This window comes from Microtus oregoni, unplaced genomic scaffold, assembly GCF_018167655.1.
Source record: "Microtus oregoni isolate MIOR12 unplaced genomic scaffold, Mior012 000115F_ref0000277, whole genome shotgun sequence".
NCBI lineage: Eukaryota > Metazoa > Chordata > Mammalia > Rodentia > Cricetidae > Microtus > Microtus oregoni.
Window position 1 is genome coordinate 1 of NW_024544744.1, and position 51,748 is coordinate 51,748.

Genomic DNA, 51,748 nt, shown 5'->3' on the forward strand with positions numbered 1-51,748 from the left:
TTTGCGTGTCGGCGCTGGGGTGGCTGTTGAAGAGAGATTGAGGCAAAGAGATAAGCTAGACTCTCACAAAGCCTCAGTGTAGAGCACCGAATGGTATACCATAGGCAATCCAAGAAGGAAGGCCTGTTGCACCCCTTCCTCAGCACCATAAACCCTAGATTTCCCTTGCTCGTCTTTGTCAAAGTCTGACAAAAGGACCCATGATGGCCTGGACATCAGGACCACATAGACTTGGCCCAGATGAAGTCATGATTGTGACATTCTAAGTTAGAGCACTCATTGTTTTCTATCAGAAGCATTTTCCTAGATTTCCCTGGAATTTGTAGCACTGCTTCTAGTGAACAGCAGGATGCTTTCTGTCCAACTGGCTTCCCTAAGCTGGATGAAAGACGTAGTGTGAAACATTGTTTCAATGGAAAGATGAGTCTCAGCTCCATACAACCCCCTGCAGATGAGCTGGAATATATCTTATTTGTCGGCTGAACACGGTTTATAAGAATTCAGACTGATTTTTCTTCTACTTAAGAAGAATATCTCCTTCATTCTGGACCATAAGTTCACTGTTTGGAATATAGATTTCTAGAAAACCTTTAAGGCCGAGCTTAGAAGAGGGGGCATTTATTACTTGGGTATTTTTGCAGATTTGATGAGAGAAAAGGCAAGGTTCTGAGAAAGAGTACATAGGAGCCAGGTGTTTTTAAATCTTAGCCAATACTTCCGATAGTAAAGTTAAATCTTTTCTTTGAACAACCATTTCAGTCATTAATATTATGAAACATAATCTCTGCATTTTAATTATAACTGTTAATGAATATTATTTTTTTATTGCCAGGTACACCTATGACAAAAATTATGGAAATGCTCTGGAAATATACTTAACGTTAAGACATAAAGATGTTTTCCAGCTGATACACAAGCATAATCTTTTCAGCTCCATCAAAGATAAAATAGTTTTGTTAATGGATTTTGATTCAGAGGTAATGTGTTTCTTATTTCTGCATATTAACTACTAACTATTCAAAGGTTTCATCAGTGGCTACTTGTCCAAATGAATCATATTCTTGACCATATACTGGTCATGCTAAGAACCCTCTGACTCATAATGCATGTTATTTTAGTAGTTGCCTTTCTGAAAGCGACTTCCCACCAAACCTGGCAAACCAACTCTGAGCTCTGGGGACCACATGGTAGAAGGAGAGGATCAAGTCCTGAAAGTTATCCTCTGACCTAGACACATCTGCATGCCTGACCACATACCCTTGGAAACAAAACTAAGTAATAAAAATTTTTTTGAAGAGAAAAGCTAGAATGTCGGATTAAAACAGTACCTATCTATTTCTTGTCTATAAAAAAGTATACCTTAGGTGCAAAGACAAATCAAGCCTTAGGGTGAAAGGATAGAAAAAGGTATTCCCAGCAAATGGAATGTAGAAAACAGGTAGGTGGCGCTATTCTAATGTCTAACAAAGTGAACTTCAAACAAAAATTTAGAAGAAATAAAACTGCTTCATATTCAGGAAAGTCCATCAGGAGGATCTAACAGTTTTGACCATTTGTGTACTGAGCATTGCTTTATGAAACAGTAGAACACAGAGGTACAGTTTGACAGGCACGATAGCAGTGGGTGACTTCCGTGTATCACATTTGTGAATAAACAGTTCATCTTGACAAAATATTTGAAACTGAGGCAAGGGATAAGTGACATAGAGAAAGGGACTTCCCAGAAATCTATAGAATTTCCACTCCTGTTCTATGGAATAACATTCTCAGCACTTGTGGAACTTTCTAGATCAACCACATTTTATTGCATAAGCAAGTCTTAACAGATTCAAGGAAATCAAAACAACTTATTCTGTCTGATCATAGTGGAATAAAACTAGATATCAATAAAAATTACAGAAACTATGCAACCTTGTGAATATTAAAGAACACATTATTGAGTAATGTGTAGAGTACCACAGAGATCAGGAGCGAAAATGAATGCCCTAGAATCAAATGAAAATGAAAACACAGATATCAGTTCAAGGGAAATACAATGAAAATAGTTCTAAGAGGGAAATGTGTATGAATAGGAACTTATATTAAAGACACCAGAGATCTCAAGTAAATAACTTAATGATTCATTCCAGGGTCCTAGAAAAATAAGTACAAGCCAAACTCCAAATTAGTAGATGGAAAAAATAGTAAAGACTACAGGAGAATGCCACTGGAGACGGGTTAGTGGTTAGGAATATTCACTGCCCTTGAGAGGGTCCATGTTTATTTTCCCAAACCCACATGGAAGTTCACAACTATCTCTAACTCCACTTCAGGGGATCAGTGCCCTCTTCTTAACTCCATGGGTACCATGCACATAAGTGATGTAATACATTGATGCAGGCAAAACATTCATATGCACAAAATTTTAAAATACTTTAAAATCATGGAAAAATATATAAAATTGAAATGAAAAAAATCAGAAAAAATAATTATGAAACAAGACTTTAGTTCTCTAAAAAGATAAACATTGGCAAACGATAGCCAAACTAACAAAAAATAATTTCTAGACACGTACCTACCAAAGTTAAACCATAAGGATGTGAACAGATTAAACAGAGACGTACCAAAGAACATGGAATGGTTGAAGAAATAAAACATCTCCCAGCTATAAAAGACTAGGCTGAGATGAATTCATTGTTGAATTCATCAGGGGCTCCTCAGACTGTTCTATAAAGCAGAAAGTGAAGGAACTCTGCTCACCTCTTTCTATGAAGCCCCCATTTCCCTGATACAATAACAAGGTAAAGATACACTTAGACACAAAAGACAGTGCAGGTTAGTCTCTCTTTGATGTATGTAAATACCAAAGATCTCAGGATAATACTTTCCAATTGAATTCAGCACAAGAGAAAAATCTTTCACCAGAACCAGGTTAACTTCTTTCCTGGAATACAAGAATGGTTCAATAAATGTAACACATTATATGTCAACAGACCCTAAGACAGAAAGCACAGCCTTACCAGAGTAGGTGGAGAAAATTACCCCAGAAAGGCATCTGAAAAAGCTCAGCATTCACTCATAATCAAACAAAAATAGAAGTAAAAGAAATATACCTTACCACAATAAAGACTAGATACAACAGACGTATAACAAACATATTTGCAGGGAAATACATGGAACTAGAGATCGTGTTAAGCAAAATAAGACCCAGAAAGGTGAATCATGTTTTCTTTTGTGTGAATCTTAGATTTTATACAGATATATGGTCATGAAAGTAGAAATAAAACTGAGAGCATCTAGCGTAGAGGCACACACTTAAAGTGTACACCTTTAATCCCAGCACTGGAAGGCAGAGGCTGGAGGGATGTCTGAGTTGGAGGCCAGCCTGGTCTACGTATCAAATTCAAGGCCTGCTAGGGCTATATAATGAGACTCTGTCTCCAAAACCTAGGAGAAAGGAAGGGAGAGAAGGAAGGAGGAAGCAAGGAAAACTGAGGGAACTGAGAGACTAAGAACAGAAGAAGCTGAAAGAGAGTATGGGGAGGCGGATGCGATCCAAGTTTGTGGAATACTTGTCTGGACATCTTCATGAAACCCAATTACTCTGCACAGTGGATGTGCACTAATCAAAAAGATGAGATGCTTATATAAAAACTAATAACAGAGTGAGTACTCAGCCAGTAAAGGCACCTGTCACCAAGCCTGAAGACCGAGTTTAATCCCTAGGAGGGAACCTACTCCCCCAAGTTGTCCTCTGGCCACACGTGCTCTGAGGCATGAATGCATGTACATGCACACACACGTGTAATTTAGAAGACTTAATTACATTCCCTTTCCATTTTCTTCTGTGTTTCAAAGCTTAATTAGCATATGCACCAGTGGGAAAGAAATAGCTGAAACTGTTGCTATTGAAGGAATTTGAGCTAAGGTTAGGGTATCATAGTTTTCTAGTTAGAAAAGATCTTTGTAATAATTGAACACCCTTATGTTTATATAACAAAAATAACATTTGGAACAGACATCAGGGTGGTAGCAAAGTCAGCCAGACAGTTATTCTATTTGGTTGGCTGTCAGCCTTCTACCTCTTGTCATGAACTAATTAGTGTTTTATGACTGCTATAGATGGTATAGAAAACTGGAGTCCACGAGTTTTGTATATTTGGAGATTTCAGGTGTTTCCTTTGTTTCCCTTTGGTTAACCTGTTCTCGGAAGGCCAGCTCTTACTCACTTCTGTGACTGTGGTAATGTGATATTCTCCAGAGCTACTCAGGATGACATGACAATTTGTAAACAGCTCAGATGAGACATCAAGGGGCTAGAACATGTTGCCTATTTTGAATATAGTAGGAACTTTTGCATTTGGTAAAAATAGAGCAGTGCAGCGGTTTAACAGTATACAAAACACACAGACTTCAGGTTGACACACGTTTGAAGTTGTATTCCTCAGCAAATGGCATTTTGAATAAGGATTATTTATGAAGCTGTAGCTAATCTTTCTCTGTCCCACCAGCCAGCTCCCAAATAACCACACAGAGACTTGTTATTAGTTATGAAAGCTTGGTCAGTACCTTAGGTTCATCCCACTAATTCTTATTTCTATCTTAAATTAACCCATTTCTATTTATCTATGTGTTTCCACATTTCCCTGTCCTCCTGGATGTCTTGCTCCCTCTGCATCTGGCTCGTGACTCCTTTCTTCTTCCCAGCATTCTCTCTGCCCCGAAAAATCCTGCCTAGCTATTGACTGTTCAGCTTATATTAAACCCATAAGAGTGACACATATTCACAGTTTAACAAACGACTTTTCTACAACATGAAGCTCAGTGCTTCTAAGTGTAAGAAATAAACACTTGGCCTGTAACCATGGTACTGCATTTTGTTTCGTGTTCGTGTGTGGCAGACAAGTGACTATGGCTGTGTTTGTATTTCAGAAAGCTGTTGACATGCTTTTGGACAATGAAGATAAAATTTCAGTGAGTCTTTTTATATGTAATAGACCAATTTTCTGTTGCTAATAACGCACCACAGACTAAGCATGCTTTAGAGGAAAGAGGTTGCTTTGTCTTATGGTCTGGTCCAAGATCAAGAAGCTGCATTTGGTGATGGCCTTTTTGCTGGCAGAGTGGCAAGTCAGTGTGGGGTGTTGCACAGCAGAAGACAGGATGAGCCATGTGGGAGGTCAGGGGTGCACCCTGGAAGAAAGAAGGCGGCTGTAAGGTGTCTGGAAGTGGCCAGTCTCCTTGCTCTTTTATAACTATCTTATCTCATACAACCTGACCCTCTCATAGCCCAGCTTAATCCCTTTATATGGTAATCAGCCACCTCCCACTAAATCCTTCTGTTTAAAGAGTTTTACCACCTATTTTGTGATAGGATCACCTTAGACATCAAGCATCGACTCAGGTTTTGGTGGGTCAAACCATAGCACGTGGTACTAGACGAGGGTCTGCAATACTGTGCCTACAATACAGTGTATCAGGTAATTTGTCAATGTGTTGTCTCCTCATAACTGCATTATATTTCATATTTTTCCTCAGATTAAAAAAGTAGTAGAAGAATTAGAAGACAGACCAGAATTGCAGCATGTGGTGAGCATTAGTCTTCTTTGCCCTTTTAATTCAGCAGCAGACAGAGCGCCTGTGCATTGTGTGGGAGTGCCCATGCAGAGAACTTTTCTTAGTGAACACTGCTCTCATTGGAGCTTTGACCACAGACAGTGTGCAGGAATTACTAGAATGTAACACTTGCTGTGACTTTGTGGCTAGGAATTAACCATAGGACAGACAGGTGGTTGAAGTTTGATTTACAACTACTGAATTGGGACTTTTAGAAAAATATATTGTTTTTCTATTCTCTACCATCCTATGCCTGGGGTAAATGCTTTCCTCTATAGCTGCTATTACATATAACCAAGTCATAAGTCATAGCACAAACCAGTAGTACACTATAGATACCAAGTCCTGTTATTCTGTGTTCAAGACCATAGAGTGACCAAAGAACAGATTTATCATTTTCCCCATACCTACACTGTAGCTAAATCTGCCTATTCTGTATAGGTTTGGGGGGTGTATTATGAAGGGTGTTGTCTAGATTTCCTTAGAGGCTCCTTTGTTTCCATGTATCATGTCATCCAGGGAGTAAAGCAGGAGTAGTGTCTTAACTTGCTTTCTATTGCTGTGACCAAGCGCCGTGACCGAAACCAACTTGGTGAGGAAATGGTTGATTTCATCTTACAACGTTCAAGTCACATTGTATCACTGAAGGAGGTCAAGGCAGGAATGCGGGCAGGAGCTTCAGAACAGGGATAGGAGCAGAAACCATGAAGGAGCTCTGTTTACAGCTTGCCCCTCATAATTTGCTCAGTCTGCTTTCTTAGACACTCCAAGACTACCCCGGGGGTGGCACAGTGGGTGGGGCCCTTTAACATCAATCATTAATCAAGAATGCCCTACAGACCTGCCCATAGGCTAATCTTATGGTGACATTTTTGTTTTTCAATTATTAAAGTTCCTTACTCCCACATATGTCTAGGTTGTTTCAGGTTGACAAACAAACAAACAAACAAACAAAAAAAACAGCACAAGGCGGTATTTTCTATATGCTTTAAAAATGTAGAAAAGAAAAGGCTTGAGGGGCCAAGGGGATCATCCCAGTAGGGATGGTCTTTTCTCTAGAAGTGTAGTATTCTATCCCACAGCCAGCTTCTATGCTGAAGTTGGTAAGGATTCATGGATGGAAATAAAATCTGGATATATTTGGTTTCGTTTATTGCTCAGCATTTAATGCAGATACTGTTACCATAGTTTTCATGACCACAAAATCTTAAGATTATCTGCTTACCCAAGCAAGGCTCCATTCTGCTAGCCATCTTAAAATTTTGTTTATAGAGCAACAATTTATGATGTGCTAAGCTATAATAAAACAGAGGACAGTGTTGCTCTGTGACAGTGAACCACTGAAGAGTGTCCGGTACCCCACTAAAACAGTCATCCCTACCACCCGGCAATGTAGTGCCTGCATCCTGTGTGGCATGAAAACACCTATTCAGGCAAAGTACCATATCCTGGCCATGTCCAGACCCCACTGCAGGCTGCCTGTCAGCACTCCCATCAGATTTAGTGCAGCAGATGAGCTCAGGTTTGTTGTTCCATGTCCCCTTCTTGCCGCAAAGAACTGTGGACAGCCCGAGGGATGCCTCTTGAAGTCCATGTGTTGGTCTTGGTTTGATATGCAGCAGCAGTTACCTCACAGCTCCAGGAAAACTGAGCTTCTTTATCTATTATGAACCTATTCACCAGGTTACAAACATTCATGGTATGAAATACTTTCTGTGCTTAGTGTAATTGTGGCTTCCTCCCTCTCGGGGGTTATAGGTTTGTGTTTGTATTTAACATTAGCACTGACTATCCGTTTTGGGGTGTTACATAATAAACTCAGTCTTTTCAGTAAGTAGAAAGTGGAAACCATTATTTTTAGAGTCCAGCTGCATGAAACAACTGTTATCTTTTTATTATTTTTGTTTTTTGATGCCATCAATACAGGTACTACTTAATTCCAAAAGGATTACCTTAGTTCTCTAAAAATTGATATATGGAGTGTGTAAGTATTTAGTTCCGGCTACAGGGTGTTTTTTAGAAAGTCATGTTGTAGCCCTGTGCCTTTTTATGTAAGAGAAGACAATATTTTAAAAGACTTATTTTAATTTTATGTGTAAGAGTGTTGTTGGGCTTGCACGTATGTAAGTGCACTGCAGGCTTGTTGGTGTGCATGGAGACCTGAGGAGGGTGGCACATCCCTGTAACTGGAGTTGTGGACAGGTGTAAGCTGCCATGTGGGTGTTAGGAATCCAACCTGGGTCTTCTACAAGAGTGGCAATGCTCTTAAGCGCTGAACCATCTGCCCAACCCCAAGAATAGAATTGTTATCATCTTAGACTGCTACCTGGGCATGTGATTTCTGCAGCAAGGAGATGATGACTTTAAGATTTACCATCACTAATGCTTGTGCTTAGCATACACCGGGCCTGGTTCTGCATGATACACAAATGGTAATTACTTTGAACCAGTGAAGACCCCAAGTCACAGAGTGAGGAGGAACTTGTCTCAGTTCACATAGCTGTCAGTGGCAGCCAGTCCAACCATGAACCTTCTAGGAGGGTTTCAGAATCTACTCCCGAAATGGCATTCTCCTCCCCATTCCTCAAGTTATTCTTGCTGTGTCTCCTAACCTCCATGGAAGGTGTTAACAACTGAAAGTAGTAAAGTTAACCAGCTATTTTATTCTTATTCTGATATCATGACTTATCTTGTTCCTTTTAGTATTTGCATAAGCTCTTCAAGAGAGACCATCATAAGGGACAACGCTACCATGAAAAACAGATCAGTCTGTATGCCGAGTATGATCGGCCAAACCTCCTTCCCTTTCTCCGAGACAGTACCCATTGTCCACTTGAAAAGGTAAGTCACTGTCTCACTGGGCACATCAGAAGTAGTTGTCATTTTTGTAAGACTTTTGTTGGTCTTCTCTCCCTGACTGTGTTCATCCCTGTTCAAGAGAAGGCTGCTGTTGAACCAGTGGGTTCTGCCAGCCCATTGTGGTGAACCATGGTCCTTTGGGTTAGACTTTTGGGCAGAACAGACCTTCTGTAACAGGCTTAATTTGAATAAATATTTAATCCATTGCAACAAATACCAAGATGAAGTGATATCAAGAGTCTGCATCTCTTTCTCAGAATTAGGGTCACTGGGGTAAGAGCCCGAGAGTGGGCACTGCCCGAAACCGGTGTAGCTGCTACAGTCAGGAACCCAGACTGATAAACAGAGGGATCGCGCCCATCTCTTCTCAGCATTTGCTGCTGAGCTTCTGTGTTTCTCCAACTCACTGTGTCACACTGTAACTGCCTCAGCTGTCTGACTTCCTAGTCACCTGAAAGTCTTTGGAGGACTTTGTCAAAGGAACTTTGGACTTCCTTTGTCCAAAGTCAAAGGAAGGACGTTGTCTACTCATTTGGGTAAAGGAATCAATGCACTGGTTGACATTTTTTTAACACTTTAAATGGCCTTTTCATTGTGGGTCACTGAAACTTCTAAATCAGATGTGATTTCTTTGTCAAGATCCACAGTAGGAAGTCTATTTACATAAAAGTGTTACCCAGCCTTATTTTGAAACAAAGCTAACTTTGACACATACTCATGACTTATGGATTCATGAATGATCTCATTCTTTTTTCTTTAGAAATAAGAATTCTGTACACACTGAATTACCTCTAAAACTATCATTTATGTTTACCATAAATAGAGAAAGCTACCATGAATGACAGGGTAGATTCCCTACTATGCAGACATCTCAGGCTCTGACGGGGTGTGTGTGACATCTGTGACACCCAGGAGATGACAGGGGGCGAATGGTGGAATACATCCTCACTGTTTCAGCTCAAAGACACACAGGACATGGGGCCTCTTTACCCAGATATAAATTACAATCTTTAATATCTGAATGCTCCCTCCCCAGAAACCTTTTAACATCAGAGGACTAATTCTGCCACTTCAGGTTATTTGCCTTTTCAGGGCTTGGGTAATTGCTGAAATGAATAATAGTTGCAAATGGGCAACTAGAAATTTTGAAGTCTTCAGGTCTACCTTATTTTGTGGGATTTGAAATTCATGCTTTGCAGCAACTCTGACAGTAGTACATCAGCAGCCCGGTAAGGGTGTCAGCTATTCAGTCCTAGATTTCAGGACTTAAATCAGCACAGTTCATCAACTCAAAACTCAGTGCTAAGTTTTTTATGGAATTGTTGATTGCAAGGGAGCTCCAGACTTTGTAAGAATTTCTAGCCACTACTGCTCTTTGAAGAACAGCGCGTTCCTTCAGTCTGTCATGCCTTCAGCCATGCTGTGCTCTCACTGTCTTGATACTGCTTCATCTCCACAAAAGTGCCTTAGGTGGGTAGAGGCATCTGGTACCTGGCCAGCTGAGACTTGGGGTGTGAACCGAGTGGTTAGGAGCTGAGGGCAGACATGGAGGCTAGGCCTCTGACCCTCAGGTCCCATGTTCTTCACCGTGCTGAAGGATTGTATTTTCAGGTTTAAAATGCTCACTAAAATAGCAGCAGAGGTATTCTTCAGCATTGTAAACATCAAGAAAAATACAGCTGCAGATCTGTCTTTGGACTATAATTTACACATGTGATCTTATGATTTGATCATGCCTTAGAGATGTTGCAATCATTATAATCTTGGCAGGTTTATAACTGAATTGTGATCTCATATTAAACAACATTCACAAGGTGGCAGTGTGTGTCCTTTGGGTGAACACATCAGTGAAACAAAGTGAATAAAATTTACACTAAAGGACTTAAAGCAAGGTTAACTAGGAGACATCAGAGTCAAGGCTCTGTAGAAGTCCTTGTTAAGTTGCAGCTGACAATGTTCCTCTTGCTACCCTGCAATTCCCCTATCACCTTGCTTCTATGCTGAAGCAAGAAAAAGATGTTAGAATACTACATTTGCATCTTCTTTTTTAATCAATTTCTGTCAGTTATCTTACTTTTCACCTTTGTTTGCCCTAAAATTCCCCCTCCGTGTGTGTGTGGTGTGTGTCTGTCTGTCCGTCTCTCCCTCTCTGTCCATCTAAAGGCTTTCTTCTGGAAGGATCATAGTGTCCAACATTTGAGAATCTAAACGAAGGATGCCACCACATTTGTATTAGTGTCAGTAATAGAAGAATTCTGTGTCCTGTGAATACTTCACTTTTATATTTCACTCAAAAACTCCTACATATTTCTAGAGTTTCATTATTTTTAAGGAGAATAATCTCAAGTGCAGTTAGACTCCATTTATAAATATTTTAATAACCTAGGAAACTCAAATTTCAAAGGCTTGCTGTTGTAGAAAGCTGTCCTCCAGTACAGCATGACCTGTTGAACCCTAGGCAGTTGTGATTCCTGGCAGGAGACCTGCATGAGGATGGGGAGATGTAACCAGTAACAGTGTCCAGGTAGTGTGCTCTGTAGGCCTAGACCATCCTTGTGGGTGTATAATCAGTTAAGGTACTGACCGTTGAATATCTGAAACATGGCAAATCAGTGTAAATTAACTAGCCACATAGAGTAAGTGGTTTCCGTAATGTACCATTCCAGTGACGCTCATTTCTGCCGTTAATGGTGTGTGTGACCTGAAACACTGTCCTGGCCTCATCCCTATTCTATACTGAGATGATGCTCTTTCCCCTATCTATATCTTTTGTGGATACATTGATCTTTGTGATCAGACGCCACCCCCATTCCTTACTGTTTAAATATGTAGTCTGCAGGAAAATTTAAATCAAAAATCAAAATATCAAGATTAGCTCCTGCTGTTGTTTCTTAAGATAGATCACAGAATAGAAAGAAATGATTAACTCAAGCTGTTCTTTCTATGGCTTTGATTCTTATTTTCAAAACTGCCTGCCTGGCTGGTAGTTTCTAAATAACTACTTTAAATATGCAACCCAGTTAACTTGTTTTGAAATTGTTATTGTCTCCTCATTTGAAAAAAATACTCATTACAGACCTACTGTGAACCCAGAACCGTGCTAAGCATAGGGCTTAACAAGCACGTGGTCCCTGCAGAGTGAAATTGAATGGCAAAAATAGTGAGTAGTTAGTTATCCTAGTGATAAAGAATTATGAAGCCACATGCAGGATGAAAATGGAGGAATAATTAGTATCTGGTCCAGTGTGAAATTGTGACAATATTTGTCTCCAGTCCTTCATAGAATAGGGAGTTAGGAGTGAGGAGAAAGTTTCAGAGAGGGGACATTGCAGAGGTGGTCAGGGAGGATAACGCCATACTAGGATGGCTGGAGAGGCTTCAGGTCACCATGTAGCTACGGCAGGAGGATGGTCTGTGAGATGTGGTTCCCTAGTGAATAGTACCTGATTCAGGTGCTATCTCTCTGTGGAGCTTGTCACAGGAGTATGGCATGAATTAGTGTCGTTACTCCATACACATAGTCCTCCCTCTGCACTGTGCCAGTCGTGGGAAGACATGGTCATTTCTTGTCATTCTTTTTGTGCCCAAGAGTCTGAGGTAGACTTGATGTCTCTTTTCTGCTTCATGTTTCATGGCACCTTTGTCTCCTTAAGTGTTGTCCTTTCATGTTATTATTATCCTCACCTTTGCTTCCTTGGTTCAACCTGATCCTTCAGCATCTAGCAAAGAGAACAAAGTAAATATATGCTATTTGTTTTAGAGTGACTGTGATTTATCAGTACACAGTGCATCTTTTTTTTTTTTTGAAATGCAAAAGCAAGGTTTATTGGGTGCACGTTATAAGCTGGTAGGGATCTTGCCAGTGTAGCAGGGAGAGGAGGTACCCTACCTTTCTGGAGAGCATTATTTAAAGGTAAAACCAGAAAAGTTATTTTAGCAGGGTGTGTGCTGGCAGGCGAGCCTATCTACAATGGTTGGAACATTAATGATGGTCTGTTTTTGGGTGGTGCCTGAGTGGTATCAGTTTGTGGTCTTTCTTGCAACCAGGTATTGCCATTTAAAACTACTGAGACTCAGGCTTCTATTGAGCTTTTCATGGCTGGGTTCTACATTTCCTACTTCACAAGTAACAATGATAGGATTCAGTCATGGGTTTTACTTGCCCATGGGTTTAAGGAGATAGAATTGGGACCTAAGAATTTAGTTAAAAGATTTTTCTCGGGCAGTGGCCAGCCTACTAGGCCCTGTAGCTCTGATCTTTTGAGTACAACCAAGTTGTAATTATAATTCTGAATGTGCTCTTTTGTTACGTGGTTCTGCATAAAGAACCAAAGTGTTTTTTTAATTGTAGGACCATTTTAGTTAGTAAATCCATTAATTAACAACTGTCGGCCTATTTTTTTCTAGTATATCAATAGGCACTATAGGTAGCCATTTTGTCTCCCATGCCAGAGAGTTTCCCGTTGTCTCAGCATTTCTACCTATTCTGGGAAGGGAGGGTGGGACGATGTGAGCCTTTCTGAAACTACTTCAAGCTGACATTGGGGCATTGTTATCAGGGCCCAAGTAGGCTGCAAGGCTAGCCAAAGGTAAGGAAGGAATTCAGGCAATGGGGTACTCAAAAGATGCATCTGGTTTACAGACTCTGTTGAAGAGACAGGGAGCATTCACATCAGTTGGACTGGTCCACATCAGCTTTCAGGAAGTCCAGGCCTCAGTCATTCAGAGCAGGTTGTAGTCATCAATTGCTGATTAGATGTATCTGCCAGCCAAGTGAAAGACTATTGAGATAAGTTAAAACCAAGAACAGAAGTTAAAATTTATGTACTTAAAGAAAATTAATAATTTTAGGCCCATATTGAAAACGATATTGTAGAAGAAAAACAGATAACGGATATTTATTTTTTTTTTAGCTTTGCAAAATCTATTTTTTTATTTAATCTACAACTTTAAACATTTTTTTTATTTTTTTACATCCTTTCTCTCATCCCAGTTTCTCCCCCCACCTTCCTTCCACCCATTCACTTCTCCTCCATTTCTTTTTTTTTATTTTAATTTTTTTTATTGAGAAAAGGAGAAAAAAAAACTAGTTTCCACCTCCTCCCAGCCTCCCATTTCCCTCCCCCTCCTCCCACCCTTCTCCCCCTCCTCACATCCTTCTCCCCCTCCTCCCACTCCTCTCCCCCTCCCTCTCCAGCCCAAAGAGCAGTCAGGGTTCCCTGCCCTGTGGTAAGTCCTAGGTCCTCCCCCCTCTGTCCATATCTAGGAAGGTGAACATCCAAACTGGCTAGGCTCCCACAAAGCCAGCACATTGCGTAGGATCAAAATCCCGTGCCATTGTCCTTGGCTTCTCATCAGCCCTCATTGTTCGCCATGTTCAGAGAGTCCAGTTTTATCCCATGCTTTTTCAGTCACAGTCCAGCTGGCCTTGGTGAGCTCCCAGTAGATCAGCTCCACTGTCTCAATGGGTGGGTGCACCCCTCATGGTCCCGACTTCTTTGCTCATGTTCTCCCTCCTTCAGCTCCTCATTGGGACCTTGGGAGCACAGTCCAGTGCTCCAGTGTGGGTCTCTGCCTCTATCTCCATCCATCACCAGATGAAGGTTCTATGATGATATGCAAGATACTCGTCAGTATTGCTATAGGCTAGGGTCATTTCCGGTTCCCTATCCTCAGCTGCCCAGGGAACTAACTGGGGACCTCAGCTTGGGTTCCTGGGAGCCACTCTAGGTTCAAGTCTCTTGCCAACCCTAAGGTGGCTCCCTTAACTAAGAATTGTGCTTCCGTGCTCCCCTATCCTACCTTCCTTTATCCCAATCTTCCTTTTTCCCCAAGTTCCCCCCATCCTCCCCTTCTCCCTTTTCTCTCCCCATCTCCCCTTACCCCCATCCAACCCCACCCCCAAGATCCCAATTTTCTCCCCGGCAATTTTGTCTACTTCCCATAGCCAAGAGGATAACTATATGTTTTTCCTTTGGTTCAACTTCTTACTTAGCTTCTTTGGGATCACCAATTGTAGACTCCGTGACCCTTATTTATGGCTAGAAACCAATTATGAGTGAGTACATCCCATATTCATCTTTTTGGGTCTGGATTACCTCACTCAGAATAGTGTTTTGTATTTCCATCCATTTGCATGCAAAATTCGAGAGGTCATTGTTTTTTACCACAGCGTAGTACTCTAATGTGTATATATTCCATACTTTCTTCATCCATTCTTCCATTGAGGGGCATCTAGGTTGTTTCCAGGTTCTGGCTATTACAAATAATACTGCTATGAACATGGTTGAACAAATGCTCTTGTCATATGATAGGGCATCTCTTGGGTATATTCCCAGGAGAGGTATTGCTGGGTCCAGGGGTAAGTTGATCCCGAATTTCCTGAGAAACCGAAACACTGATTTCCAAAGTGGTCGCACAAGATTGCATTCCCACCAGCAATGGATGAGGGTACCCGTTCCTCCACAGCCTCTCCAGCAAAGGCTATCATTGGAGTTTTTGATTTTAGCCATTCTGACAGGTGTAAGATGATATCTCAAAGTTGTTTTGATTTGCATTTCCCTGATCGCTAAGGAGGTTGAGCATGACCTTAAGTGTCTTTTGGCCATTTGAACTTCCTCTGCTGAGAATTCTCTGTTCAGTTCAGTGCCCCATTTTTTAATTGGGTTAATTAGCATTTTAAAGTCTAGTTTCCTGAGTTCTCTATATATTTTGGAGATCAGACCTTTGTCTGTTGCGGGGTTGGTGAAGATCTTCTCCCAGTCAGTAGGTTGCCTTTTTGTCCTTTGCTATACAGAAGCTTCTCAGTTTCACTAGGTCCCATTTATTCAATGTTGCCCTTAATGTCTGTGCTGTTGGGGTTACACATAGGAAGCGATCTCCTGTGCCCATCTGTTGTAGGGTACTTCTCACTTTCTATTCTATTAGGTTCAATGTGTTCTGACTGATAGTGAGGTCTTTAATCCATTTGGACTTGAGTTTTGTGCATGGTGATAGATATGGGTCTATTTTCATTCTCCTACAGGTTGACATCCAGTTGTTCCAGCACCATTTGTTGAAGATGCTTTCTTTCTTCCATTGTATACTTTTGGCTCCTTTATCAAAAATGAGGTGTTCATAGGTTTGTGGGTTAAAATCCGGGTCTTCTATACGATTCCATTGGTCGACTTCTCTGTTTTTATGCCAGTACCACACTGTTTTCATCACTGTAGCTCTGTAATAGAGTTTGAAGTCAGGGATGGTAATGCCTCCAGACAATCCTTTATTGTATAGGATTGTTTTGGCTATCCTGGGTTTTTTGTTTTTCCATATAAAGTTGATTATTGTCCTCTCAAGATCTGTGAAGAATTTTGATGGGACCTTGATGGGGATTGCACTGAATCTATAAATTGCCTTTGGTAGAATTGCCATTTTTACTATGTTGATCTTCCCAATCCAAGAGCAAGGGAGGTCCTTCCATTTTCTGGTATACTCCTCAATTTCTTTCTTCAATGCCTTAAAGTTCTTGTCAAATAGATCTTTCACTTCCTTGGTTAGAGTTACCCCAAGATATTTTATGCTGTTTGTGGCTATCGTGAAAGGTGAAGCTTCTCTGATTTCCCTCTCTGCTTCCATATCCTTTATGTATAAGAGGGCGACTGATTTTTTGGAGTTGATCTTGTATCCCGCCACATTACTAAAGGTGTTTATCAGCTGTAAAAGTTCTTTGGTGGAGTTTTGGGAGTCGCTTATGTACACTATCATATCATCTGCAAATAACGAAAGTTTCACTTCTTCCTTTCCAATTCGAATCCCCTTGATCCCCTTATGTTGTCTTATTGCTATTGCTAGAACTTCAAGCACTATATTGAAGAGGTATGGCGAGAGTGGACAGCCTTGTCGTGTTCCTGAGTTTAGTGGGATGGCTTTGAGTTTCTCTCCATTTAATTTGATGTTAGCTGTTGGCTTGCTGTATATAGCTTTTATTATATTTAGGTATGACCCTTGTATCCCTAATCTCTCCAATACTTTTATCATAAATGGATGTTGAATTTTGTCAAATGCTTTTTCAGCATCTAATGAAATGATCATATGATTTTTTTCTTTCAGTTTATTAATATGATGGATTACATTGATAGATTTTCATATGTTGAACCAGCACTGCATCTCAGGAATAAAGCCTACTTGATCATAATGGATAATTTTTCTAATGTGTTCTTGGATTCGGTTTGCCAGTATTTTGTTGAGGATTTTTGCATCCATGTTCATGAGTGAGATTGGTCTATAATTTTCTTTCTTGGTTGAGTCTTTGTGCGGTTTTGGTATCAGAGTAACTGTAGCTTCATAAAAGGAATTTGGCAATGCCTCTTCTGTTTCTATATTGTGAAATACATTAAGGAGTATAGGTATTAGGTCTTCTTGGAAGTTCTGGTAGAATTCCGCATTGAAACCATCTGGTCCTGGGCTTTTTTTGGTAGGGAGGTTTTTGATAACCTCTTCTAATTCTTCGCGACTAACAGGTCTATTTAGATTGTTCACCTGGTCCTGGTTTAACTTTGGTATATGGTATTTATCTAAAAAAGTGTCCATTTCCTTTACATTTTCCAGTTTTGTGGCATATAGGCTTTTGTAGTAAGATCTAATGAGTCTCTGAATTTCCTCTGTGTCTGTGGTTATGTCCCCCTTTTCATTTCTGATCTTATCAATTTGCAAATTCTCTCTCTGCCGTTTGATTAGTTTGGATAGGGGTTTGTGAATCTTGTTGATTTTCTCCAGGAACCAGCTTTTTGTTTCATTGATCCTTTGTATTGTTTTCTGTGTTTCTATTTTGTTGATTTCAGCCCTCAGTTTGATTATTTCCAGTCTTCTACTCCTCCTAGGTGAGTCTGCTTCTTTTTTTTCTAGAGCTTTCAGGTGGGCTGTTAATTCTCCAATGTGAGCTTTCTCTGTTTTCTTTAAGTGGGCACTTAGTGCTATGAACTTTCCTCTTAGGACTGCTTTCATAGTGTCCCATAAGTTTAAGTATGTTGTTTCTTTATTTTCATTGAATTCCAGGAAGACCTTAATTTCTTTCTTAATTTCTTCCTTAATCCAGGTATGGTTCAGTAGTTGACTGTTCAGTTTCCATGAATTTGTAGGCTTTCTGGGGGTAGCATTGTTGTTGAATTCTAACTTTAATCCATGGTGATCTGATAAGACACAGGTGGTTACTAATATTTTTTTGTAACTGTGGATGTTTGCTTTGTTACCGACTATATGGTCGATTTTTGAGAAGGTTCCATGAGCTGCAGAGAAGAAGGTATATTCTTTCCTATTTGGGTGGAAAGTTCTATAGATGTCTGTTAAGTCCATTTGATTCATTACCTCCATTAATTCTCTTATTTCTCTGTTAGGTTTCTGTCTGATTGACCTGTCCATTGGTGAGAGAGGAGTGTTAAAGTCTCCTACTATTAGTGTGTGCGGTTTGATGGCTGCCTTGAGTTTTAGCAATGTTTCTTTTATGTACGTGGGTGCTTTTATATTAGGGGCATAGATATTCAGGATTGAGACTTCATCCTGATGAACTGTTCCTGTTATGAGTATGAAATGCCCCTCTCCATCTCTTCTGATTGATTTAAGTTTGAAGTCAACTTTGTTTTTTTTTCCTCCCCATGTATATTTTATGTTTTTTTTATTAATTTATTTATTTATTAAATATTTCTTTCTCTTCCCCACCACCGCCTCCCATTTCACTCCCCCTCCCCCAATTAAGCCCCCCCCCTCAGCCCGAAAAGCAATCAGGGTTCCCTGTCCTGTGGGAAGTCCAAGGAACCCCCACCTCCATCCAGGTCTAGTAAGTTGAGCATCCAAACTGCCTAGGCTCCCACAAAGCCAGTGCGTGCAGTAGGATCAGAAACCCATTGCCATTGTTCTTGAGTTCTCAGTAGTCCTCATTGTCCGCTATGTTCAGAGAGTCCGGTTTTATCCCAGGCCCAGGCCAGCTGGTCTTGATGAGTTCCCAGTAGAACATCCCCATTGTCTCAGTGTGTGGGTGTACCCCTCGCGGTCCTGAGTTCCTTGTGGCCAAAAGACACTTAAGGTCATGCTCAACTTCCTTAGCGATCAAGGAAATGCAAATCAAGACATCTTTAAGATACCATCTTACACCTGTCAGAATGGCTAAAATAAAAAACACCAATGATAGCCTTAGCCTTTGTTGGAGAGGTTGTGGAGAAAGGGGTACACTCATCCATTGCTGGTGGGAATGCAAACTTGTGCAACCACTTTGGAAAGCAGTATGGCGGTTTCTCAGGAAATTCAGGATCAACTTACCCCTGGACCCAGCAATACCACTCTTGGGAATATACCCAAGAGAGGCCTTATCATACAACAAAAGTATATGCTCTACGATGTTCATAGCAGCATTGTTTGTGATAGCCAGAACCTGAAGTCAACTTTGTTAGAGATTAGTATGGCCACACCTGCTTGTTTCTTAGGTCCATTTGCTTGATAAGCCTTTTCCCAGCCCTTTACTCTGAATAGGTGCCTGTCTTTGTAGTTGAGGTGTGTTTCTTGTAAACAGCAGTGTTGCGGGAGGTCCTCCCACTCCTCCAGCCTATCACCGCTGAGGTACCAGCCCATTGGGGCGTGGTTTCTCTCCCTTTAAAAAAGCGGCCACTTCCCTCTCCTCTCTCTCTCTTCACTTCCTGCTCCGCCGGTGACTAGACTCCTTTCCTGGTTGCGTAGAGGGCTGTTGCCTGGGACAGTGATCTGTAAGTTTTTTCCCCTTTAAATAAATACCACCCTAATAATCATAACCCCGAATTGGTGTGGCATTGTTTGTGACTTACGCCTTCATTTTGGCACCCAACGTTTGGTTTTAGAACCTCTCCTTTCCCCGCTCGCAGCCGCGAGTTCGGCTTGGCGGCCGCGAGTTCGGCTTGGCAGGAGCCCTCCCTTCCTCAGCTGCTGCCTGTGCCTTCCAGCAGCGGCCTTGGCCTCCCCACGTGGATTTAAACTCCACAGGCCCGAGTAGTCTCTGGCCGTGTGATTTGCTCTTTTCTGAGTCATTTTTAAATCTCCCTTGCAAGCACAGCTCTTAAGTGGTGCGAACCAGAACACGCGGTTGCTGAAAGCTGCCACCCCTCAGGGTGACTCTGTCACGTGGAGGCATAAGCGGCTTCCAGATTGCTCTTCTCTACCCCTGGATTCTGGGTTTCTGGTTCCGTCTCTGGAATTGATTTAATTACATTTACTTTGTTGAGAAACTTGCATTTTCCAGTTTTTAACATCTACTAAGGCACTGAAACAGGACCATGTTTTCACCGCGACTCTGCAACAGCGCCACCTGCTGGATAATAGGTAACATTGCAGTTTTCGTTTCTAACGCAAATTTTACTGCTTTGTTTTCACTAATACAATGGATTAGTAAATTTATATTTTCTAATACAATGAATTACATCATACAAGGTTTATGTGATTATGGGGATACCTTAATTTGCTTGTTACTAGGCCTCAGTTTTCTTTTCCATATTCTATCATTAAGGAAGAATATGGCACTCCTAAGAACGATTGAATCTTTACGTACTAATAATGAACAGAAGAATATGGCACTCCTAAGAATGATTGAATCTTTACGTACTAATAATGAACAGAAGAATATGGCACTCCTAAAAACGATAGAATCTTTACAAACTAATAATGAACAGAAGAATATGGCACTCCTAAGAATGATAGAATCTTTACGAACTAATAATGAACAACTAATTGATAGGATTAAAATTATTGAATATCAGAGGTTATCTGAACAAGTGGATACTATGACAGACAAAATTGACTCCATATACAAGGGTATTAGAAAGTTACCTGAAAGGCTTCAGGCTGTTGAATTTGACCTTCAGACTTTATCACAAAGTTTTGATAAGGTAACAGACAGAATGTACCTCCAAGATGGGAATCTACATGATATACAAGGAAAGTTTAAGGAGGACATGTTATCTTTGAAGGAAAAAATTAAAGCTCTGGAATCACAGGTGCAGAATGGGAACCAAAAAATTGATACCTCAGTGAAATCACTGGAAATATATACAGGTCAGGAGATTCAGGATTTAAGAGAGACAATGATAAAAAGATTTGAAAAGATTGGAGAAATTATTGCAGCTGGTGAACAGAGTAAGGAGGCACAAGGATAGGATACAATGCCTCCACCAGCTATTAGAACTGGCTTACCCAGGGTTCTAGCGACATACCCTATACTTAATTCTGAAAAAGCATCAACTTCTAAAGGCTCAAAGGGAGTCAGAGAAGCTAGATGGACGCCAATAGCAATGAATGATCTGAAAGAAATTAAGCAAGCTGTTGTTAATTTTGGCTTGCACAATGCATATGTAAAGGAAATGATAAGGACTTGGGCTTCTAATGCTAGAGCTACCCCCCATGATTTCCATCAGTTAGTGTCTGCAGTTTTAGATAATGGACCTTCCTTGATGTTTGGAATTTATTTCAGAGAAGAATCCAAACATATGGAACAGCAAGAAAGAGCAAAAGGTGTCGAGGTTTCCCAAGATCAAATTCTTGGTGCAGGAGAATATGCTGATCCACAGGTCCAAGCTCTTTATGACGATGAAGTACTGTGTCTATGTCACCAAGCAGCTTTAAATGCTTGGAATAGGATACAAGATCCAGCAAAAAGGGTTGAATCATACACCAGAATTAGGCAGGGACAGAGAGAACCTTTTATTGACTTTTTGCAAAGATTAATTAAGGCTCTGGACATAGGGGTAACAGACCCAGAAGCTAGACGAATACTTCTTGAATCTCTAGCTTTTGAGAATGCAAACATAGAATGCAAAAAGATAATTGGGCCTTTAAAGTCTAGATCAGCACCTATGGATGAATGGATTCAGCATACGATGAATGTTGAGACATTTAGCTATAATGACGAATCTTGGGTAGGAGAAGTGATTTCCAAAGCAATGAGGAGACGTCAAACTGCCAGGTGTTTTAATTGTGGTAAATTAGGACATTTGCAAAGGGATTGCAGGCAAAGAATTTCTAGGAATAATATCTCTTCTGGGAATGACAAAAATAGGAGACCTCGGCCTTCAGGTATATGTAGGAGATGCCGTAAAGGCAGGCATTGGTCCAATGAATGTAGGTCAACAACAGACAGACGGGGCAATCCGATATCATCGGGAAACTCCTTGGGGGGCCTCTCGCAGGCCCCCAAGCCAACAGTGGCCCAGTCATTCCCAGTCACAGTGGAGAACGTGCCTCACCAAGAAAATTAAAAGCTCCAATTTCTGCTGTAAAAAGTAATACTGGTCTAAATGATGAAATACATGTGGAGGATGAGTCAAAAAACCCAGTAGGACAGAGTAAACGTATATTTTGGCAGACTTCTATTAATGATCAAAGACCAAAGCTAAGAGTCTGTATAAATGGCACTTTTATTGAAGGCTTATTAGACACAGGTGCGGATGTAAGTATCATTACCCCAGAATCTTGGCATCCGAATTGGCCTCTTCAAGAGGTAGATGTTCAGTTCCTAGGAATTGGAACCCTATCTCGTGTAAAACAAAGCACAAGATGGGTTGAATGCATAGGGCCCGAAGGGCAAATAGGAAGACTAAGGCCATATATAGCAAATATTGCCATAAATTTATGGGGCCGTGACCTGCTACAGCAATGGAATACCCAGATTAACATTCCTGTATTTCCAGGAACTCATAATTCTGGGACGATATGATGAGGTATTATGGGAAAAGGTCACCAGCCATTCAGGCTGTACAAGAACATACAGCAAATACCAAACCTTTAGAGGTACCAACAGCCCTACCTTTAAAATGGCTAACTGAGAAGCCAATATGGATCAAACAGTGGCCTCTAGCTGAAGATAAACTACAGGCATTGGAACAGCTGGTGCAAGAGCAACTAGATGCTCACCATATTGAAGAATCAACCAGCCCTTGGAATTCTCCTGTATTTGTTGTAAAAAAGAAATCTGGTAAATGGAGAATGGTGACAGATCTAAGAGCTGTCAACAAAGTAATTCAACCTATGGGCCCACTACAATCTGGAATTCCTTTGCCTTCTCTGTTACCAAAAGGATGGCCTCTTATAGTTATTGATTTGAAAGATTGTTTTTTCACTTTACCGTTACAAGAAAAGGATAGAGAAAAATTTGCCTTCACAGTGCCTACTTATAATAATTCTCAGCCTAATAGGAGATATCAATGGACTGTCCTCCCACAGGGTATGCTCAGTAGTCCTACACTGTGCCAATATTTTGTAAGTAAGCCATTGGAAATAATTCGTAAACAATTCCCCAAGTCCATCATTTATCATTACATGGATTACATCTTGTTATCTGATTCAAATAAAGATACTTTAGAAAGGATGTTTGAAGAAGTAAAGAAAGTCTTGCCTAGGTGGGGATTACAAATTGCCCCTGAAAAGATTCAAAGAGGAAATTCTATTAATTACCTAGGTTACAGAATAGGGTTAGAGAAAATTAAAACACAAAAGGCACAAATTAGGAGAGACTGGTTAAAGACTCTTAATGACTTCCAAAGATTGTTAGGAGACATTTCCAGTCTACGACCAGCTGTTGGGATAACACCTGATCTAATAGTTCATTTAAACAAAACCTTAGATGGTGATAAAGATTTGAATAGTCCAAGAGAACTGACAGCTGAAGCAGAAAAGGAACTGACAATGATTGAGGAAAAATTACAGGAGGCACATGTGGATAGGGTGAAACCAAATCTTAGCTGCATCCTAGTCATATTGCCTTCCAGAATTTCTCCTACAGGGATTCTAATGCAGAGGGAAGATATTATTTTAGAGTGTATATTTATACCTAATAAACCAAGTAAAAAATTAAAAACTTATGTGGAAAAAGTCTCTGAATTAATTATAAAAGGTAAGCTGAGACTTCGTCAACTAGCAGGTATAGACCCAGCAGAAATTATAGTGCCTTTTACTACTGAAGAAATAAAAAAGTTATGGGAAGACAATGAACCGTGGCAAAGAGCTTGTGCTAACTTTTTGGGAGAAATTAATAGCAACTATCCCAAAAGTGGTAGACTTAACCTCATAAAAAGAACTTCCTGGATTCTTCCTAGAATTGTACGTGATGCTCCAATAACTGGAGCCCATACGTTCTATACTGATGCAAATAAATCAGGGAAAGCAGGTTACAAGTCAGATGAATTGAGTAAGGTGGAACAAAGCCCTTATAATTCTGTCCAGAAGGCAGAATTATATGCCATTCTTATGGTGCTAAGGGATTTTAAAGAACCTCTTAATATAGTTACAGATTCACAATATGCAGAAAGAGTTATCTTGCATATTGAAACCGCTGAATTTATACCAGATGACACAGAGTTGACTTCATTGTTTATCCAGGTACAAGACATAATCAGGAACAGGCTTTGTCCGATGTACATAACACACATCCGGTCCCATACAGGTCTACCTGGTCCTCTAGCCCAAGGCAGTGCTGAGATTGATCAATTATTGATTGGAAGTGTGTTGCAGGCCTCGGAATTTCATAAGAAGCATCATGTCAATAGTAAAGGCCTAAAGAAAGAATTTTCCATTACTTGGCAACAAGCTAAGGACATTATAAAGAGATGCCCTACTTGTTCTTTCTATAATCAAACACCGTTGCCTGCAGGGAGTAACCCAAAGGGTACTAAGAGAATTGAAATCTGGCAGATGGATGTGTTCCACTTTATGGAATTTGGTAAATTAAAATATGTACACCACACCATAGACACGTATTCAGGTTTTCAATGGGCTACTGCCCTGAGCTCAGAAAAGGCTGATTCAGTAATCACACATTTATTGGAAGTTATGGCCATCATGGGTATACCTGCGCAAATAAAGACAGATAATGGTCCAGCATATGTATCTAAGAAAATGAAACGCTTTTTTGATTATTATAATATAAAACACATTACAGGTATACGAAATAATCCTACAGGTCAGGCAGTTATAGAAAGATCAAATCGTACTATAAAGGATATGCTGAACAAACAGAAAGAGACTGAAAATACCCCCAGAAATAGATTAGATAATGCTTTATTAACCTTGAATTTTCTTAACGCTAATGAGAAAGGAACGACAGCAGCAGAAAGACATTGGATAATGGAAAAGTCTGCTGAACTAAATCAACCGATTTATTTCAAAGATGTGCTGACCTCTCAGTGGAAGCCAGGAGATGTGCTACGTTGGGGAAGGGGTTTTGCTCTTGTTTCCACAGGAGAAGAAAAATTGTGGATACCATCAAAATTAATAAAGTTTCGATTTAAAGAGGAGAAACCTCTTGGAAAGGAGAAATGACAACTTATCCACAATGATGATATTCATACAGGTGGTAAGAAAAACCTATAGAATGGGGGCAGGGTTCTGTTCTTATCTCCACAGGAAAACACTCATCTTTGAAAAATTCAAGGGACCCTGGATATTTGGATACTGACAGATGGAAAAATACCTGCCCAATAGGAAATATCAAGAAAACTGAAAGGGTTGTGTAAGTAATATTAAACCATATTTCTAAATTTATAAAGCTGGTTTTGAAGTTGGACTCTGGCTCAGTCCCTCTCCAATTCCAAGCCTGTTAGTAAGAGAAAAACCCAGAGTTTCTGGAGTTTCTGTCTCATGTCAAGAGCCATGATATGGGACAGAAAGAAATATGAGTTTAGAAAACATCTTTGTTTTTCTTCATATCTATCATACTTTTCATTGAATATATCTATCATGTCTTTCATTGAATATTTATATATATGTCTATATATGTCTATATGATTAATGTTTAAGTTTTTCATAATGAACAATGAGTTTTTCCTGAAGTGACATTTGAAGTTTCCAGGAAGAAGATGGGGCCCCATAACAACAACTCCACCTGGTTGATATGACGTCATGATACTGATAGCGCTACTACAAGACCTGCTTTGGGTACCAGCTGCACAAGACAGTTCCAACTTGGTTAGCTGAAATGGTGCACATCTTATACAACATTTTGGCCAGACCTGCACAAAATATTCAGAGACTATTGGCAATTTTAAAAGACATTGATCTTGAAATTTAACCATCATTTCACTTTCACAGGATCCCCCAGAAAGAACGTCGCCCCCATGACAGCTGGAAGTAATTCTAGAGGACGACATCCCCTCTCCCAGTAAAGTTTGCCCTTGGGTTTAGGGACATCATTTAGGGGTTGATTATAATTAGTATATGATTGAGGGTTGGGGGAGGAATTTTATAAGCTCAGGGATCATTTTGAAAAAAAAAAAGAGGGATGATGGGATAATAGATTTGTAATTGTGAGTTACTGTCTTTAGACAAATATATTGCTATAGATTCTTGTATATTGATACAAAGTTAAATTATATTGACTATTGTACGCATGCATGTTTCTACCTCTGTTTAAAACATTTTTTATGTATTGACATATATTGTATTGATATATATATATATATATTGTATATATTTACCATATTGCAGTGTACATTTCTACCTCTGATTAAGATACTTATATAATGATTTGTGTATTGATATATATTTACCTACTGCAATGTATATTTGTACATTGTTTATTTTTGGAGGTCATTGTCCTCATTTGTTTCACAGTAGTTTATTTTCTTAGTCTTTAAGTTAGATAGATATCGAGAATTATATAGATTAATAGTCATCTAAGTTTGTCATTTATAATTAGACTAATCAGGTTCTTTAGATATATAGAGATTATACTCAGTATAGATAGATAATCTTCAACTTCTTCAAGGAGCTGTAGAAAATGGCCTTTAATCTAACTCAGAGTTTTGTGGTAGTGAGACACAATTGTTCCTGGCAACACCGCTCTATTCCCGAGAGAATGTTGAGCACCAAAGACACTCCACCTGGAGCCTTCTTTTTGGCAAACTGGCCTTGGGGCAAAGAAATGCCCATACCTCAACGATTGACAAAGATACAGAGTGTGCATCAATGGATAAAACAGGGCTGTCATATCCTGCCAAGACAGGGTAAGATAGTTTTGAAAAGTTGCTTGCCTTTGAAAATGGTATGTCAGTTATGTTAGGCCTTAGCCAAAGTTGGTTGCTTCAACGCTGCTAATGTGATTTTGGGTGATTGCCCAGGTAGCCAGTTGTCTCTGTGATTTGTTGCATGTTTTGGAAGTTGTTTTACTGAACTTCCTAATTACCCAGGCAACATTATTTCCCTTCTCAGATCTTTGATGGGGTTGAAGACTATATAAATGTAGTTACTTTCTCTCATGACTTGGCCAAGTTATTTATTATACAAGACCTAAGCTAGTTAGAATAGGATATTTGTACTTATTGTATATAATTTCATAGTAGGTTTAGAACTCTCTTATTTAAACAAAAGGGGGAGGTGTTGCGGGAGGTCCTCCCACTCCTCCAGCCTATCACCGCTGAGGTACCAGCCCATTGGGGCATGGTTTCTCTCCCTTTAAAAAAGCGGCCACTTCCCTCTCCTCTCTCTCTTCACTTCCTGCTCCGCCGGCGACTAGACTCCTTTCCTGGTTGCGTAGAGGGCTGTTGCCTGGGACAGTGATCTGTAAGTTTTTTCCCCTTTAAATAAATACCACCCTAATAATCATAACCCCGAATTGGTGTGGCATTGTTTGTGACTTACGCCTTCACAGCAGAATGTTGGATCCTGTTTTTTTATCCAATCTCTTAGCCTGTGCCTTTTTATAGGTAGGTTGAGTCCATTGACATTAAGTGATATTAATGACCAGTGGTTGTTAACTCCGGTCACTTTTTTAGTCGTAGAGTTTGTGTGTTTCCCTTCTTTGATTTGTGTTGGTGAAGGGTCTCTAGATGTCTGAGCTATTGTGGTCATTGCGGACTCCTTGGTTAGTGGTTTTCCTTCTATTACTTTCTGTAAAGCTGGATTTGTGGCTGTGTATTGTTTAAATTTGTTTTTATCCTGGAAAATTTTATTTTCTCCATTTATAGTGAACGAAAGCTTGGCTGGGTATAGTAATCTGGGCTTGCATCCATGGTCTCTCAGTTTCTGAAGTACATCTATCCAGGACCTTCTGGCTTTCATGGTTTCCATGGAGAAGTCAGGTGTAAGTCTGATAGGTTTACCTGTATAAGTAATTTGGCCTTTTTCCTTTGCAGCTCTTAATATTCTTTCCTTATTCTGTATGCTTTGTGTTTTGATAATTATATGGCGAGGGGATTTTTTTTTTTTTTGATCCAGCCTATTCGGTGTTCTGTATGCTTCTTGAACCTTCATAGGTATATCTTTCTTTAGGTTGGGAAAGTTTTCTTCTATAATTTTATTAAATATATTTTCTGGACCATTGAGCTGTGCTTCTTCTCCTTCTTCTACTCCTATTATTCTTAGGTTTGGCCTTTTTATTGTATCCCATATTTTCTGAATGTTTTGTGATGAGAGTTTGTTGGGCTTGATGTTTTCTTTGATCACTGTGTTTATTTTCTCTATGGTATCTTCAGAATCTGAGATTCTTTCTTCTAACTCTTGTATTCTGTTGGTTATGCTTGTTTCTGTAGACTCTGTTTGTTTATTTAAATTTTCCATGTCTAGCCGGCCCTCTGTTTGTGTTTTCTTCTTTGCCTCCATTTCAGTTTTCAAGTCTTGAACTGTTTCCATTATCTGTTTGATTGTTTTTTCTTGGTTTTCTAGGGTATCACTGATTTAATCAATTCTTCAAACTTTCTGTTATATTTCTCATCCATTTCTATAAGGGCGTTTTTTACATGCTGTTTAAGGGCGTCAATCACTTTCATGAAGTCAATCTTTTCTACTTCTTCTTGATTAAGGTGTTCATGTCCTCCCGTTGCGAGGTCACTGGTTTCTGGTGGCTTCATGTTGCTTTTCAGCTTGTTGGGCGAATTCTTGCCTTGGCATCTGCCCATCTCTTCTTCCAAATGCTCCCTTATGGATCTTCTTTTACTGGATCAGGTCTCCTTGCCTACCCAACGCTGGCTCTCCCCAATGTTGGCTCTCCCCAATGCTGGCTCTCCTGGTGCCCCAACACTGGCTCTCCCCAACGCTGGCTCTCCTAGTGCCGAGAGATCAGGCCTCCGTCCTGATGGGGCAGCTTGCAAACAGAGCGCCTACCCTGCTTGGTGCAGGCAAGCCATAGAAGCAAAGGAACTCCCACCCGCTTGGGTGCCCCGAGGATTTGGACCCAGTGCCCAGACAGGCTGGGCTGGGAGATGTTATGTGCCGAAAGAGGGCGGTGGGGCCGAAGTGGGGAGGGTTCTGGATGGAAGCTGGGTGGGCTAGGGAGAAAGAGGCAGTATGCTGGGAGTAGAGGCCCTGCAGAGAGCCTAAGAAGGATAGGGGGCCAAGGAACCTCTGAGCTCCCTGTCCCAGGCTGGCGCCGGGCGGGGCCAGAAACTGTACACAGTGCATCTTTTCACTATGAGAGGACAAATACACTAATGACTGTAGATGAGATTGGAAGCAATGGTGTTTACTCAAGCATCTAGAAGAGAGAAAGCTTAGTAGGAAAACACATCCCAACTTTGCTCACTGCTTCTGCTGATGAAACACTGTGTGGCTTCGTGGGCTCTCAGTTCAGCTCTGTAGATCCTAGTAACTCTGAAAGGTGAATGGAAACAAAGAGCCACAGAGATGTGTTTTCTTTTGTTATATATATTTTTTAAGGAAAACAATGAAAAGTTCTTCCAAGTTTGTAAGTATCTTTAAGTGGCTCTCTTAATGTTTTTCTCCATTTCTGTAGTCCATAGTAACATTTCTCCCTGCTTTAATTGAAGGCTCTTGAGATCTGCCAACAAAGAAACTTTGTAGAAGAGACAGTTTATCTCCTGAGTAAGTACATTTGTTCATTTTAGTCCCATAAGCATAGAAGTGGGGGCAGGGGAAGATTTGTCATAATATGTGTAAAAATGGACACAGGTTTGAGAACAAAGTGACAGACATTCAGGCCTAGTGTGTATAAAATTATAACACATGGAAAAGGAGATTCCTAAGCCCAGTAGCATAGGAAGACTTAATAGAGCCATGCTTCTAAAGAACATATAGCAAATGTGTGATAAAAAAGTAACAAAGCAAGCAAAAACGTATCATATCACACAATGCATTAAAACTGTAGATGAGCTGACAGATTTGGTTTTGTGGCTTTTGGAGATTTTTTTTCTCCTTTAGTTTATAATTGGCTTACATCACCACACACTGATATGAAGTAATTCCTGTTTTCAAAAGTCACATTCTTAATAATTAGAATATGGTGCTTTAGAGCAAGAGGAAAGCTTCATAATATACTGTAGCTCTCACTACTCCCTTTTCCTCTGCTGCCCACCTTTAGACATGGCAGAGCAGGGGTGCCATGGGTACCATATACCAGGAAATTAGACTTGTCTGTCTTCCAGAGTGCATGAGAGCCAGGCAGCTTTTATTGCGGATTTTCTGAGGAAGCTGTGCAGGTGCTGGAGACGCACAGCATAGACTAAATGTGAGCATCTCTCTGGCATCAATTCCCTGCCCGCCTGCCATGTTTCTCACACCACAGCCTTCTTCCACACACCACTCACTGTCATCGGCTCCTTCGGCCTTTGTTAACCCAAGTCTCTCGGTCTTCTGTATGGAGTAGCAAACTCATGGATGTTCAGCGTCAGCCCTAGAACTGCCCCAGTCATGGGATCTGCTTTCCTTAGGAGAAACATTTGAGGCTGTATTTTCTGCATGAGCACAGTTTGGGGCTTCTCCTCACACCTTCAACTAGTTTATCTGTTCATTTACTTCTTTTGACTGTGATCCAACAGGAAGTATCTGTTTGAATTCATCTTTATGTCTTAGGAGCAGTAGATTGTAGTAATAAGGGGCGGCGGGGCTGCGTCCCCAGCACCCCGGCTGCCTGCTCGGCTAGCTTATGCCCCGAAATAACAACACACAAACTGTATTCATTTAAACACTGCTTGGCCCATTCTCTTCTAGGCTAATTCTCACATATTAATTTAGCCCATTTCTAATCATCTGTGTGTAGCACCCCAAGGTGCGCTTACCGGGGAGATTCTAGCCTAGTCCATCCTGGGTCGGAGCTTCATCCTGGGAGCAGGGCATGGCGTCTCTCTCTGAGGCGTCTGCTCCCGAGAGAGCTGTGGAGTCTCTGAGCTCACTTCCTCTTCCTCCCAGCGTTCTGTTCTGTTTACTCCTCCCACCTATCCTCTAACCAATAAAAATGGGCCAGGGCAGTTCCTTTATTAGCCAATGACCTTCCTCCATCAGTAGATGACTTAATTCATGACCCTTTACTGGTCCCTAGGTGGAATAAGGGACAAGGGTAAATGTAGTAAGCCTCAGGCAGACAGTTGGCCTCTACTGCATAAGGCCTTCCACATGAGCTCTAATAGCAGATTGTGAAAATTAGGAAGTGACCACAGGTTAGTGAGCAGAAGAGGCACAATGATTTCCAAGTTTTTTAAAGTCTTAATTGTATCAGAATTTCCAAAAAAATTTACAGGCCTGTGAGAAGGAAGGCAGAATGCAGCCAACCCAGCTCGAACTCCAGCTGTATAATTCAGTGGCTGCAAGAGCTTCCCAAGTTACAAATACTGTGCTTCCTCTTCCATTTAAAAAAAAAGTAATAAGTAATATTAAGCCAGGCATGATGATACATCCCTTTAACACTAGCACTCAAGAGGCAGAGGCAAGCAGATCTCTGTGGGTTCAAGGTCAGCATGATCTACATAATGAATTTCAGGCTAGCTAGATCTACACAGTGAGGCTGTCTCAAAATAAAGGAAAAAATGTTTCAAAATATTCAGTGTTTTAAGCTGGAGAGATGACTCAGCAGTTAAGAGCATTTACTGTTCTTCCAGAGGGCCCAGGTTCAATCCCTAGCTATTACATGACACATGGTAGTTTTGCCACTCTGGATCTAGGGGATACAGTGCCCTCTTCTGGTCTCCATGAACAGTAGACATATACATGGTACATGTACATACATGCAACTAAGACACTCCTACACATAAAGTTAAATAATAAAATTAAATAAAACTTAAAAAATTAAAGTTGAGACTTGGGTAAAGCATCCTGCCTAGAATTATAGTGAGAGTAAATGATGTCATTCACATAACAACATCCAGTGAACACTCCACACAACAGCATGAGCATTCAATAAATAGGAAGTATTTATTTGACTGTCAAAACAGGAAATTCCTGTGTTATGTAAGAAAGTCAGCTTTATTCTTCTTTGAAGCTTTGTAAACCAATTAAGAAATGTGCTGTTTCTTTTTTAAATGAATAAAGTATCCCACACTTCCTCACCCCATCTAGGCCGAATGGGAAACAGTCGAAGTGCCCTCAAGATGATTATGGAGGAATTACATGATGTTGATAAAGCAATCGAGTTTGCCAAGGAGCAAGATGATGGAGAACTCTGGGAAGACCTGATTCTGTATTCCATTGACAAACCACGTAAGCAGAGAAGCTATTTGATTGCAAAGCTTCTTGTCAGTATGTATTGTAACCCGTTATGTGAGGAAGAATTATCTCAGGGTACACTAGGCTAAAATTATGGCCAGATGGGTTGGTGGAGAAGTTTGATCGTGCACACAGTGGAATGCATTCTCTCTCTCTCTCTCTCTCTCTCTCTCTCTCTCTCTCTCTCGCACACACACACACACACAAAGTATAAATCAATGTAAGTGAATAGGTAGACGAATGAAATAATGTTTTGATGGGAAAGCATCCACAATAAATCCGAGCAGTGAAAGTACTGGGGATTCTTACCCATCCCATGTAGAAAGTTCAGAACCTCCTGACTCTGCAAGCCTGAGGGTGAAATTAGTCCTTCGGAGTGTAATTTCAGTGTAAAGTGGAAGGGTTCTTGAGAGTTTAGAAAGTCACATTTTAAACACTTTTCTTGAAGGTAATAGGTTGTTATTTTTGATCTAAAGTTGAATGGTGAACAAATACAGTGCTTCCTAATATTGCTCATGTGGTTTTTATTTGTTTGAGTGGGTGGTTTTTTGTTTTTGTTTGTTTGTTTGTTTGTTTGTTTTTCTAGATAGGGTTTCTCTGAGTAACAGTCCTGGACGTCCAAAATTTTGCTTTCTCAACCAGGCTAACCTTGAACTCAGAGATCTGCCTGCCTCTGCTTCCCAAGTGGCTCATGTGTTATTTTTGCATGGTGTTTTGTAGCATTTATCACTGGCTTACTAAACAACATTGGCACACATGTGGATCCGATTCTACTAATCCATCGTATAAAGGAAGGAATGGAGATTCCCAATTTGAGAGATTCCTTGGTTAAAATTTTGCAAGATTATAACTTGCAGGTACGTATCCTTAGACAAAGGATCATAGGAGTGAGCAGATTCATCCTTTTCTAAGTAAGTGTTTCTAAGCCACTTAGATGTCTGTCAGACCGCAATTCACTGTTTGGAAACCTGTTCAAATAGAGACACTGAAAACATCTCAACTTAGGAAAGCCATTTGATTCCTCAGTCACCTCCAGTTTTTCTCTTGAGGAAGCGTATTTTCACTTAGGTGGTTATTGCGTAGTATTGAAGAGGGCACGAGAATACTTACAAAGAATAATTGAACCAGTCACAAAATGTAGAGAAAATAAATATTGCGTGCAGTTTGGGAGAATAAGATATATTTTTAATCACTCAAGTAATTTTCCTTGCAACCGTTGAAGGACTCCATTGCCTGGAACATGCTTAAACACGGGATCTAACGAGCCTTTGTCTGACTGGCACACTGATCCTGCTTTATTTGTCCTTTAGTTCAAAATCTGTGTTAAAAAGAATGGAACCTGTTATTTCATATAAATAATTAACACACTAGTTACTAAGCATCCTATCTTTTCTCTTTACAAGACTGAACAGTGAGTATGTTTCAGAATCCAAGTAGCATCCTTAGGACTCAAAACTGTTTAAAATACATTTACTTTTAAAATGCAGACCATTCTCCTTACAATCACTTGGAAGTGTTTTTGTTGTAGTAGATGAACTCACATTCCTGGAAACAGTAATGCGTTGTCCAGGTTGTAGGAAGAACATTGTGATGCAGATGGGTCATGTCACCGGTCACTGGGAAGGGTGTAAGGTAGAGGACTGCCTGCTGAACTCAGGGGAATGGCACCAACAGTCAGTGAGAAAATGTGCGGGAGTGGCCCACCAGGAGGGACAATGGTTGTCTCTCTGGAGTGTAGTACTGTTACTGTAACATTTCTGTAGCTGCAGTGAAGGTGTTCAAAGACGGTGGGGTTAACGTGGTCACAGAAGAATTAGGTGGGAAATTGAGATGCCAGGAACTTATGGAATCAACCAAATGGACTCTGAGAAATGGCTGGTACAGGCAAGGGGGACTACAAAGGAAATTCCAGCATCCTGTGGTCCTCAGAGAACTGTGAGATGACTAGAAGGAATAACTTGAAAGAGGTGGGTTTTTTCTTCTGTAGAGGGAGGTGGACAGCCCAGAACTTTCTCTTAGGAGCACTGCATAGGAAATAGATTAGTTGAGGCAGAAAGACTGAGGGCCTGTTCTGCAGAGCCTGACCTTATGCTGGTGTTTATGGACAATGGCCTTGGAGGTTTGTAGAGGACCCCGGAGAGATTATTTGAGAGAGAAAGAAAAAGAAGAGAGTAAGAATCTAGGAACCAGCTAATATGGAGAAGCAGGAGAAGAGAAGCACCTGCTTTTTTGCAGTTCCCCAGGAACTGCACAACAGTAATCCAGACTAGGAAGCCCATCACAGGCTTGTGAGTGGGCTCTGGGGGAAATGGGGCCAATAGTCGACCTTAGAATACCCTGGGTGTGATACTGACAGTACCCTCCCCTTTGGTGGGCCTGACTTCCTGAGGTAGAGTAGAATATGCTCAAGGCTTCAAATCTGATGTATAAAATGTGTTTTGGACCACTGTGATACCTCTACCTGACAGTGGATTCTTAGACTGGTGCTTGGACATGGGTCTCTGGGGTGAAGCCATGCTTCTGATGCCAGCCCTGTAATGCCAGCAGAAGCGCCTGGCACACCCTCCTTGTGTTGCTCTCGTGAAACCTGCAGTCTCACTATTCATCCACTTTCTATGAACAAATTTGCAGGTTCTGAGCCAGCTGAAAAATACAAAGCATGAGATGTAAAATGAACATTTAACATAAAAAGGATCCCCTGAATCGGTGCCTTCCCCTCTAGATTATAAATGCGCAGAGAGCTTTCCTTATACCATGTGAATGTGCAGTTGGGTAGCGATTTAAGGAGACCCAGAAGTCTTTTGCCAGTGCCTCCAGAGAGCCATGGTTATCCATCAGTACCTGGATAGAACAGCTACTCGGAGGAGAGGAAGGAATGGGGAGTTGAGGGCAGACCACAGAAACTATCACACTAGGGCTGGCCCAGGGGAGAGCACAGGCCCCAGTGGAGATGCCAAGAAAAGCTGCAGTTCCCAAAAGTGCTTCCGACTCTTTGAAGAAGACTTTAGATCTCTCTCTCTCTCTCTCTCTCTCTCTCTCTCTCTCTCTCTCTCCTTCCCTCTTCCTTCTCTTCTCCCTCTCCCTCTCTTCCTCCCTCTCCATAGGAAGAGCTGCTCATTTTTATCATTGGTCATTTGTTTATCTTTTTTGCCTAAGCATCCTATTGTGATCATCATAAAAATATCCCAGGTCTCTTTGAAGCCATTGGCAGTTCCCGAAAGATTTTCACAGACATGCTTTTATTTTATTATATCGGTCTTTATTTTTTGTTTCATAGAACTATATTTCATGTTTTCATTTATAATAGAAAAATTACAATCCCCCATAAGTCTTCCAAATTTAAGGGAAGTATTACAGGCCAATGAATTTTTAGGAATCCTATGTATGAGGTAATGAAACCCTAGTGTGATGAAACCCTTCAGACATAAAGGTCCAGAAGGATTTCTCACTGGTTCTGCCATACACCTTCTCAGTGCACTGAGGTCAGAGAGGAGGCTTACAGTGTAGTCATGTGGGCCCTGAAATGTGGAGTCAGCTGTTATTTGAAATGGGAGAGAGGGAGGGAGGGAGGGAGGGAGGGAGGGAGGGAGGGAGGGAGCTGTGAGGAAACTTAACAGCTCTTCTGATGTTACCATTTCATACTTCCTGACAACAGCTCTCTTCAGCAGGAAGGTAGAGGAGTTGAGCATGTTCACAAGATACCCGTGCAGTTAGGGAAGTGGAAATCAGCGCTTTGGTCACTAGTCACTTTGTTTATGCCAGTCTTATTGACAGACGTTTTAGGTTCATAGCGGGCCTCTAATTAGCATTAGTCCTATTGCTCAGAGTAGACTAAGACTCCCAAAGGTCAGTGACCTGCTGGCATGTCAAGATACTGAACTAATTTTAGGCTCAGGCCCTGCGAGGAAATGTCATGCCTTTTCCTCTAGGACTGCATCAGCTCTAACAGGTAATCCGTAAAACGTGTGCCAGTCAGGACCACTTCCTGACTTCCCTCTGGAGAAAAGACAGTAGGCCTGTTGTTCCTCAGGAAGCAGGAAGTGTGGGGACCGAGTCCTTATTGAGAGCAGAGGCCCGAGCTGTCCAGGTCGTCATGTGATGTGCAGTGAGTCATTTTCCACCTGAGGTCTCTTTTCCCAGATGCTACCTAGTCATTCCATGTCTACAAACAGATTTCCTGCATTTACATTTGCTACTTAAAATCGAAGACACAGTCAGTTTAAGACACTGTCAATTTGCCTGCCCTTTGAGGAGGGAACATGAATTTCTTTTTCACTCATGTATTATCTAATCTCTCTGTGTTTTTCCTGACATGGTTTTTAAACTTGCAAATTTTGAAATAACCTTTTGAGACCAAATGGACTTTTTTCTTTGCAGATGATTGAGTTTGATCTTACCACCACATTTAAGTGTGACACAGGTGGCCTGTGCCAGCCAGTCATCACTTCCTTGATCCTTTTAGTTCATATATACTCTGTGTTATTATGAGTTAAATACAGACATGATTTTAAAGTCTTTTTAAACTGAAAACTAGACCTTCACATTTATCTTATGCATTTTATTTCTCTCTGCACTTAGTCGTCTTTGGCAGTAATCCAACACGAGCAAAGCATTCCAAGTAGAAGTCCCATGACACCAATGACCTCAGGACGAGGCTGGAAGTGAGAAAACGCATGGGGCTTGGAAGCCAGCTAGCTGGCAGCCATTTGCTTTCTAAGGACAAGCACATGCAAAGTGAATAAGGCAAAGCCAGCAAAATCCTAGTGCTCAGAGCCTTTTCGAATAAAAGCTGCAGAAACTTGGCAGTTTTTCTGGCACGTTCCCCACAGCAGCTGTTTCTAAGGAGCCGTAGCTATTTCTCTGATGTGTGGTTCTTTATTGCTTTGTGAAGTATCTGTGAGACTACAGTTTTGCTTTTACTTGGAATTATTATCCATGGTGATGTGCTTTGGAGGAATCAGAAAAAAACTATGGAGCAGATCTAAGGTCTCACGTAGGTTGTCAACACCAAAGTATGTTCTCATCTAACTTCGCCATAGCATAGGGATGGATCATTGATCACACAGCTGCAGCTTGTTTCTTTAAAACAGATGAAGGGGAAGTGGAGAGGAACAAGGGTGATGGAAGGGATAGAGGAAGAAGTTGGTCCTTAGGTGTGGATAATCTGGGAAAAATAGAAGGACCTTCCATATGGAAAATATTTTTCCATCTGAGAACTGTCAATAAATATTTTTTTGAGAAAGAAACTAGTGTCAGGTGTCAATATTTATTGACAGTTCTCAGAGAGGGAAATGGGAGGCTGGGAGGAGGTGGAAACTTGTTTTTTTTTTTTTCTCCTTTTCTCAATAAAAAAATAAATAAATAAAACCTGCTTATATTTAAAAAAAAAAAGAAACTAGTGTTATGAAGCAGAGAGAAGGCAGTGGTTTATGTTGGATGGAGTTTTTAAAACAAGAAAGGTTAGTAAGCAGGCTTGGTAATCATATTCTCCTGTTAACCAGGTAAAGCTGTTTTGGTTAGATCGTGGCCTGTCTCTTTAATACCATGATCTCTCAAAGAGGCCAGATCCCACTGCCTGGAAGCTCTCCCTACTGTGCTGTGGCTTTATAGCTCCTTACCTGTCTTGCCCTGGTACCTGACTCCTTCATGTTCCTTCAAGTTGGCCAGTCTGGACTAAATCATGTGGTGGAGAACTTCCACCACCTCCTCCCGAAAGGAAACAAGACTCAGATATTTGCCTTTGTTTGGGGATTTTTCATGGCTCTCCTCTGCCGCCAACCCTACCTTATGCATTAAAGGGAAGGCTCTTCTTCCTCTTGAGACTTCATTCATGTCATTGTCCGTGATACAATGAAGTGTCCCTTTCTTATATTCTTCCCATCGTAGCTCATGTGGTCACAATGCCCTTTTCTTTTCTTAATGAAGTTCATTCCTGTGTCAGCTCCATATATGAAAAACATGTCTTACCTCTCTCTTCTATTCAACAGTTCAAACTGATGTTCATTTCTGAAAATGGTATCAGAGGGAACCGGCACAGCAAAGAGACTGCTTGTACAGCAGAGTACTGTCTGTTTTCCTTCACTGGCCTTGGTTGCCCTAAACTATTGTAGATATTGAGTGCAAAAGACCATTCTGGCTGTGGACAACTCATTTTCTGTTAACTACCTTACTAGCATCGTGCCAGTGACAATTTGAATGTTTCCATATTTTTCTGGCTTAGAGCTGTGGGTTTTGATCAAATTGGGCAGAAAGTATCACTGTCGTTTTTCTTCTCATGGATTCTTGACTCTTGAAACTGAAAATGTTCCTAGCAGATGTGAGCAGGCAGGTTGTACCTGCTGTGAAAACGCAGTCCTGGGGGAAGAGTTCTCAGCCGTTAGGCTTTGCTGTTTTCTTTGCAACCTGTGGGCTGTGCCTGCTATCCTTTCTGCCCTGGCCGTCTACCCTGGAGAGTGACACTGAGACCTGTGCCAGAGGGGCTCAGACCGAGTTTATTGTTTTCTTATTGGACGGCAACAGCTTCCTGTAATTGCAAGTCAATTTTCAGAAAGTTTGCTAGCATCAATATTTTGTAAATGTCTTTCTTGATGTGTTGTTTTTCTTCTTTTTCCTGTATGTTATATGATTTCTGTTTATTTGAAGCTTTAAAAGGTTACATTTCTAGTATGATCTGACAGGGAAGTTAAGTCTAAGCACTGAGGTGCACACTTGTAAACCTAACATTTGGGAGATTGAGTCAGGAGGATTCTTATATAGTAAGATACATTTTCATAGAAACATTGAAAAAGGAGGAGGGAGGCTTTCCACAAGTCCTATCAAAGTGAATACAGAATATTAAAATCATGTAGTTTTGCTTGTCACACCCAAATATGGAAGCCACAGGGGCAGAGCTGTAGTCGTCAGTTCTGGTCCTGAATATGTCCCGTCATGTAAGCTGGGCAGCCTCTGACTGGATTCCACCAGAGCTGATGTTCTTGTGGTTTACATTGCATGTGGTTGCCATGGAGGACTGTGGTTGCTTTCCCCACTCCCATTCCCAGTGGTGCGAATTTACACCTGGGGACGAAAATCGCACGTCTAGGTTTAGAGCTGACAATGACCTCACTGTGAAGAAAGCCAAGGGCACCAGAGCACTTACGGTGACCCACAAGCACAGGCTTCTCTGCGCGCTTCTCATCTGCACCTAATGCCTTGCCCACGACAGACCCAGTGTGTTTGTCAAAGAGCAGATGGGTTTATTAAGTGGGTAGATGACTTTGGAATGACAGGTTTTCCATCCTGTGCAAAGATGTGAAGGTTGAACTCCATGAATCATGCAAGAACCAAAGTGCCAGCAAGCAACCACACACAAAATTCAAAAGCCTGTAAGATAACGGTAGGATTTTAGTGCAGGGTCTTTTTAAGACTTTGGGATTTGTACTTGATTTTACTAATGCCACCATGTGGTCATAAAAACAAATAATGCCTAGCTCACTTGACAAAGTTTGGCAGGCAAGAGAACCAATAAGTGCCTCTGACATTTTCTGATTCCTCAGTTAGACACTCTTGATACTTGAATTGCTAAATGGTCTTTTCTTTTTAAACATGTACACTAGATTCTGCTTCGGGAAGGCTGCAAGAAAATCCTCGTTGCTGACTCTTTGTCGTTACTGAAGAAAATGCACCGAACCCAAATGAAAGGAGTTCTGGTCGATGGTGGGTAAAGCTGAAGGAATATTCAGAACCGTGTGCCATGCTTTCCAGAGAGGCCAGGCAAACGGAAATGTGCTTAACCTGCAGTGTGTGTGTTTTCTTACAGAAGAGAATATCTGTGAATCGTGCCTCTCACCCATCCTCCCAACAGGTAAGATGCCTGCAGGGGAAATCATTTCCCAAACACATGTTCATGATGGCTGGAATTGAGATTCTGAAACTGGCTAATGAGTGCCTGAAAAATTGTATGACTTTACAGTTGAGGAAGGGTTTCAGCCCCTTCCCTGCTCCTGTGAACGCTGATGCTGCTGACTACAGAGCAGGGCATATCAGTATCTGGGAGCTTTGCAAGAACCCACAGTGCTGGCCCCATGGGGCTCAGAGTTCCCAGGAGTGTGGGCCTGAAAGCTGGTACTTCTAACAAGGTGATGCTCCTGGATCTGGGTAAAGGCCCTTCTTTGAGATTCTTCTAAAGAAAAGAAAAGTGAAAACTTAACCATCCATATATTTTAATTTTTAGAGGAAGGCCCACATGTATATTTGGGGATCAGTTGATGAGTGGCTTCATCTTGACTGTAGTTTTAGGCACCCAGACCACAGCCCACCTTGGTGAAAACAGTACTCATCATCACTGAAAGGTAGAGGCTTCTGTCTCTGTTTCTTGGTAGAGCTTCATACATAAGAAAAGGTTCTTTATTGAAAGAACATTCTGACATGAGAAAAGACGCGCCTAGTTTGAAAGTAGAAATCAAAGCATAGTGGTGAGGATAATTGATATATAGATCAGCATGGAAGAGCACGAAGGTGTCGCTGCTCAGTACCTGGTGTTAGGAAGTATTCAATAGGAAGTGCTCCATAGCACAGAAACATGGGGAGTCATTTCATACAGGGAGCAGGTTTAGGTTTTAAGTGCTTCTCAAACCATGGTACTTTATATGGCATTTCAGGGGAACAGGGTCATGGATGTCTCTGTAAAGTTATATCAGCTTCTTCTGTGGAGGGCACTAGGTCTTATCAGAACTAATCTAAGCTGGCCATACAGCAGAAGCAGATGAGAGGACCTGATCAAACAGAAGAGTAGTAAATGCACAAAGCCTGGGGTCCTGACCCAGTTTAGCCTCAGGCCTCAGTGAGAGGTCTTGGCAAAGGTAAGGTGAACTGAAACATTTTATCAAGTTACACACTTGATTTCAGCATGGAGTCATTGGAGTTGTGGTCAGAACACACAGACACGTACATTATAGTTTTTCAAATATACATCACGATTTTTGCTATGAAATTGTCCTGCACTGATCATTTGGTAACTGATGCTGAGACCAAACAAGTAACCTGTAAACTATAGTGTTCATACAAAGGGCGCCTCACCCCTCAAGATTCTTTTGTAAGGAAGCCTCCTCAAATGCAGCCTCTTGCTGGGAAAACCGTTCAAGGCTGGGTGAACCAGTTCTAAGTCTGTCCGATGCACTGAATTCTCCTTTTGTCCTGAACCCCTTGCAGATGCAGCTAAGCCCTTCAGTGTGGTGGTCTTCCATTGCCGACACATGTTCCACAAGGAGTGCCTGCCCATGCCAAGCATAGTAAGTTGTCAGCCCAACACCTGCCAGCTAAAAAGAAACAGCATCAGAGTTCACAGCTAGAATCCATCATCCTTACGGCTCTGGCTTTCTTAATTCTAGTAGTCAAGACAGTTGGTCCTGTACTTTTTGCTAAATTTATAAATTCTGCATCCATCCCTTCATCCAACCTTTCTTCAGCAGCATTGGATAAAGGCTACATTGTAATAAATGTAGAGGCTTTTCCTTTCTTGTCTTTTTTTCCTAAACAAAGCAGTGTTACAGCATTACATTGTATTCAGTATGGTAAGTAATTGGAGATGTTTTAAACATATGGGGTATATGCATAGGTTATGTGCCTTTATATGTAAAGGTGTTCTAATTTTTTGTTACTTTCATAAAACACTAACAAAACCCTACTTGGTCAGGAGAGGGTTTTTTGCTTAAAAGTTGCAGTCCATCATGGAGAGATGCCAAGGCAGGAATGTAGAGGCAAGAGCTAAAGCAGAGGCCATGGAAGAACATGGATACTTGCTTGGTCAGCCTGGTTTATTATTTAATCTGGGACCACCTGCCTAGGAAGAAGTGGTACTGCCTGTAGGACTTGACTCTCCCACATCAATTATTAATCAAGAAAGTGTCCTACAGACTTGCCTACAGGCCCCTGTAATAGAGGCAGTTCTCAACTGAGGTTCCCTCTTCTCTGGTGACTCTGACTTGTATCAAGTTGAGGAAAAAAGATTAAGAGCCTAAACCAGAACAAAAGGAATTGAGTCATCTGTGGACTATGGTATCTGAAAAGGGTCCTGGAATCTTCTCTGGGGTTGCCCTTCCTGTGTGTGTGTGTGTGTGTGTGTGTGTATGTGTGTGTGTGTGTAACACATAGGCTCTATTGACTTTGCAAATGTGAAGTATGCAGTATACTCTAGTTACCGTAAAAGCAAACACACTTCAGTGAATTCATGCTAATGACTTGATGGCTACTGGGCTGTGGCTGTGGCCTGTATGGTAAAAAACACTTTGAAACTATTGGCCTTTTCTCAGCCTGCCTTGATGGCATGGTGCTGTTACTCCCAAGCTGCACCAGGCCGGTTCTGCTGTGATACCCTTTTGTTTTGCATGTGTTTATATACACATGTGGAGGCCAGATGACTACCTCAGATGTCGTTTCTCAGGAGCTGTCCTCTTTACAGCAGTGTCTTCTCACCAAGTCGTCCAGGCTGCCTGACCATTTAGCCCAGGGACCCACTGGCCACATGTATTAGCCCTGGATTATAAGAACATGCCTCCACATCTGGTTTTGGCTTTAGTTTTAACATAGGTTCTGGGGCTTCAGCTCAGACTCTAATTCTTTCTCTGTACCAGCCAAGCCATCTCCCAGCTCTCTGGTGTCCTTTGGGTTGCAGGGTAACAGGAGGGTGTGACCTGTCTGAGCTAAAAAGTCTTCTTCCGAGAAAAAAATGATACTTAATCGCTTCAAAGCCCTGGGCCCCCTGAATGGTGCAATAATCAATCATATTTCTGGATGTGAAAGGAGACAGCTTTTTAACCCGTGCATTTGATGTCTTTTCAGAACGCTCCTGCACAATACTGTAACATCTGCAGTGCTAAGAGCCGTGGACCCGGAAGTGCCATCCTCGACATGAAGAAGTAGTCCTGCCTGCCTGCCATACAGCATGCCATTTGCAGCTCTGCTCCAGGTGGCTGCTGGGCCGCAGCAGCCGTGTTGATACCAGTGCTGTCCGGGGCTAACATGCGCTCTGCATCAGTTGCCTCTCTAGACCTACCGTCCAGAAACTTATTTTTGTCACTGATGGAGAAGTCAAGGCTGTTCCGTGCTGTGAAACATTTGGGTTTATAATCAACGCTTCATGGTTTGTTTATTTTGTTCATCTAGTTAGTAATTGAAAACCTAAGTCTCAGAGTCGAAAATGACATTGTGACTTATCACAGCACCAGGCCGGAAGTGCACTACTGAGAACATTGCAGGTGCAGTCAGCCAGAAGCTCTGCTAAAAACAATTCTGGCATTCCTGGCTTCATTGTTTATATATCATCAACTGTGGTTAGCTTCCTGAAACACTGAAAACTCACTCATTCAGTGACCTATGGGATACCATTACCTGATGTCCTGCAACTTTATGTTTGCTACTTACATGCTGTATGTTCTTAGAGTAGAGTAATCTTATCAGGTATTCAGTGTTTGTTGAATGAATAAATGTTGTCCTTCTCATTGTGAAACCTCTATTGCATTGCTAGCAAACCAGAATCCTGTAAGGAATAGAAGTGAGTTTGGGCACCTTAGTGTCTGATGAGTTGTGTTGGTTGAAAGTCAGCAGGAATCCAGTGATTCTGTCAGAGCTAGGAAGACTCTCTAGAGCAGTGAGAGCTTGAAATGCCAAGGATGGGCTCAGAATGTACCTCACTGCCTCTGAGGATGGGCCAGGGATGGGCCTCACTGTTTCCAAGGATGGACCAGGAATGTTCCTCACTGCCTCTGAGGATAGCCTAGGGATGTGCCTCACTGCCTCAAGTTTTCATTGTTTGTAGCACAAATTCTAATTGCTTTTAATAAAAGTAGGGGATGAAAGCTGAAGGATCAGAGAAGCAGAGCAGCCAGCCACTAGAGTTCTTACCTGTGCCAATGCTCAGACCAAAGGGAGGATCCTGTCCTTAGACTGACTGCTGCTCAGACTGCAACGCTCCTAATGGCATGTGATCCCAAGTGCTGGGATCTTCTTTGTGTGAGCTCTTTTTATCTTTTAGATTGGATCAGTTTTGTGTAGCCCAGAGTGGTCGTGAACTAACAGAGATCTACCTGCCTGTCTTCTGAGTCCTGGGATTAAAGGTATGTGCCACCACTGCCTGGCCTTTAGTGAGTTTGCTCAGCACTCTGATCTGCAGGCAAGCTTTACTTGTTTAAACACATACACACACACCCAAAAAAAACATTGTTCATAACTTTCCCAATTTAATGTAAAGATTCTCTTTATTGTTATCACTTGCTTTGCTGTTTGGAGCAGGTGCTTGTTTAGAAAATTCTCACAGAACTTTTCACAGGGGAAGCTAATTTCAACACATTTTTCTTCTGAGGTAAATTACACTAATTACTAGATCACATTTAGACAATAATCCCTAAGTACTAAAAAGAAATTAGTAAGATGTTTTCATTTTAAGTAACTGAGCCAAGATGCAAAAAAATCAAGTGTGTTGATTACCTTCTTCAAAAATAACCTTTAAAATCTTCCAAACAAGATTGTGTTGTAAACAGAAAACACAGGCCTGCCTCCCTGGATGACTTTTCCTTTTGAACAAACTGTGGCGAATGGTTAGAGTCAAGGATGATCAATCCTTTCCATTATTTTTTACTTTATAACGATTTAAATAAAACAAAATAATCAAAATGGTAGTCATATCACCTTTGTAATATGTAACCATTCTATTAAAAACAGATCTGAAGGACTAAAGAAATATTTCAGATGTTAAGAGCATTGGCTGCTCTTCCAGAGGACCTGGGTTCAATTCGCAACACCCACATGGCGCCTCACAACTATCGTATCTTTAGTTCCAAGGGATCTGACACCCTCTTCTAGCCTTTGTAGGTAACACACATGTGTGGTACATAGACATATATCCTTCCAAAACAAATACAGATCATTTAAAACATATTTAATAAATAAAAGATGGCTGAAGCAAGCTGGGCCTACTTGTACTGAGGAAAAGTGCCCTCTGCATGTGAATCAGCCGAGCTCAAAGTTTTTGGTGACAACAGTTTTGTTTTGTTTTATCCAGAATTTTCTGCTGGTTGGTGTTCATCCTGGAAAAGCTTTTCAGACCCTGTCAGTCAGTTGTTTGGTTGTTACAGTGCTTTAGTTCTGTAAAACCAATCTTTGTGGAGTCGCTGTTTTGTGTGGTCTTATGGGCCCTTCCACATGTCCCTTAACCAGCCTACAGCCATATGGGAATGCCAGACCACTCTCGCAAGAAAAAGGTACTGGTAAGGAGGTGTCAGTGGATGACAGAATCACTGGTGGATCTGAAGAGCAAGCCATAGGAAGATTCTAGAAGCATCAAGGAACTACACAGCCTGGCTGCCGTGGCTGCCCTGAAACCACTGCCCATTTCCACCAGAGGGCGGCTGCACCCAGCAGAAAAAGTCATCATGTTGCAGAAATAAAATGTTTCCCAGTTCCAAATAGAATTCTTAATAACCTTAAGGAATGCTGGATAGGCACATATGTACAGGGAAGATGTTTTTATATGTTAAATACTGAGCCAGTTTGCTGTGGTCTGCTATTAAGGCCTGGACTGTTAACACTACATTTCATATGGTACTGAGTTTCACTTCCCATGCTTAGATTCTGCTAAACACTGGTTTCTACAGTAAGAGAAAGGGTATTTTTCTTGTGTGGCACGGGGCTGAGTGTGATTAGGAACAAGAATGTGATCCTAGGAAAAACAAGAGAGAGTGGACATCAGCCGGTATCATTTCTAATAGAATCAGCCACGTTTTCTATGCACCCAGTCCAGGGGTTCTGAGAGCCAACATCATGCCATTGTCTATCCAGCCCCTTGGGAATTCTTCTGCTCTGTGTAAATAATTGTAGGCTTTGGCTTGATCTTCATACCCATTGCAGGTAACTGTCTGCAACTTATGTGTGGTGCCTCCATGAGTTTCCTTCTCTGACCTTGCCCTTGCACAGTTGCTGGTCCTCTCCCACACAGTCTGCTCAGACAGTCCTCATTCACACTGATGCTAGCACTGGCTAGAGTCATCTCCCTATGTCTGCCTCTGTCAGCTTCATCGTGGTCCATGGAGCAAATGTAGTCTTGGCTCACAAATTCAGGTACACAGAAGACTAAAGTATTTTCTTGTGGATAAATTCTGTTTAGGGTGATGTTCAGTATCTTGTGATGATAAATTTGAATAAATGAGGATTTTGATAGAGTCAGCAACTCACCTCCTAGGTTGCCTCTGTTTCAAGGTTTGTGATAGAGATGGTCTCATTGTTCCAGTTATCCACTAGAGGAAGCAGACAGTTCTGGGTAGCTCCTGTCTGTTGGCATTAACAAAGCACCATCATTCCCACCAGCCTTTCAGCACAGGCATTTGCTGCCAACACCTTTCAGAAGTCTCCAGTCCCAACTGACTAGAGCCATCATTCCTTGTGCTAACCCTAGTGCAATGGGAAATACAGACTGGGTAACCTGGTTGACTTTATCCATCACTATCTAAGAACCTGTGGAGATGGCTATTTGGATTAAAGGCTGCTGCTTCTCAGAGGAAGCAGAAAGTGTGATGGCTTCTATTAGCTCCTCTTCTGCCTGGTGTATCGATAACCTTCCTCCAATGACAAGTAGGATCCAAGAACAAGAGGGTCAGGGCATCATCCACCCTTAATCCTGCAGCCTAGATTCTCCCACACTGCCCCAGTCCATTTGAGTTCTTGGATTGTTTGGGAAAGTGAAACTCGCTGTTATATTATTAGTTTTGTTTTGTTTTGTCCTTTTTTGTTTTTGTTTTTCTTCTCTGACTTTTCTGCATCCATTCTTTATTCTATAATTTTCAGGGCTGTTGGTGCAACACAGAACTTATAGAATGAGAAAGCAATGTGGGTAAATTTGAAACTTTCTTCTACCTTCTCAGAAACTATGTCGTACTTGAAAAAGCAACCCTGCTTCCACATTGCTGGTGTAGATCACAGGGATAGAAGCTGAAGGAGGAAGGGAACTCAGGGAAACCTTCTGAGGTTGAGAGTGGTATTGTGGACATGTGGCTCCAGTACCCAGGAGGCTGAAACAGGAAGACTGCGACTTCCAGACAACAATGGCCAGAGGCTGCCTCTACAGCAGGGTGCTGTCTCAAAACTAACACCCTTTCAGATTCCTTCACTACTAAGCAGAGGAAATTGCGCCTTTGGGTAAGTGACTATTGCCCAGAGCTCTGTATAGGATGAAGAGTCCAGTGCTCTCCTCTGAAAGGTAAGAATGGAGAGATGAAGGTTTTTAGGGAAAGAACCAACCAATGTGGGTAATAAAAACATGTTTTTAAGAAAATATAAATATTCAGTTTTTTCTTACACTGATGCTATGTACTTCCTTCTCTCCCAAATATTAAGTTAAGTTTATATAAAACAACAGTGGTCTCTAAGTAAGTCTCTACATCCTGGGCCCTGAAAAATAAAAGTAAGGGACTAGCAGCAGAAGTCAGGATCTGGAATTGAGTGTGAACAGGTGCCCAGGCCCACAGTTACAACAAATGATGCTAAAGGGAGCGGAGGGGGTGGGGTTGTTTGTCCCTGCCACCTGGCTACCTTACACCTGAAATAACCACACAGAAACTGTATTAATTAAAACACTGCTTAGCCATTAGCTCTAACTTCTTATTGACTAACTCTTACATATTAGTTTAGTCCATTTCCATTAATCTGTATATCGCCACATGGCTGTGGCTTACCAGAGATTCTAACTGGCGTCCATCTCTGGCAGAGGATCCATGGCTTTTCTCTGATTCTGTTCTTCTTCCTCCCAGCATTCAGTTCTGTTTTCTCCACCTACCTAAGTTCCGCCCTATCAACTAAGCCAAGGCAGTTTCTTTATTCATTAACCAATGAAAGCAACACACAAACAGAAGAAACTCCTACACCATAAAGGTACAGAGGTTTCAGCAATTCTGAGGTGGTGTCTGCAAAGAGCAACAGATTAAATACTTGAATCAGTTCTTTATAAGCATGGAAGATTTGGATGGTCATAGCTATGTCCAATTGCACTTTCATATCTGCATGGGCAGAGAACAAACTGAGTTTTCAGTTTTTAAACCAATCTTAGTTCTAAAAACTACATAAATTTTGTCACAAAAATTTTTATTCTAATCTTAGTGTGTATCTTGTTTTAGACACATCTGTAAGTTCTGGGTTCTTAATGATTGGTGTAGACTATATCTTATCAACAAATAGATTTGCTGATGACATTAGGAATGGAAGGAGGTCACACACAATGAAGCAGAGTGACAGACACCTTATCATACTAACAATGTAACAGAAGTAAAGTGAAAAGTTCTGTAATTATGCTCAAAAAGTGGTTTGCAAAAGTAGATTGGGAAGGATGATTTGTCCAGATGTGGAAAGGGTAATAAAGCAGAAACATTTTCTTCGAGAGTCAAATTTTTCTCAGCTGGACAAAGATCAGTGATTTCAGTAAGTTACTTAACATTTCTAAGCATCATTTGTCTTAAATGTAGGTTACAGTATCAACTTGGGGAGACTTCAGCATCATTCAGTAAGATGATGGATAGAAATGGCTGGCTAGTACTATCAGCACAGACAGTGTTCAATTTCTGCATCTGAGGGCTGTGGATGTGGCTCAATGGCAGTGTTTTCTTAGCATGTGTGGCACTCAGGGTTTGATTCCCAATACTAAAATAAATAAAAATAAATGAATACCTCCACATCTGAAATGACGAAATGATCCCTGCCTCTACTAGAGCAAATCTATTTGTTGACAAGACATAGTACACTATTTCTACATATTTTTAGTGAAATATGGCAAAAGTGTATCTATATAACTCACAAAATTGGGTAATGAAGGAAACAAGATCATACAGAAAGAGGTTTAATTAATGTCTCCTGCCTTCAGCTTTGTGTGTGAGCTTAGAAACCATTGTTTAGTTCCCATCAAATCTTTAGGCTCTAGAGTCCCAACTAATAGGCTAACTTACACATGACAATGAGAAACCAACCCAAATTACTCCTGGATCAGAAACCATGATAAGCGTTTAAGTTACTAAGTTTTGGAATCATTTGTTATACAATAGTAGGTTGCTGTCACCTGACCACAAATATGGACCATCTCTCTGCTAAAAAAGAAAGAGAGAGAGAGAGAGAGAGAGAGAGAGAAAGAGGAAAAAAAACTGTGATAATATTAATAGATTATTTGTCCTATTTACAGAGAGAAGCATTCCTTCCTGATTTAGCAGGTGAGAATACTTACTAGGTGTTTTTCAAAACAGATCTGACAGAATAGAAGTAGCCAGGAGGGGGCTAGAATGTGGAAAATCATGCCATTTAAGAAACAAGTAAAGAAACTGGGAAATAAAATATTTTAAATCATAAAGTCTGAGAAGAATGCTAAATTTCAAAATTTAGAAATTTGTTATATAAAAGGGGGAAAAAGATGCTTCCGGGTGACTTCAGATCAACTGCTGAGATAAACCAGTCAGAGTTACAGCAAAAGAGATTCTGGCTGACCTTAAGATGGCTTTTGCTGGCAGTGCCTATCTAAATATGAGGGTGCTTTGGGGCCTGGCGCTCCTGAAGAAGAAGAAGGGGTGGACCAAGCTATGCTTGGTAACCATCTGTCAGGCGGTTGAAACTGACACTGAGCTGCTCCCCAAAGTAGTTGGTCTCCCAGTCCCCATTTCATTTTAAGCAGTTCTAAATCCCTGGAGAAACAGCAAATTCAATCAGAAATGGCAAAATTAATCAGCTACTCTTATTCTTGTCCTCAGATCCTTGCCCATCTGGTGTGTGTCTGGATACTCACATATTTGGCCAACGTATCCATTCACTATCTCTCCAGGCCCCTTCCTTTAATCCTTCTGATAGGGAGTTTCCATGTGCCCCTCCCATCTGACTTCCTTTTTTGTTTTTTTTTCCTTTGGTTTTAGTTGTATTAATGTACTTTTTTAAACCCAGAATAATGCTAGTTCTTAGAAAGTGGTTGATAATTTGTATATATCTTCTATTTCTGTAAAGAAAAACAAATGTGAATGTTTGCATGTGATACAGGTAGCATTGTGTCCCTTCATTGCTGCCAGGAGCTCTACTGCAGGGGTGAACAGTTTGTCAGTATTTGTGCTCTGAAAGGACTCACAAAGTACTCCTTAACTATAAATGGTCTGAGCTGAGGAGCAGGGCTCTACCTCACTTCCTGATATTGGGGAGGAGGGTGGTGACAAGTGAAATAGGAGTGTTCTTTTGCCCTCCTGCACACGCTCCAGCATCTTTCCACATGTGCCCAGCTGCCCTGTTAAGGATTTTCATTGCAACTTGGGCTAAATGACTTTAGAGCATTGGAATCATTTACTTAGTTTTAATTCCTATTGTAGGGGTTATTTTTAACCCTGTCTATTCTCAGTGCCTACAGAATATATATATATTTTCACACTCAGACTAGGATATGAATGTGGCTCTAATTGCTAAAGCCCCATTCTATGGAGGCCCAAGTCTAGCAGCTAATAGCAGGGGGGGAGAAGTCCTCAGGAGGCCTGACCTGACCCTAGGCCAGTCTGCATACCTTTTCCTTCCTCTCTCTTCATTTGTCCAGATATATTACTGCCATCCTTGTAGGATGTCCAAAGGAGATGTAGTGGTCAGAGCTGGGGATTGGCACAACTGAGAAAGTGCTTGCTGTAGCAGCATGAGGACCCAAGTGTAAAGCTGAGCACAGGAGCCTATATCTGCAACCCAAGCACAGGAGATGGCCAGCATCTCCCAGGCCAGACAATCTGACCCAAATGCTGAGCTCCAGGTTCAGTGAGAGACTATTGTAACCAACATAGCTGACACTTCTGTGTTCCGTTACCACGCATGTGTGGACAAGCCCTAAGGCAGAAGTGCCTAAAGGCCCCGGGAATCTTAAAGGACTCCGCATGACCCACATGCAGCATGGTTGCCACCATCACACCCCACCTATAGAGGAGAGATGTCCCCCTATAAGCCTTATGGTGTCGCCATTTTTCATGGTTTCAGCTATGGGTAGCAAACCATCCAAGACCATCAATCCAGCCTCCCCCTGAGATGCCTCTTAGAGGCCCTAAAATCCCAGGCCTTAATGCCTTACTTTACAGATTCCCACACTTCTCCATCTTTGTTCAAAAAAATGGCCTCCTTACAATTTAGGTAACAATTTAAAGTGGCTGCCTAATGGCACCTTTGATCTCGATAGTCCATGGGAGCTTTCTAACTACTGTCAGCACACAGACAAATGGAAGAAATTTCCTTATATCCAAGCCTTTTACTATGTAAGCTCTAAGTCCCGGTCTTTTAATCTCACCTTTCATGATATCTATATGATCCTATCTAATAACCTACTTCCTGAAGAGCACAGGCGAGTTTGGGATCAGGCCAGACTACGTGCAGATGAGGTTCACCGAACACATGCAACACCCCCACCAGGGACAGAAGCGGTCCCTGAGTGGGTACCACTCTACCCCAGGAGGAATTTTAGCTAGGGACTGGTTTTTTACTTGCCTCCTGGCAGGTCCATAAAGCTGCCCTCAAGCCAGTAAACTATAATAAGCTCTCAGAGGTCATCAAGATATGATTGAAAATTCTTCAGCATTTTTGGAATACCTCACTAAAGCCCTGTTACAATATACTAACTTAGATCCAAAAATCACAGAAGGCAGACAATTACTCATGACTTATTTTTTTTTCTCAGTGCTACCCTGACATTAAGGCTAAACTTAGATGTCTGGAGAAAGGTCCCTTGACTCCACATGCAGAAGTCTTAGAGTTGGCTATTAAGGTGTACCATGTGAGGAATGACAGAGCCCGCAATCATCACTGTCACTGCCCTCTGGCCGAGGTGACAGACCTGTTCAACCTGTGCTGTCCATGCTGCTTCCTTATCCCCCAG

General features: G+C 41.3%; 1 protein-coding gene across 1 annotated transcript; it reads left to right on the forward strand.

The window, feature by feature from the left end:
• Positions 1 to 832: 832 nt before the first annotated feature.
• Positions 833 to 43,351, forward strand: LOC121443936 (vacuolar protein sorting-associated protein 41 homolog; the record flags this gene model as incomplete). The annotated part of the gene is made up of 11 exons (XM_041645698.1): positions 833 to 977; positions 4,912 to 4,953; positions 5,518 to 5,568; positions 8,299 to 8,436; positions 29,199 to 29,253; positions 31,720 to 31,860; positions 32,587 to 32,723; positions 39,462 to 39,561; positions 39,665 to 39,709; positions 41,056 to 41,135; positions 42,685 to 43,351. Coding segments are annotated over 11 exons (1,015 nt in total), but the record flags the coding sequence as incomplete, so codon positions are not given.
• Positions 43,352 to 51,748: the final 8,397 nt, after the last annotated feature.